This window comes from Rhipicephalus microplus, chromosome 10 (assembly GCF_043290135.1).
Source record: "Rhipicephalus microplus isolate Deutch F79 chromosome 10, USDA_Rmic, whole genome shotgun sequence".
Taxonomy (NCBI): Eukaryota; Metazoa; Arthropoda; class Arachnida; order Ixodida; family Ixodidae; genus Rhipicephalus; species Rhipicephalus microplus.
Window position 1 is genome coordinate 65,504,435 of NC_134709.1, and position 72,089 is coordinate 65,576,523.

Genomic DNA, 72,089 nt, shown 5'->3' on the forward strand with positions numbered 1-72,089 from the left:
ATCTTCGTGAAAATATTAGTCAAGGCAAGGTCAATTCAAGTAGTTCGTGAAAGTTGGAACGAAAACTGGTCCGAAAGCTATCACGACAGACATCAACAACCACGTGACGATTGAAGCGTGACTGAGTGAGAAGGAGAGAAATAATGAAAACAAAAATATTTAAACATTTATTTTCAATAGCTTAATTTAATTTGTTACAAAAATTAGTAGATTGCTTCAATAGAGCTTTATTCTTAGGATTTTTTTTGCTTTTCTAGCTTTCCTTTAAAGATGTAGTGTTAGAGCAGAAGAAAGGTTAGGTTGACTACAATTTCAGTTGTCTTGAGATGACGTCATACATTGGTGTATATGGCCAGAACCAGTGCCGCATGGTCGTTTTAGAAGCCCTAGAAAACCGTCATTTCAGTTTGTCGTCATTGATTAACCACAGGATACTATGCCAAAATATTTCGGAGTCAGCCTGTATAATCCTTAATGAAGCAGCCGAACACCTTCATTTTTTACACGAGTCTTTATTGCGCAACCAATATGGAGGTGTCAGAAGGCTGATATTTTGGAAATTGTAATATGTGGTCTTGCGTCCCAAAACCAAAATATAGACACTGAAATGGGCGGCTGTGAAAATTATGACCATCTGGTGCTCTTTAAAGGGACACTAACGGCAAGTATTAGGCCAACGTTGATTGTTGAAATAGCGGTCCGGAATGCTCGTAGTGTTACTTTTGTGCCAAGCAAAGGCCTATATTTGGAAAGAAAATCACGTTTTAGTGGTTCGCATCGGGTTAGCGCACTTCAAAGTACCCACCTAAAGAAGCGGACTGACCGGACCGACTCACGTCACTGTTGCCAGGAACAATTTTGCCCGGCTTCATTGTGCTATTAGTACCAAACCGAGAGCAGCGGGAGGCACAACAGCAACAATCTTAACCTTCGAGATGGTGGGCGCGCGCCCGCTATCTCGGAGGCCTTAGCGGACGTTTTTTTTTGTTTTGTTTTTTTAGCTGCGTCTCGCTAGATGACAGCACCTGTCCAATGTCACTACACGAAAACTGAATTTTTAAACCATTAGCGCCATTCCCCTTAGTAACGTCCGGCAGTTCTTTTTTCAATGAATGAAACGAAAAATAGCGTCTCTTGATGCACGGAAGGTTCTTTGTTTAGTGCAGATAAATCGATTACTACTGATAATTTGTAGGCGGTCCGTCTGATGTCTTCGGAATCATTTTGAGAATGCTCTACTGCGGCACTTGTGTTCTTGTGCATTTACCTTAATTTCTCGGTAAGTAAGGCACTTTTGTTGATAAAATTGTCGTTTTGAATTTTGTCTTACATGGAGCTTTCACTCTGACGTAAATTATTATTTGACTTGAGTGCCCCGTTAACGTGCACTGGCATCCAACAATACCGGGCCTCTACCAATTCACCTTAATCAAAATGTGACCACAGCAGCCTGGCTCACATCCGTGACCTTAGGGTCAGCAGCCGTAGCCACTGTTCCTGTTCCACCGAAGAGAACTGCGGAAATCAAAAGTTCAAACACTGCAGTGGCATTGATTCATTGATGTGCTTTAATATCCCTAAAAAATGGTAAATAAAAATGAAGAACAAATTACGCCACGCCAAAGTTTTATAGGATCAGCACAGATTTTATAAAGTAAGCAAACAATAGGTATGTCTAAAGAGAACGCCATATATGTCGATAGCCAACGTACACAACGCGAATGCGAGCCGTGATATCATATAAAAAACTATATTATCAATGTTTACGTTTCGATGCGCCACTATTCGGTCTGAAATTGATGCAATATCTTTTGATCATACAGCGTTAATAAACGTGCAGTAGCTATTATTTATGTAAATACAATACACTATGATTGCAGTTGTTTAGCTATTAAATCAGAAATACGGGGCTCGCTGGTTAGTCGTGTTCAATCTGGCCTAGCGAACGACCTTCAGTTTCGGGGATAAGGTATATGGCTGTCGCGGCGACAACTGCCACTGTAAGGCTTAGCGCCAGCAACAGTCCCTTCTGCTGGAATGCGGTGAGCACGTCGACGTCGAAGTACAGCACCAGGAAGGCCAAGAGCCAGCGCGACGACCACACGATGGACGAACCCAGCAAACGTATCCTCGAAGGCATGAGCTCGCCGGTCAGCTGCGTCGGCAGGTGGCAAACGCCCACCGAGTAGGCCACGACGAGCATTCCGATGGAGAACGCGGCCCCCCAGCTCGTCTTGCCAGACTGTTCAGTCACGGACCAGTGGCTGTGCGAGTTAAAAAGTGGGCACAGTTTCTGTCAGCCTTCATGAATAGCGAAACCACCATCCCACATGCCACGTACGAGCTTTCACAAAATGATACTATACAGTGGCATGCTACGATTGATATTTAGCTACTTTTGTTAGTCTGCAGATATCCGATAATATTCTTTGTTATATTAAACTGCGTTAAAAATTAGGGAACATGTGCCCATACCTTTGTTTTTAACAAGACTTAAATGTATGCCTATTGTACATTGGTACGTTTGCGTTTTATGTTTGAACGTGTACTTGCATATGATAGAGGCGTCTGTATACTGTGTACAATTTTTTATGGGAACAAGTACTCTTGAGTTCCTGTTGTAGAGTGCTGGCGCGCGAAGTGCAAATAAGTGAATCAACTTATGTTCATTATCAGAAATTTAGAAAGCTTTTGTCGCGGTAATAGAATTCGCCAACACGAAAGTAGTAGCATCGTTCATAGTGCGTTTGTAGATGACCGCATTACAAATTCACATGCGGTAAAACTACTAAAAATGAATCTCCGGAAAGCTCAAGCACTCCGCTGCATGCTCAGAAAACCCCATTATCATTTATATTTTATTGTACATCACATGAGCTCCTTGAGAACACGACAGAGCATTGTGGCAATGTGAGCACCATGGGTTTCTTCCGGGGCACCACGCTCTACTATTGTGCCCGGAGCACCACCGTCATCTAGCAGAGTTCTACCATAGGGATCTAGCAGAGCACAGCGCCACCAGGATCTAGCAGATCTAGCACCGCAATTTAGCGAAGTGGCTTGCGCAGCTTCTGTTGTTGGCACGGCGGTGAATGTACCACCTCCCTTGACTGATGCCTGTGTGACTGATTTTGTTTTGTTTTGTTTTTGTTGTTGTTTTTGAAAAATACGTCAGACGTGCAGACATGTTCTGCTATTTTGGCCACCGATTTCTACGACGAAACATTCCTCGTAAGAGTCAATCATGCTTTCTTGCGACTGCATCAAAATTAAACTTCTTGTCATAGTTAATTTCATGGATCAGCACAAATACCCCGTTGTGCCTATAGTCAGACAGCCATTCTGTAAATAGGGAAGAGTGTGTATTTGGCTGGCGAGATCATGTGGTTTCGGAAATTCTCCGCTAAATTTCGTATGTATCCGCTTGCACATGACTCGGTAAGTGTCAGTGAGTAGACCAATGGTAATGACACTTGCTTTCAGACCGTGAGGGCTTGGGTTCAAACCCTGCCTTGCCAGGGAAATTGTTTTATTTTTGTTTATTTTATTTCTTCATTCACCGCGAGCCCTTGTCACGCATTATGCGTGATGTACTACTACTACTACTACTACCAGTACTAGTACTATGACTACGACTACGTGAACGATGGGACGCCGTAGACTAAGACAGCAACAGGATAACTTCTTCTTGGACGTGTTTACTAAACGTATTGTGGTAGCGCAAATTTCGGGAAAGGAAGCAAACATAAAAAAGAGAGACACAAAATCATTTGTGCTCTTGCTTTTCTGTTTCCTTTTTTACACGAACCCCGTGCTACAGAATGGTAAGACAGCATTGCTGTCATGCACTCGGTAAGCTCTTGCACATTAAGAAAGTGGGACTCACGTGAATGTTAGGTGGTCCAGCGGTCGAAAAATGAAGAGAGTGACTGCAACCAGGAAGGCTGAGATTCCGAGCTGCGTGCGACGATTTGTGAGGGGCGTTAAGGATGTGGCCAGGGTGGTGCATGCGAGGTGCGAGAAAACCAGCACAACGGCCAGGAACTGTGGTGGTACTTCTACCACCACGTTGCTCATCACTTGAACAGCACGCAGCAGACACATTTGGGCGCCTGAGATGTTCTGAAGGAGGTACAGCAGGAGGCATGTCGACACCACCCTGTCAATGTGGAAAGAAGTAGAGAAATGGAAGATACAAAATGAATGAAATCTGGCTGGCTACGTGTGACTTCCCACTGAGTATAGCACTGGCGTATTCCTACATTTAGTAAAGGGCTCCAGCAAGAATATTGTAACGGGGAGTATTTAATAAGTGAACGCCGGGTGGCTAACACGGCACACAGTATGCAAAGATGCAGGACAAGAGCGTAGTTCAGACACAGCCCCACAACAACATCGTCGTCTTCATTCCTTCTACGTCATTTCTGCACCCGTGCCTGAGGTACCTTTCTATACCCGTCACATTACCCCGGGCGGCAAAGCACCATCCCGGTGCGTGCTGTTATTCGACAGACGGGTCACTGTGATAAGGCTTCAGGCGAGACATATGCACAATGTGACTTCTGGATGAAACAGTGGAGTTCGTAGTAGGATAAATCTCATAGGTGACAGGTGTGACTTGGCACAAAACTCGGTAAGGCTCAACGTATTGCGATAAGTTTCTCGCACAGGCTGACACGACGGGATGGCAGCCGCAGTAGCACGAGAGAGCCCGGAGAGAAATCGACATACCTATGTCGGGTGTCGTAGAGCGACTTTTGTGCTCTCTGCGACGATGAGAATCTGGCGCGGGCTATTGTACGTGCGATCAGAGCACGGGAGATGGCACCTTGTGCGTACAAAGTGGTGGACGGAAGGCCATGCGTAAGCAGGGTATCGAAAGGTAGTAAGGGATCATGGCCAAAGAGAAGATAAAATGGTGAGTAGCCGGCAGTTTCATGACGGGACGAGTTGTAGGCGAAGGTTACGAACTGGCCCCGTCACGTTATGTAGTGGCTAAGCTACTCGGCTGCTGACCCACAGGTCGCGGGATCGAATGCCGGCTGTGGCGGCTGCATTTCCGAGGGAGGCAGAAACGTTGTAGGCCCGTGTGCTTAGATTGGGGTGCACGTTTTAGAACCCCAGGTGGTCGAAATTTCCGGAGCTATCCACCACTGCGTCTCTCATAATCATATGGTGGTTTTGGGACGTTAAACCCCACATATAAATCAATCAAGATTACGAACGGAAGGACAGTGTCACAATCGGTGTGGTCGTCAGAAACATACATAGCAAGCATGTCCGTCAGTGTCCGGTTGAGGCGCTCAGTAAGTTTGTTGGTCCGAGAATGGTAAGAAGTCGTAAAATTGTACCGCGTAGCACAGGATCTAAGCAGGTCGTCAACCACACAAGACAGGAAGCGGCGGCCACGGTTCTTGAGTAGGTGAGAAGGAGCGAAATGCTAAAGGATGATGTCATCGAGTAGGAAATCTGCGACGTCCGTTGCGCAGCTGGTCGGTAGCGCTCGAGTAATTGTATGTCGAGTGGTAAATCCGTAGCTACTGCTATCCATTTGTTTCCCATTGCCGATTTGGTAAGGGACCTAACACATTCAAACCCACACAATGAAATGGCTCGGCTGGGACTTCAATAGGTTGAATGTGACCGGCAGGGAGGGACGTAGGCTTCTTCCGACGCTGGCACAGGTCACACTCTGCAACGTAGCGGCGAACGGAACAATAAAGGCCCTTTCAGAATACCTGTCGGCGGACGCGATCATAGGTTCTGGAGACACATAAATGTCCGGCAGTTGGGGTGTTGTGAAGTTCTTGCAAAATGTCCTTGCACTGATGACGTGGGACGACTAGCAAAAGTTCCGCGCCATCGGGCTGTAAGTTGCGGCGGTACAAAATGTTATCTTGAAGAAAAAATAGGCTCATTGAAGGGTCTTTATGGCCGGATTGAAGATGGTCTATCATCGATAGGAGCGATGAATCTCAGCGTTGTTCGTCGGCTATTTGCAGAAAATCTGTTATGGCAAGGATGTTGGCATCAGCTTCTAACTCAGAGGAGTCAGGTGGATCAACAGGGTGTCGAGATAAGCAGTCGGCATCGCTGTGAAGCTTGCCAGACTTGTACACTACAGAGAACGTGTACTCTTGCAATTGCAATGCCTATCGCCCAAGTCTTCCTATGGGATCCTCAAGGGTTGAGAGCCAGCAGAGCGAATGGTTGTCTGTGATGACTGCGAACGTGCGTCCTTATAGGTGCGGACGAAATTTTGCGATAGCCCAGATGAGAGCCAGGCACTCTCGCTCAATATTTAAATAGTTCCTTTCCGACTGAGAAAGTAGGCGGCTTGCGTGCGATATGGCACGCTTTGTGCCGTTCTGCATTTGTGCGAGTATTGCCCCTATGCCATTGGCCACTTACGTCAGTGCGTAGCTCCGTTCGAGTGGCTGGGTCAAAATGAGCCAACACAGGTGGTGATGTGAGGGCAGAATTCATAGTGCAAAGGAATGTTCTTGGTCTTCACACCAGAAAAAAGCCACGTTCTTTTTAAGGAGATCCGTGAGGGCCCGAGCAATTTCCGCGAAGTTGTTGACAAAACGGTGGAAATACGAACAGAGTACCAAAAAGCTTCGGACTTCTTGCGTGAAACGTGGGACTGAAAACTCGCGCACCGCGCGGACTTTATCAGGGTCGGGTCGTACACAAGCAGCGTCAACAAGGTGGCCAAGTAGCTCTATCTGATGGTGCCCAAAGGTGCACTTAGACGCGTCAAGCTGGAGGCCAGCACAGCGAAAAACGTCAAGGATGGCCGACAGACGTGGAAGATGGCTCTCGAAGGTTGGCGAGAAAACGATGACATCGTCTAGATAGCACAGGCACACCGACCATTTAAAACCGCGAAGGAGGGAGTCCATCATGCGTTCAAAAGTTTCTGGTGCATCGCACAACCCAAAAGGCATGACTTTAAATTGATAAAGCCCGTCGAGTGTTATGAATGCCGTCTTCTTGCGGTCGCGGTCATCGGCTGAAATTTGCCAATATCCAGATCATAGGTGCAGGGAAGAGAAATACTTGGCACCATGAAGGCAGTCAAGCGCATCATCAATTCGAGGTAGAAGATGGACATCCTTCTTGGTTATTCGATTGAGATTGCGATAGTCGACGCAGAACCGCCAGGTGTTGTCCTTGCTTTTAACAAGCACTGCAGGTGATGCCCAAGGACGGGTTGAAGGCTCTATGACGTCTTTGTCGAGCATTTTCTCTACCTCATTCTGGATTATTTGGCCCTCTGAATGAGACACATGGTAAGGACGCTTATGAATGGGACTGGCGTCGCCAGTGTCGATACGGTAGGTTACGACGTTCGTGCGGCCCAAGCAATGGTCGTCGATATCAAAAATGTCGAGCTAAGAAAATAGAAGACCACGGAGCGCTTCAACTTGGAACGGCGACAGGTCCTTTGATATCATTTTGTCTAAGAAAGCTCTATTCTGTGCGGCTATGACAGGTTCGGCTACGGTCTTGATGTCAGGAGTAAGATATGAAATTGTACATTGCTCCAGAGTGAAGAGTTATGCTAAGGCAATACCTTAAGGAACGACCTGGGTCGACATGGAGAAGTTGAGGACAGGAAGAAGCGTCTTGATGTCGCTAAGCCTCACTATACTATGAAAAAGTATGATGTTGCGGGAAAGGGTCAAGTGAATGAGTGGAACTCTCAAGTAGTCGTCATCAAGAACAGGTGGGAACGGTGACATAGAAAGGTATACCGCGGCCTTAGACGGTAATCGCAGACACTGCACGGACCGTAGCCGTGTGCGAGCTGCAGGAGGGACATCAGAGTACAAAGGCAACTCTAGCTCTAAAGTGCCGGTTGAACAATCAATGAGGGTTGAATGCGCGGTCAAGAATTCAATGCCGAAAATCACGTCGTGTGGGCAAGCGTCTAGAACAGCGAAGAGGACTGGAGTGTGAAGGCCGGCAACAGTGACGCGGACAGTGCACATACCAAGAACTGATGTTCGGATGCCGTCGGCTACTCGCACAGTCGAAGACATGGCAGGGGTAAGAACTTTTTTCAGGTGGGACCGTAGACATGAACTCATAACGAATATGTGAGCACCAGTTTCTATTGTAGCTGTAATGGTCAGGCCATCGATAAACATCACCAAGTAAATTTCGTCTGAAATTAGTGGTCGCTAGAGGTTTTCGGTCCGAGTTTTCAATGCAGCGCCACCTCCAGGAGCTTCATCTGTTAGTTTCCCGAGAACTGCCCAGATTACGCCGGTGACGGGGGGCGACGGCGTTGATAGGAGCGGGGCTGGTGACACTGAGGCGACGGAGAGCGGCTGGATCGGGCTCCCTGGGCGCCGACATTGGCGTAGGATGGTTCGGAGCGTTGCGTAGAATAAGTAGGTTAAACGTCCTGAAGGTGGTCATCGGTAAAACGAGGCGGCGAATACTGCCCACGATCCTGTCGGTGGTCGTCTAGAAAACGTTGCCGGAAAGGCCATCTGTTGCGGCAGTGCGGGAAATGTGGCCAACGCGATGGTAAGAGAAGCGTATCGGTCGATCATCTTGTGTGCGCCACTCAGATGGATTTAGGTAGTGTGATGAGAACAGCGGGACCGACGCGGCATCAGCAACAAGTGTGGCGGCGTGGTAGTGAGCGTTAAGATTTATGGGCTGTGGTGTGTGGCTGGAGGTTTGGGGAACTAAGACGCCCATTTTGACAAAATCTTGTCGCACAACAGTCTGAATAAGAGATATTGGGACTGAGTTGTCAGGCACAGGGGGTTCATAAGTCGAAGGAGCCATTGCTTCCAGCTCCTGGCGAACAATTCTTGTGATGTTTGGAGGATTCACGAATAGACGTGGTGCCACAGGATCCTCGCAGGGAGATGTCACAGTGGTGTTCGGGAGTCAGGAAAAACGTTGAGTGATTCTCCTGCTTTTGGCTAGTTCGAACCGCCGACATTCACTGACAATTGAGTCAAAGGTGGTACAGTTCTTGGATATCAGAATGTTGAAGGCATCGTTGGCTATGCCTTTCAACACATTGCCGACCTTGTTTAGTTCGGTCATGTCTTTGTCGACCTTCCGACAAGAGGCGAGCACATCTTGGATATAGGTGACGTACGACTCGGTGGAAGATTGAACTAGTGACGCGAGTTCCTGCCTGGCTGCCATTGTCGAGCAACTGACCAGCCGAACAAGTCGCGCTGCTTGCACACGTCCCAACTCGTCAGGTCTGCCTCGTGCGTCTCGTACCAGGCGCGTGCAGTACTTCGCAGGTAAAAGATGATGTTGGCCAGCATAAGCGTCTCATCCCACCTGTATTGCTTGCTGACGCGCTCGTATAAGACGAGTCACTTGTCAACGTCAGTTGTGTCGGTGCCGCAAAATGTACCTGGATCGAGAAGATCGGAAGGGATCAGAGGTGATGGAGCAGGCTAGACTTAACGAGTGGCGCACTGCCTTCAGGCATCGTGGCTGGACGAAGCTGACGTCCGCTACGCAGATCCAGAGTCGGAATATTACCCCGCGCATCCACCAAAAATACGTAACGGGGAGAATTTAATAAGTGAACGCCGGGTGGCTAACACTGGACACAGTATGCAAGAATGCAGGACAAGAGGGCAGTTCAGACACAGCCCCACAACAACATCGTCGTCTTCATTCCTTCTGCGTCATTTCTGCACCCGTGCCTGAGGTACCTTTCTATACACGTGACATTTAGAGCTGTGCCTATTTCGATGTCTTCGCATTGATAATAAGTAAGATGTATGAATAAGACGTTCGTTAAGTGGTATCGAAAAGAGCACTTCTCAAACCACTTTAAATAATATGTAAAATGTCAGGAGAGTAACACACCCACGCATTGTCCTATGGTAGTCATCACTGAGAAGCATAGTGAGAATGAAAGACCAATAGAATAAAGTAAAAGGCCATCATTGAAAGATATCGAATGTTGTAATATTGCGATTTTTCGGTAAACTCGTCATACACGCGGCATTAGTAGAACCCACAAAAAGCGCGTAATAAAAGAGAACAATTAGGAAACTTCATGATGAGCTAAGCAAGCAAATGCTCGTTATAACTGTCATTGATCATGACGGGCGAAAACAGTGAGATATATTATGACTATTGCATACTACAAATCATAAATCTTTGTATTTGAATGAATAATGATAGACTGAGCTGAACTGAACATTCGGCTAGTAGATGCAAAGTCTAGATTTCAGCTGCAACATTGCGGAGCCTGCTCTACCTAAACCTTAGGTGGAGTGTCCGAGTCTAAACTGCCGTCGATAGCCAAAGCAATCGGTGAAATGAAGAGGGATTACGTTAACGCATATACTACCGCAGACAAACTGCGCAGGCAGTGAAGAAACGCCACGCGTAACACAGAAACTCCCGTCACAATCAAGCATGAGTCCCAAACATGCAGCTCATGGACTTTTTGCTTACGGCCCGTTGCTTCACGTGAAATAAAGTTACGCGACTTCGCTAAATAGTGCTCGCAATAAATAGTGTCGAATTTTCCTACCTATTGCAAGTGATTAATGGCACTTTCTTCGGTAAGCTAGGGAGACGGGGCCGGTCTAAAGTGTTTTTTTCCGTCAGGCACTATACAGGTCACTATCACCATGAAAAAAACTCATTTCATAGTCGGCTTCCAGGTTTTAGTCACTGCGGAAATAAATCTTGATATTTCGACCTCCATCTAGTAGTGCGTTGTATACAAAGGCAAAGACTCGCACCACTAAAGAAAGAAGTGCCCTCGCGCCCCAGCTCTGGTGAACAAGCCGGACCGACGCTCTTGGTAAGATCCAGCTGTTGCTCAGACCTTGATGAAACTTCTCTAGATCCCTAGAGCGACGTGACAATTGGTGGATGGGCTGGATGTCCTCTCAGGGATGTTTCAAGCCCCTCCTGGAAGCAGCACCACGAGCCCAGCGCGAGTCACCACTCCCGTTCATCTGACCAGCCGCAGCATCAGGGGATTACCACCCGAAGCTGACGTTACAGTTCACACCAGTATGGTGAGCACGTCCGTTCAAACTACTTCAACAGGTACGGAAAAACCAAAGGCGATTGGGTACCTCCTCAAAAGTCAACAGGTGCCGACATAGTTTCATGGCACCGAGCTTGAAGACATCGAGGACTGGTTGGTCGACTTCGAGTGCGTGGCTACCTTGAACGAATCCAAACTGCGGCGTGTGTACTTCTACTTGGAGGATGGAGCACGCACGTGGTACTTAAACCATGGGGAACAGATGACGTCTACCGCCAGCTGCTGGATACTTACACATGTGCTGATCACTACGAACGAGCAGAACGAGCGATCCAGGCCCGCATTCAAATGCCCAATGAAACTGTCATGACCAATGTCGAAAATATGACGCGCCTGTTTCGACGGGCTGATCCGGAAATGACAGAGAATAAGTAGCGTTAGCTGATTCGGGGAGCTAAGGAGCAGCTTTTCGCTGGCCTTGTACGGAGCTCGCCAAAAACGGCCGCCGAGTTTTTGTCCGAGGCCGTCACGATGGAAAAGATGCTTCAGCATTGATCGAATTCGCCGCTAGAGGGCCAGCGTGAGGAAACGCCTGTAACGTGGGCTCCGGCAAACGGTACGTGCCACTTCTACCTAACCTTTTCTACGGTCACTAACCTGCTCGAACAGTGACATAAAGGTCTGAGGAAGACAGAGACGACGCCCATTACGGGTCAACTCTGACGTTCTGTGTGCAATGGGCACTTAGTGAACCGAGACGCCGAGCATCCGAGCTAAGCCTCTCTGAGACTCCGCTCCTTCGTCGACACTGCCAGCGACGCCTCCCGTTATCATGGAAGTAACGGTTGAGGGCATCACCGTTTCTGCTGAAGAGTTCCAGGCCGGCAATCAGACACCAGTTCTCTACAAAGACTATGCGTCTCGACCAGCTTGTTTACAGAAACCACTTTCGCAACCCAACACTACCTCCGAGGCGGTCAACTCGAATGCCAGGAACATTGCGTGCGTCGAAGCAGCCGTAACTGGCAGAGGCAAAATGCCGGCACACCTACCACCTGCTACGAAGCAGATGCGCAGCATCGTACAACGCAGCAAGCAAGTGCCACCACTCCCACCAAACGCTATTCGCGTCGTCGTTCGTCCGTGAGGTCAACTGCGACTCTAAGACGTCCCAATGCCTCGACTCATGAAGGCAGTGCAGGCTGCACTCCAAATCACTCTACCTGATGATTTATGTCTGCGCATACACCCCACCAATAATACATTCACTGCAGCTACAACACACTCCGCAGCAGCTGAGCTCCCAAAGGCGCCGACTTCACTTACCATTGGCGACCATGCTTACCCTTGCGTGGCTTACGTGGCACCCCCACCAAGAGCTACAAGAGAAGTCATCTCAAACGCCTTTGACGACGAGACCCCAACTCAGCTGTACGAAGATCTGGTCGAACGGAATCCCGAATACTCAATACTCGCAGCCTGACGAATCGGGAAAACGCACTCCATTCTCATCAACTTCGCCAATGAGGTATTGTATTCCCTTAAATACATGGGAGCCATTCACCGCTGCAGTCCATACCGTGGAAGTACGGATGCCTGTACGAATCGCAGACTACCGGGCCATTGTCATGACGTATGCCCAAGCCCAAAGACTAATCTTTGCCTACGATGTGGCATCCAACATTCACCCCGGGAACCTCCTTGAACGCCTAAGTGCATTCTGTGTGAGGGCTCTCATCTTACCGGCACTGGATCATGCAAAAGACGCAACCTTCACTAGCCACGCCAAAAGACAAGGCAACCTCAAACGCAGCGACAAGAACCGGCTGCACTTGGGGTCAACTTCCCTCAGATGTCGCTGGGGCCCACTCAGCCCAGCCAACAAAACCAAGCCTTGACCAAGCTGCTTAAACGAGAATGGGGCCCTCCCCGTTCTTCCTCCAAGCACGCACCATCAGCAGCGACTTCCAGTCTACAATACGCTCTGGCAGAGTCTCGGGAGGAGGCAGTGGCAGCCAGACCTGAAGCTCAAGCAGCCCGAGCTGAAGCCGCCGCCCTTCGAGAACACATCGCGAAGCTGGAAGCCCAGATACGTACTCTTGCACACAAGCCATGCCATTCCAACTACACCAACTTCTACTACATCCCAACCTCCTGCGCCCAACCCACCCACCGCCTCTAGCATATCTTTTACACCCAGCCATGTCAACGTCACATCATCTTCTGATTCAGTCGAGTTAGATATCGACACGCAGCTTCCTAGGCACACAAATCGGGACACAACGCCGCGTCCCTCCACGCACAGCTAACTTGCCGATATACCGACCCTGCTCGAGTCTTTCACTGCTTGTTTTGAGGCGAAATTGCAGGACGGTATCACTAGCATCAACCAGGTATGCACAATGCTCCATGATGCGGGAATCCGTCTAACAACAGACAATGCTGCGCTTGATATGTGGGGTTTAACGTCCCAAAACCACTATATGATTATGAGAGACGCCGTAGTGGAGGGCTCCGGAAATTTAGACCACCTGGGGTTCTTTAACGTGCACTTAAATCTGAGCACACGGGCCTACAACATTTCCGCCTCCATCGGTAATGCAGCCGCTGCAGCCGGGATACGCACCTGCGCCCTGCGGGTCAGCAGCCGAGTACCTTACCCACTAGACCACGGCGGCGGGGTGACAATGCTGCGCTTAATCATCGTTTTGATGCGTTAGCTCTATCATTGACTGACCGCTACAACAATCTTGAATCACAGCTCAATTTGTTCGCAACACGCCTTCCAAAGCGAGATCTCGCCCCTAGTAAACGCAAGAAGCCCAAAGCAGGTGAAGGGCAAGAGAACCCGCTCTCTGAAGTCGCTAACGACTCCTAACTCTATGCGGCAGCTACGCCCCTTCTCAATTCTTATGATTGCAGCTCCAAACCGTAACCTGACACTCTGGCAGTGGAACTGCTGAGGTTTTGGCCAAAAGCGTCATGTTGTGCAACTGCTATCTTACGCTGCGGGACCCGATATCCTTGCCCTGCAAGAACCCTCCAATTCAATAACCTTACCTGGCTATACTTCCATTACACCCACATTCCCTATATCCTCTCGGGTGGCGTTTCCAATTATTCGCTCAATTACCACCATCTCCCACTGTTTAGCAGTCCAAGACATTGATCACCACCTAATTGAGCTTGTCCCGCAACACGCTAGGGCTAGAAGCCTCTTCATCCTGAATGTATACAGCAGCCCTAGGCGCTTACAAGGCAACTTCCAGCGCCTGTTTCCGCTCGCGAAACGCATAGCCAATAAGTGCCCCCTACTTGTCGCGGGAGTTTTTAACGCCCCACATATGGCCTGGGGTTACCCTCCCGACACACCAAAAGGATGTCGGGTGTGGTTAGCAGCGCAGCAAGCCGGTCTCTTCCAGCTCACTGATTCTGCTTTCCGACACGCATGGGGAATAGTGTCTGCAAATACACTACACCAGACCCCACATTCGCACATCGCCTCCCTCATACCACATGGCGCAACACAACAGAATTTGGGTAGTGACCATTACATTATCGAAATTTTCTTAGATATGCAACTACCCCGCAGGGTTCCCAGAGGTACCACTTTCACTAACTGGGATAGGGCAACGCGCAAGCACGCCTCTATCATGGACATCACTGAATGGTCCGAACAATTTTGTAGTGATGTCCGATCCTCAACTCGTCTAGTACAAGAAGACTGCCCAAGCGACACAAATGACTCCCGTCTTCTGCATTTATGGGACGCGAAAGCCAGCCTATAGAACGACGCTGACAAAGTCAGCGTTGGAACCGAACTCTGAGACGTCGCCTCGCACGCCTGACCAAAGAGATAGAGACCCATGCAGCCACTCTTTCACGACAAAACTGTGAATCGCTCTGCAACAAATCAAATGTCAATATGAGTTTGCCTCAGACTTCGAATTTGTTCAGACACTCAATTGATCCAACTCAAATACTAACCGAAGACACAACCTCACCAAACTCCTATATACTTGCGATAAACCTCCACCAGAGCTTCTTCAGGAACTTCGAAATCAGTACTTCACAACATAAACTGCCGTATTGCATCCCGACTATACAGGCCCTCCTAATCAGCTCCTCGACCAACTAATTACCGTAGCCGAAGTAGGAGCCGAACTACAGAAACCTAGCACTTCCTCAGCCGCCAGTCCAGACGGTATTCACAACAAAGCACTCCATAATCTCGACGACCAATCTATTGCCTTCCTTACTGTATACTTTAATGAGTGCTGGCTAAGGGGCACCCTCCCAACACAATGGAAGGAGGCCAAGGCTGTCTTTATACCTAAACCTGGGAAACGTCTCCTTACGTCCAACCTCAGGCCCATATCCCTCAATTCTTGTGTCGGCAAACTCATCAAACATGTACTCCAAACCAGGCTTTGCCAGTACTTAGAAGACAATAATCTCTTGCCTACTTGCAAGTTTGTATTTAGCCCTGGGCTTTCCACGCAGGATGTTTTCCTGCAACTCAAACACCAGCTTCTCGACTCTCAAATGTTTCATACCAGAGCTATCTTAGCAGTAGGTCTAACAAAGGCATTCGACAACGTTGCACACTCAGCTATCCTAGAGAACCCCATAACCCTGGGAGTCGGCGCAAAGACGTACAACTACCTCCGAGACTTCCTTAGCCACCGCACAGCAACACATACCTTTGGCGATCACAGCCTGCCAGACATCGAGCTTGGTGCACTTGCTACGCCTTAGGGTGCAGTTCTCTCACCTATTCTATTTATGCCCAAAAAACTGGGTCATATCTCCGACATCTACTTCAGCTTCTACGCCGACAACATCAACGTCTGGGCAAACCGTGGTAGTGACGCCGAAATAGAAGAACACTTACAGTTGGCACTAATCACCATTGACACATATGTTCGAGAACGTGGCCTTACCTGTTCACCTTCCAAATCGGAGCTCTTTCTTTACCGACCGAAGGAACATACTTGAGCCATTCCCCTATCTCTCTCGCGCTTGGTTGCCACCCCATCCAACTTGTCTCGACAATTTGTGTACTAGGGCTAGTTCTCTACTCACATGACGCACATGGGGAAGTCGCTAGGACTCTCCAAACACATGCTCAGCAGACCACTTGACTGATTCGCCGCATAGCGAACAGTCGGGCTGGCGTATACTCTAGCGAAACACGCTTCGCCTCACCCAGGCTTACATGGTAAGCCGCACCACGTATGCCCTCCCTTACATACCTCTCCTACAGAAGAAGAGAGACCGGGTTAACGCGCTTCTACGGAGTTGCCCAAGAATGGCTCTGCGACTTTCCCCAAGTACATCCAATGACAGACTTTTCAAACTTGGTGTACATAATACATTTGAGGAACTCGCTGAAGCCACTTTTATGGCACAAAGATGTCATCTGTCTAATTCAGTGGCTGGCCGCGCTCTTTTGTCCCATATAAACTTAGCCACAGTTACACAACCACCTGAGGTGTCCTCTTTTCTTCTAACCTCCACTCTCACCAAAACGTACTCCCATCCCGAGAAAGATACATCCTGTGCGAGATGAGAAACGCAGAAAGGCAAGGGCTCGGGCCCTCCAGAGACAATTTGGCGAGGACCAGGTCGTGGTCTACGTGGATGCAGCGGAATATGCCTCAGGATCACGCATGGCCCTTGCGGTGGCTGACAATCACGCAAATCTTCTAACTTCGTGCTCAATTGTCACAAGTTTCTCCACAGAGGCCGAAGAGGCAGCTATCGCGCTTGCTCTCTTCTCAGCATTCGCCACCATATTCATTAGCGATACAAAATCAGCTATTTTGAACTACGCCAATCGCTTGATATCCCTTACCGCTTGCTTGCTTGCTACGCTTCTGGCAGTATCAGCGTTGCACAACCCTCATCTGGATGCCAGCACATGCCGGCCTACTTGGCAACAAGGGCTCCTTCTATAGCCCGAGGTCTCACATTCCGGGCAGGAGAAACGGAGCCCCCTCCACAGGTAGAGGAGCGCTTGCTCTCTTTTCATGATATTCTAACGTATTACCGGTTTCAACGAAGAATATACGCACCCCCAGCCCCATCTCTTAACATAGCGTAGGCTGCACATTGGCGACGCCTACATACTCGTACTGCTCTATACCCCATATTACTAAACGCCCGTTACATAGACCAATTCCCCTCTTCGTGCAAACTGTGCGGCAAACCAGGAGACTTCCTCCACATACTGCTCACATGTCCCACGTCCTCCACCACCAGCTGCGGCAGTGTCATACTGGTAGACCATCAAGACCAGCACTTCTGCTGGTCTTGATCAGCGCCGGGTCATCTCTTGCGCAATGAAGAAGATCGCGCTTCATGGGCTTTCCTTTGCTTTGTAAGGGTGCCTTCTCACCGTGCGGGAGCGCCAACGTGCCATGAGGGGGCTCGGCCCCCACGCTCTAAAGTGGCAATAAATGTTTCTACCACCACTACCACCTGCATTGATCCACCCTGTATGAGCGGTATGTGAACAACACGTCTGCTGCTCAAGTTCTCACTGCTATAAGAAGCAACGCCGAGTGTCTGCTCGACCTCTCTATAGTATGCGAGGAGCTGCTAAAGGCTACCGCCCCACCACCACCACCTCCTATGGTGAGTTTCATGGCAGGCATCGCCAAGGACGAGCTGCACTAGGCCCTTTGTGACCCAGTGAGTCTGGATAACGCCACACCCGCTTCAGTTGACTTCCACCGTGCGACCTATGTGGAAGCCTTGAAGCGCCCTTCTTCTTCTTCCCCGCTGTTCGTTCAGGTACCTCCTTCGGTTTCATTTCAGCGGGTACAGCCGCTCCGGTACTACGAGAACACACGCAAGCCGCCGCCCTTCGTTTACCGCTGTCCTGCACATTTTGCCGAGCAACCAGCGCATTACCTTGACGCTAGACACGCTTCGGCTCGGAGATTTCATGTTTGGCGCACTCCTGATCGCCGACCTCTGTGCCTCCACTGCAGTGAAGCGGACCATTTGTACCGCCAGTGCCCATATCGGCGGCTCGGGCTGCAAGATTTTAAGTATATTCAGCGTCTCTTCGGTATGAAAAGTGACCCCGGGACATTGGGAACTACCTGGCTCAGCAGAGCATGCCACCGCCATCTGGACGGCAGACGCGCTCACCGTCACAGGAGTGCTTTTCATCACCGCCCCAGCGACATACTGGCGCGCGGTCCCCGCCGAGATATTTAAGGAAAGCGACCTTTGGAGGTGAGTTCGCTGACAGTAGACATGCTGAAGACCTTCGATCCACGCTAACAGGCAAGGTTGTAGATTCGACTGAACGGTATGTGCAGCTTTCTCTGGATACACTGGTCCTAATCGATGGCTATGCAGTTGGTTGATTAGTGGATACCGGCACTGACTATTCGAAACTAAGCGGGTAAATAACCACACTACTAAAGAAGGCAATCATGCCCTGGCGTGGCTCCGTGATTCGAACGGCTGGTGGCCACACCATCTCTCTACTTGCAACCTGCACAAGTAGAGTACGGGTCTGCGGTTTTACTTTCGCAGCAAGTTTCCTTGTGCTCCGTGAATGTTCACGCGATGCCATTCTTGGTGTTGACTGCCTACAGGAGCATGGAAATGTCAGTGATCTTCAAGAACATCGCATCACCTTCTCAGCCGACGGAGCAATTGACAAGCAGGACGACCAACAGCTTACCAACTGGCGACATTCATCGTGTTTTTGCTGAAAGTGTAACGCTCTTTGCAAGAACCAGTGTTGTAGTTGATGTCACATGCTGTAGATTGCGAATTGGTGAAGCGATTGCGGGAAGTAATTTTGAGCACCTGCTGACTCAAGGTGTCTGTGTGGCTAGGAGTACCATACAGCTCCGTGATGGCTGATTTCAACTACTGGTTATAAATTTTAGTAACGAATATCGACACCTTTTTCGTGGCACTTCACTAGCCTTTGCCGATGAATGAGGAACCGTTCCCACCTGCTTCACGTCGGATGCAGCGGTGGCCGCCCATACGTCTCTAAACACTGTCGACATTAATTCTGACCTCTCATCAGAAAACCAGACAGCACTGCGAAAACGCTTACTTGAATTCAAGTCATGCTTCGCTGCTTCCTCTAAGGTGCACCCGACTTCGATCACTAGGCACAGAATTATCACTTACGACGACTCCCACCCAGTACACCAGCAGCCTTACTGCGTGTCAATGAAGGAACGAGAAGCCATTCGTACGCAAGTTCGAGAAATGCTTGGCGACGGCATCATCTAGCCTACCAGCAGCACGTGGTCCTCTCCGGTCATCCTAGACAAAAAGAAATATGGAACGATACGCTTTTGCGTCAATTACCGAAAGCTGAACAGTGTGACTGAAAAGGACGTGTACCCGCTGCCACACATCGATGACTCGTTAGACAGATTATGCCGCGCTCACTACTTTTCCTCTTTGGATTTAAAAAGCGGGTAATGGCAGATTGAGGTTGACGAGCGAGACCGCGAGAAAACGGCCTTTGTACCCTGGACGGCATGTATGAATTTCTAGTCCTTCGTTTTGGTTTGTGTTCAGCGCCCACAACTTTCCAGCGAATGATGGACACAGTGCTAACTAGTCTGAAGTGGAATACTTGCCTCCTGTACCTTGATGATATAGTCGTTTTTTCTGAAACATTTCAGCAACATCTTCACCACCTTAGGGGTGCGCTAGAGGCTATTTGATCAGTAGATCTTACCCTAAAACCGGAGAAGTGTCCCTTTGGTTATGAAGAGCTCAAGTTCGTTGGCCATGTAGTGAACGCAAAAGGAGTCCACTCCGATCCCGACAAACTTGCCAAACTTGCCGCTGTAGCCACGTTTCCGCCTCCTACAGACAAAAAGGCTGTTCAGCGCTTTTTGGGCTTGTGCGCCTACTATCGAGTACTATCGACACAAGACCACACACCGTTTGTAAGGGATACCGAGCAACAGGTTGCTTTTGCCAAACTACGACATGGGATGCAGTCAGCCCCCGTTCTTGCGCATTTTGACGATGATGTCTACACAGAGGTGCACACTGATGCCGGTAACATCGGCCTCGGCGCAGTGCTCGTACAGCATCAAGACGGCCAAGAACGAGTCATATCCTACGCCAGCCGCTCACTGTCCCGTACCGAGGTGAATTACACGACCACAGAAAAAGAGTGCCTCGCAGTAGTATGGGCGATCCCCAAGTTTCACCCATGCCTCTATGGTCATCCTTTCAAAGTGGTAACAAACCACCATGCCCTCTGCTGGTTGGTGAACACGTGTGATCCCTCAGGACGTCTGGCACCAGTGAAGCTTGCGTCTACAGGAATTTCATGCGACCATCGTCTATAAGTCTGGACGGAAGCACGAAGACGCTGATACACTGCCTCATTCGCCCATACATTTAGTCAGTCAGAAAGAAGAGAACCATGATGAATTCCTGGGCGCCCTTAGCTCATCGAACTTGAGCAGACGGCAGCGAGAGAATGAAGAGATTCGACCGCACATCAATTCTTTAGAGAGTCGTAGCACCGTTATACCTTGCCATTTATCTCGCATCGCGACGTCTTTCTGCCTTCGAGATAACGTCCTGTATAAGAGAGAAAAATTGGCAGATTCCGCGTGAGGTGGGAATCAATGATATGCGAAGCACGAATCAGAAAAGCTAATAAGTCACTTTAAAATCAGCACAACATTTTGAGGTGGAGGTTAATGATGCCGTACATTACTTCCGTGTCATGGTTTTTATGTTTGAATGTGTCGTTTACCTTCGTCATCTATTCACGTCACGTGATACCAAAACTAGTATATGTAGAGCTAGCGAAACGACCACGAGCACGCTGTTAGCATGATATGTTGTCATGTTCCTATATGACACGCGTGTCAGGATTATCAGGTTTGCACCATTCATATATTTTCATCATGCACTGGCGTCACGTGACACCAAATTTTGTATATAAAAAGCGTGTCATGAAGGACTCAATATACTCCAATGTGCTGTTGACGCGCGCGCACGCTGGACACAGCGACGCTACGCTAGCAAAACGCGAGCACTCTATTGAACTTTTCAAAAATGCCTCCCTGGGCGCCGCCATATTCTTCTTTGGGCTGTGCAAATTGGCGTCTCTCCTAAAAAATACATTGACAAGGCTGCGCCCTCAGCGTTCGTACTCCCGCGCACAGCCCATCATGGCGGGGTTTTTTTCTCTCTGTGAAAAGGTGGATAGTCTGACACCAGGCACGACCAGCGTCCGTCGGCGCGGCCCAACGGCAACCAGCGCGAAATGCGACTTGCTGCATTTTGCGCCGATGTGTTCCCAGAGAACACTACGTCTCCCTCTTTTCGTGACGTAGGGATGACGGATGCACTGAAATGCGCATGCATCAAGGAGGAGGAGGAAAAAACCTTTATTGATGCTGGCTGTGCCAGATAGCCCTTATTCCCACCGGGCTGGTTGACATCTCTAGTCCGGGACGTCATTAGTCGAGGCCGCCACCCGAGCCCGCTGGACTAGAGTTCGCTGTTCGTCTAGTGTGGAGCTATTGAGTAGGATCGTCTCCCAGTCCTCTTTGGTGGGGTTGGGAAAGGGGGTTAATTTTGGGTTTATTTGGCAGGCCCGGACCATATGGTAAGTGTTGCCCACTTCCCCTAAGTACTGGCACTGCCTACTTATTTTTGGGTCGTAATATTTGAGTATGGCTGGACAGAGCAGCGTGTTTGTCTGTAGGCACCGCAGGACGTGCTCCTCCGTTTTTGAGTCCCTTCACTGGTGCGGGATACAAGCGGCGTTGCTCAATGTAGTATTCTTTGATTTCTCGAAACCGTGTTAAAGGTGTGGGACGTTCAGGTCTATCAGGGGAACAGGGAACTTCCCGGGAAGTAAGCACGCGGGCCGCTGCATGTGCAGCCTCGTTACCCTGTAGACACTGATGTCCCGGAGTCCATATAAGACGTTTTGGGGTAGGATCGCCGTTCCTGATGCTGAATTTTAAAAGTCTATTAGCCAATGGAGAGATTTCTCCTGCAAGATAGCTCTCGCAGGCTCTTCGAGAGTCTGTAACTATTTGTTTTGAGTTTGTATGGGATATTTCGAGTGCAATTGCCACCTCCTCCGTCTTACTTGAGCTTGTGGTTTTGAAAGTGAGGCCGTCCACCTGCGTTCCTTGATGTATTACCGCCGCCGTGTAGTATCCCTTGGTGACGACCCGGCCACATCGACGTAATAGACCCCATTACGGGTGCCAAGCCGTTGTTCAAGTGCCTCAGCGCGCGCTTGCCTTCTACCCTGGTGCGCCTCCCTGATCATACTGCGGGGAAGCGGGGACACCCAGAGTTTTGTTCTCCAAAGTTCAGTAATACGCTCCGCGTTTTCGATTTCGCATTCGTACCGGATCAAGCGGCGGTCTAGTAGGCGCCGCCCGGGGGCGTCTACGTAAGACGCGTATATTGATTTATGAGGTGGGCTTCTTGGAGCTCTTGTATAGAGTTAAATACTCCCAAGGCAGAGAGTTTCTGATTTGAAGGTCTGATGGGTAAATCAAGTGCGCGCTCAATTACTTTCTTAAGAATAGCATCAACTCTGTTCTCTTCGTGTTTAGTCATGAAATGTATTGGCGCCTTGTCTGTGGCATTTAGCCATGTTCTTACATGACAGACATCTCATGATTATCATGTTTGGACAAGTCACGCAGCTTCGTCATCCATTGACGTAACGTATTACCAAATTTGGTATATGTAAAGCTAGCGAAACGGCCGTGAGTGCGTCATAAGTGTGGCGTGTAGTCATGTTTTTACATGACACGGACGTCGTGATTATCAAGTTTGTATGTGTCATCTATGTCGTCCGTTCGCGTTGCGTAATACTAATTTTGGTACATGCCAAGCTATGGAAACGGCCGCGAGCGCATCATGAGCGTAACATATAGTCATGTTGATACATGACACGCATCTCTTGTGTATCATGTCTGCACCAGTAATAAACCTTCGTCATCCATTGACGTCCAGTAATACCAAATTTGTTATAAGTGAACCTGGTGAAACGGTCGCCAGCGAATCATGAGCGTGGCATGTATTCACGTTGTTACATGACACCCATGTCATGATTTTCATGTAAGGGTCTGTCGCTTGTTTTCACCATGCAATCATAACATACCATACCAGTTTTGCAACCTGCCTTGCGAACGAAACTACCGCAAAAGCGACAGGACCATGAAATCTAAATCATGAAATTCATGGCATCCATATCATGATTTTCATAATGCGACTAGTCAAATATGTGCTTCATACAGTCATGTTATGTCATGCCAAGTTTGGTAGTGATACCATTATCGAAACGGCCAGAAGAGCTAAATATCGTAGGTGGCTAGATAGATAGATAGATAGATAGATAGATAGATAGATAGATACGCACAAAGTCGCCGAAGTTTCCTAAGAAATGCTTCGCATTTAGAAGTCGCAGCTTTGTCGAAAAGGCGAAGCAATGAACATGATATCAACAAACTGGAAGGTCACGAGCAGAATGGCAAGCGATCGAAACGTGCCCCGCGTTTCTCACGCCCAAATAACGCTTGAAACGTACTCACAGGTGCAGGTGAACACGTATAAGCATCTCAGTTGATACTTCGCTGTGTCTGAACAGCGCACCCTTTTCGTAAACGGAAGCGATTGCGGTGCACGTTGTATGCCAGGTAACTACAACAGAATTGTTCCGGTGAAACTCAAAGGCTAGCCAAGACGCATGATCTTCACCACTGCAAGATAAGGGCTCGTGATTGAGCGTACACCCCCTTATTCTCTACGGGGGCCAAAGTTCGCGTGAGAGATGAGAGCCGCCACTAGGGTGCCTTGATGTGCACACCCCCGAGCAGAGGAGCGGGTATCGAGGCACTCTAGCCGCCGTGCGCTCACTGTGCCATCTTGCTCATAAGGCTGAAAACACTGGTCCCCCCCCACCCCGAAATGTTCGCTAACAGGGGTAAGTGATAAATATAAATAGCTTGCCGTTTGGACGTCGAAAGAGGTCCCTTCCGGTTGCAAAGTGATTAACACCTCGCAATAGACGCAGAGGTCCCTCGTTCGATTCAGCGTGCCGGAGTCTTTTTTATAGATTTTGCTTTCTTGCGTTTTTATATATATAGACACGTGTGAATATACCATGCATGACGCCAACGCCGGTGGTGCAGTCAAGCCGAGAGTGTCCATATAATTACTATCGCAATAAAATGCCTGCTCTATGAGCCGCGTATACCTCCTCGTCGTTGCGAAGGACATGCGGGACCAAATCCTCTCCGCGTGTCATGACGAGCCCACTTATGGTCATCTAGGTTACTCTCGAACGCTCGCCAGAGCAAGCGAGACGTACTACTAGACTTGACTTTTGGCAAGCGTGAAGCAGTACGGTAAAAGCTGTCGTCAATGCCAGCGTTGAACGTCACCACCAAGCAAGTCGGCTGGATTACTTCAGCCAATTGATCCACCCCACAAGACATTCCACCAAGTCGGCATAGACATTCTCGGCCCATTTCCTTTATCGGCTGACGGCACCAAATGGGTCATTGTTTCAACTGACTATCTGATTCGCTTTGCTGAAACAGAGGCGATACCACGAGCCACGGTTTCTGAGGTAGCAAAGTTATTCATGTACCACATTGTTCGGTACCACGGTGCTCCATCTGCAGTGATAACCGACAGAGGAACAGTGTTCACTGCAAAGCTTTGGATGAAGGTTTTCGATTAACAAAGACTAGGCATGAAACGACGACTGCTTACCATTCGCACAGAAACGAGCTCACCATGTACATCAAAGTCCAACACAAAACATGGGATCCCATTTTGATTTATGTGACGGTCGCTTATAACACCGCTGTTCAAGATACAACGCTATTTACACCGTTTCGCCTTCTCCAAAGCCGCGAAGTTCAGACGATGATGGATGTTATGCTTCCTTGTGAAGACGCCGATAAATTAATAAATGACGCCGAAGAATTTTCAGAGCGGGCCGAGGAAACTCACCAGCACGCAGGGCTACGCATTAGGCAGCAGCAACAGGTCGATGCACGACGTTACAACATTCGTTACAATGACGTATCTTACTGTCTGGGAGACCAAGTTTGGGTTTGGACCCCTGTTCGTCGCTGTGGCCTCTCCGAAAAGTTTCTAAGCAGATACTTCGGTCCGTATAAAGCGTTGCGCCGCGTGAGTGACGCAAACTACGAATTCGTTCCGGACCCTGCGTCGTCAACATGGGTGCAACGAAGACAACCGAGCTCTGACATAGTTCGTGTGGTGCGCATGATGCCGTATTTTGCGCGTTCATAAAAGAACCTTTTCCTGTGTTTTTATTTGCGCTACAGCGATTGCTTTATCATTGGTGAACTGTTCGCGTGTAACACTTGACTATTAGTGTCCTTTTCTATAGCCTTAGCTGCTTCGTTTTTGTTTCGTTTTTACAATAACTTTACACCATTGAGACGATGCTCGTTTTTGGTTGTGAAGTAGGAATGTTGCTACCTACTTCTAGTACTTGGTCGTATGCCAAGGCGAAGACTCACACAACTAAAAAAAGAAGTGCCCGCTTGCCCCAGTTCTGGCGAGCGAGCCCAACCAACGCGTTTGGTAAGAGCCCTGTTGCTCCGAACTCAATACACTTTCTCTAGACACCTGGAGCGTCGTGACTATATGTATACTTTTTTAGGGGCGAAGCTCCTTGAAGCGGCACCTGTTCATCTCTCGTCGTAGTCGTAGTGTGTAACCAGTCTTACATTTTGACCTGCAAAGTGGTGCCGGTGGGAGATTTCTCCTTTGCGTTATTGAACAATAAAAAATTCGTAGCGTGTGCGTTAACTAAAAGCCGGATTCTCCTGTCTATCATTCCCAATTAGCAGCCATTGGCATGTACGTTGAGCACTATCTGACAAGAAAGGGTTGCTACGTTATATTCGCTGGGCGTAACCTCCTTCGTTTTAGAAATGTTTAGCGAGCGTTGGGCCGTAGTGCCATGAATACAATGAACTAGTATATACCATGAAGTCGAGGTGGTTAAAGGTGGGAAGTAGACCCGATGCGCAAGCCGTACGAAAGTGTGCGTGTGCCACATCTCGTTTAGTCCTTGGAATGTCCGCTGTATGGTGGTGCTTCTATATCGGGAATATATGATGAAAATATGCGAGATGGTGGTACTTGGAGTGTAGAATAGAAGGACGAACAGACACACAGAGAGATGCATGGACGGACTCACGGATGGCTGCACCGACGGATGGACGCATGGATGGACGCAGGGGCGGATGCATGGACGAACGCAGGGACGGACGCACAGGTGGACGTGTGGACGCACGAACAGACGCACGCACAGACGGCCGAATGGACGCACGGACGGTCACACAGACGGACGCATGGACCGACAGAAGCAAGAACGAATGGATGGAGGGATGCTTCGCCCAAAGCTCCATCATTCACTCTGTAGATATGCTGCCATTTTTTAAAGCTTCGACCTCCCTCCTCCCACTCACTTTAACCTCTTCAATGTCCCGGGCCTTGGGAGACTAAATTGGTACTGCGTCGTGCTCGCTGAGCTGAGTTGGAGTGAGACCCCTGCAGTGAAGGAAGCGGTTGGAGCGACGTGACCAGTATTATGCCAAAATCACCGTCATGGGCCATGCGCGGAAGAGCCTGAAAACGCTCACACATCCTATGTTATGGTATAAAACAATGAGTAGTCAAAAAACACATGTTAGTGTGTTCACAGAATTCGATTTTGACCAGTCCAATGTCCCCAGCAAAGCTTCCCTACCTTACGTCACTGGGCCACAGGCGGCTGGAAGTAGAGGCTGGTTTATGCTCCTCGGCTCCTTTTTTCTTCCTCTCGCGGAAGTCGGGTGGAGGATCGAGACCGTACAGGCGCATCACGGACGTGTCGGCGTCCAGTGAAAGGTGCTTGGACATCAGCCACCGCGGATTCTCGATCACATAGCGCTGCAAAGCCAGCATGGGAACCGAGGCCATCGCGCAGCCGACCGCCTGTTGCTGCCATGCGAAGCCAGCCATGGCGTACGCACACAGCATGCCCACACTTGTCGACACCTACATGCCACAATCATCGCAAGCACTGTCAAGACAAATTGATTTTATATGTTTACAGGTTATTTTCTAATTTTGTATGCGATCCACGCATGAGGTGATTTTATTTATGTTGCAAATAGCTGGGTGTTATTATATACAATTGGCTCCGAGTCTGTTTTAACGGCTGCACATGCTTCTCAATATAGCACTAGAATATCTTGATTTTATAAAACTTCGGAAAAGTCCCTAAAATGTGGTTTTCCTCCGATTCATCCAACTTCAACATTGAACATTTTGTTTGAATATGGATAGTTTATACTACATCCACTCAAATGGTAGAGCCTCAGGCTCGTAATTTGAAGGTTGTGGGTTTAGATACCACATACGGGAAAGGTAATTTGTCAATTTACACCATCATTGTCACACTAAAGCTAAATATAACAATGAATCTTCTACATGCTCTCTTTGGGCTAATCATCTGTTCGATTCATTTCATTGTAGCCACCCTACCAATAACACAGTGTGCAATAGATGGAAACACTTGGACAGGTTGCTCATTTTGGGAAGCGATTGGTTCACACTGAGCTTTATAGGGCTTGTCCACAAAGCAGCTATCTATGGGAGAGATCACAAAATGTGCTATTCGCAAGGAGCAGATGGCGATGGCAGGAAGGAAAATGTGTATTTTGGCTTGATCACCAACGAATACTACAACCCATAAGTAGAATAACACTGACCTGGTTATAGGTACCCCTGGCTAATGATTCATTCATTCATCATCTGAAAAGAAGGCTTACTAATCAGCACGCAGCTGCAAGAGTGTACCAATCACTCCTAGGAACATTTTACAAAGCAATTCAGTGTTAGCACACGTAGCGCAGTGGTGTAGAAATTCAGCTACAGTTGGCTGACTGCAGACGGCGAAAGAGCGCTGAGAAAAACCAGGCGTGAATCGCGAATGTTTTCTCCTTAACTTTCCACCGTTTTCCGAGGACCAACAGTACGCATTTTTGCGCCGAAAATCGTGTCACAGCTTTTCATATTATTATTATTATTATTATTATTATTATTATTATTATTATTATTATTATTATTATTATTATTGTTGATGTTGATGTTGTTGTTGTTGTTGTTGTTGTTGTTGTTGTTGTTGTTGTTGTTGAGCAAGCCAAGAAAGCGGGTGGTCGCCCAAAATGTATGCAGGAAGGCCGAGATTGTTGTGCTTGAGTGCCAATTTTGTGCCTTCGACTCATGGCGGTGACAATTTAGACCCTCATATTAACGTCTTTTTACATTATAATTGCCCCCATCGAAAAATATGAACCCATCCTGGCAATCTAACAGGTGGGAACAAGCTGCTTGAAGTACGGCTTGAGGTGGTCTACGTGGACGTTATCACGTCCACGCTGACGATAGTCGCTCGGTGGCGTGACAGGTACGATGGCGTAGTTCACGGGCTATGCACACTCAACCACGCGGTAGGGACCGTAATAATTGGAGAGTAACTTGGGCGTTAAAAGAGGAGTGCAGGATGGTACATGAAGCCAACAAGTGCCCCTGAACGAACCTTGCTGCAGGAGGATGGTCGTCGTCTTGGGTGTCTTTCTGGCGCAATGTCTTCTGGCTCATTATTGCAATGTCTGTAGATAGTGGAGACCGCGAAAGAGCATTATCATCGATATGCTTGAGCAATATTGGTGGGCACTGTGGATGGGGTTAGCCGTTCGGTGACGTTTGAGGCATCGTTAGGGCGGACAAATAGACAAATGTACAGACAGACAGACAGCCAGAGAGACAGACAGAGAGACAGACAGACAGACAGACAGACAGACAGACCAAATTTTTCCATCGAAGGTCCCCAAGAAAGACTATCGTCTTTAAAAAAGGTCAGCATATCCCACGTACCTTAAATGATGTTATGCGAAGCAAGCGAATGGAAGGTGACTGTGTTGTGATTTTTATATTCAGCAAAACATTACGAAGTGGTGTTAATTATAAGTACGCACAGACATACGTAACACAGCCACATAATGTTTATACTAGCACTTCTTCACTGTTTCACAAGGATGCCAACAGCTACTTGGATATTAGCAACACCAGAAGCGGTCAGCTGATACGAACGCTGGTGCTTGCGCTGGTGCTCGCGAGGATGGTAGCCCTAAACACTGCTACATAAATCAACGTCAGCAGTTGGCGCATAATTACAATTGGCATTAACCGGACATGACGGTTAAAGCATAAGAGTATATATAGAATGATTATAAAGTTAGATAGCCAAAATTGTCGTCTCATGTACATTACGCTACATTTAAAAATATAGTTCCAAGACCTCGCTTGGCTCTGTAGTATAATACTTGATTGCCACGCAGAATGCAAAGCTCCGATTCCTGGTGATATCCTTGCATTTATTCTTTGCATTTGTTAAGTCCATGCTAACGACATCGGCTTTTAATTGATGCTCATGCCTTAAAACTACCCTTGTGTGTTCTCGCAGTTCCTTGGTAGATATAACTGTCTATCTCCTGTGGCACGTACCTGCATACCAGTGGCACATACCCGCCCGTGGGTATGTGCCACTGTCTGAAGGAAAGCGTTTGACGACCTACGCGACGGGATTGCCATTTTTCATGCCATGACCAGTGAGTCGTATTCGTCAAACCATCTTACCCTCCCATACTAATTTCAGTTTACGCCAAGGGGGTGATCACGAGATCACCCAGACGTTGGCGGATAGATAGATAGATAGATAGATAGATAGATAGATAGATAGATAGATAGATAGATAGATAGATAGATAGATAGATGCTCAAAGAGCCTGCAGTATGCAAAGAAAGACATCGCATGTTATTTGCTTGAGATGAAAAAAACGAGAACTATCGTAAAGTGGCCAGACCTTCGGTGGAAGGGAACGTGTCACGCCGAATTCCTTAGTGCGCTTGTATACTTGTCACATCCTGTTTTTAATAACAAAGGAATTCTCAGCGAACTTCGGCGACTTTCAGCGAATATTTAGCTCTATAGCCGCTTAGGTGTGGGTGCTCTCGTCGTCACCCCCTTAACATAGCGTGCACCAAAATTAGCATGGGAGGGTAACATGGTTTGACAAATATGACGCGCTATTCAAGGCATGCATAATGCCCAAATCTCGTCGCGTACGTCGTCAAACACTTCCCGCCAGACAGTGGCATATACCTACGGGCGGGTGTGTGCCGCTAGTATGCGGGTGTGTGCCACAGGTGATTGGCACTTAATATCTACCCAGCAACGATGAGAACACACATGGGTATTTTCAACGAGTGCGCGTTAAGCGATACCCGACATCGGTAGCGTCGATTCAACGAAGGCATACAATAAATGTCAGTGTTAAGAAAAACCTGACATTGGCAGCGTTGACCCCCCGACGAACGCAAATAATAAATTTCACAATCCCAGCAGGAATCAAACCCAAGCAGTCTGCGTGGCAGTCAAGCATTATAGTATAGAGCTTCGCAAGGTCTCGGAACTACATTTGAAATAGACATCATTTAACCATATGGTGCAGTAGCGCAATTTTCACGGGGACGAAGAGGACAAGAACACACGACACTCGCTACACTCGCAACTAATTTTATTTCAGAAGCAGCACATCATATATAACCCATAACCCTAGCGACACAGAAAAGAACTACGAACATTGAATCATTGCCAACAGAAGCTTTTGCGCAGACTCAAGCGATAGTACACGGCAGTTACGCTTACACTTTAAGATGACATAACTAAAAACAGCCCTGGGTAACATCAAATAAAAAAAACACAAAAAAATTTTGCGGGAATTCACACGTGTTTGAAACAAAATTTTGAAACGACAAAAAGGAGAGTATGACACATGCAAACACTGATCTCAATTAAGTCCTTCGAGGTAGCTGGCTTCTCGGTCACTTAACGAAACCGATGACTGACTAATGCATCCTCTTTTTCTTTTTTTAATGTGAAAGGTTTCGACAATTTCTCTGGTTAGTTGGTTTCCATGACGGAAGACTACGGTCGTGTCACTGAACAGTGTCTCTTTATGTGAGAATGAATGCCATTTCTTAATGATCGCTTGTGTTCTAAAAGTCGGGTATTCAAACATCGACCCGTCTGGCCGATGTATACCTTTCCACACGTTAGCGGCAAGCAATACACGACTGATAGGCAACACTTAACAAACTTTGTTGTGTGATTTACCGTACAACTACCAGCATTAGTGTTTACTGCTATGGAAACTTTACGGTCTAGTTTGGAACATATTTTACTAAGCTTGTTGGGTGCCGAAAAAACTAGTTCTAGGCCAAAGCGATTACCTACGTTTTTTAAGTTATGGGCAATCTTGTGCGCATATGGAACTGACACTATGTTCTTCCTGTTTTCATTACTTGTCATTTTCTTATGAAAGTTGTTGCGTACGTGACTAATCAGCTTGTTAGCCGATCTACACAACACGTGTTTTTCGTACCCAGCATTTTTTAGCCTGATAATTTGTTGGTTGAAGCTTTCGCTAATCTTTTCTGGACATGACTTTGTTAAGGCTGCTCTCAAACATGAAAAGGCTATGCCACTCTTTACAACTTTAGAATGTGCCGATCGGTAGCTAAGTAAGGGTTTTTCCATTCGCGGATTGTATGACCAGCATACATGCTCTGCTGTGGCATCTAACTCAATATCCAAAAACTGCAGTTTGTGATTGACTGGTAATTCATGAGTAAATTCAAGCCCTCTACTATTTTTCTTGAAGACTTTCAAAACTTCTGCGACCTTTTTATCCCGACCATCCGATTCAATAAAAACCAAAAAGTCATCTACAAACCGAAACACTTTGAGTGCAAGCCCTTTAAGGTTTAAATCTATTGCCTTGTCCATTTTTGCTAAATAAATTGTGCTTAAAACCGGGGCTACTTTCGAGCCTATTGTGATACCGGATTTTTGTCGGTACATAGCCTTGTTCAACATAACAAATGTCGACCTAACGTAAAAAGTTAACAATTCAAGAAAGGCATCCACCGATACACCACACTTATTCACAAACTCTAACTCATCGTTTTCTTCTGTTATACATTGCTTTACACTTGACAATAGCGGACCATGCGGGATGTTGTAATACATATTTTGTATGTCTACGCTGAAGAAATAGCATTTTCCTGGGTTATGTGTGCTTAAATACGAAACTAACGCCTCAGAGTTTGGCAGACTGAAAGGATCCGATACATTCGTCTTAAGGTGACACTGAAGATACGAAGACAAGCATAGTTGCCACGAGTCCCTTTCGGATACAATGGCTCTGAATGGAACATCAATTTTATGAGTCTTTGCCGCAAAAAACAACTCAAGATGTAAGCTACCTGCGCTTTTTACTGTTGATGCAAGCCTTCCCAAATTACTGTTCTCTAGTAAAGTGAGAGCCATTGGCTTAACCTTGTTTGCCTTTACGTCTACACGGACAAAATTTTTTTCTACGGCTGCCAACGCCTTATCTTGAAAGAGACCTTCCGGTATGACAACCAAACAACCTTCCTTATCTGACGTAAGAAAACGCAAGCTGTTTTCTACACCAAAGTTCACTAAATTCCTTACGTGATGTTGTTTTCTGTCGCTGGTTATTGTCCTGGAAAGCACATCGACGCACTCGGTGATGAATCTTGGACGATCTTCCTCCGACACACGACGCGCCATGGTCTTGACCAGTGTCACTTTTTCCGGTGGAGAGAGCGATGGTTCGAAACAGAACTTCGGACCCAGTCCAAGAATCTTTTTGTACTCTTCGGGAACTGAAACGTCCCCCAGAACGATCACTTTTCCTTCTGAAGGTTGTGTCTTTTTTGGTTTTGGCAAGTGCGGTCTCGTGTTGTCCCATAACCATTCCGCCAAATTGTTGGACGTCCTGCACCATTCCTTGAAGAGTCTGTTAGGCTCCCTGTCGTAACGTACGGCACAAGCTATCCTCAGAGTTTCCTTGAAATGTCTTGCCTGTCCCCATAATTCGGATTTTACAATCCGGCATATTCTTCTTGAGTGTGTCGCGGAAGGTTGAAGAAAACCACACATAATTACGACTTCCTTGCGCTACTACATCATATGGTTAAATGATGTCTCACCAACTAGCCCAGCTCTCAACCCTATTTGAAATAGACGCTAATCTTCTCGAAACTTCAATAGTGGTTGCAGTGCTGCCTACCCAAATTTATGTGCTCCTTTTATACAGCCGACACGTCGGGTTAACGTCAATTGTGGTTAGTTGCCATGCGCTGAAGTTGATTTATGTAGCAGTGTCCAGGGCCAGCATCTTCACGAGCATCAGCGCTTCATATCAGCTTCTGGTGTTGCTAATACGCATGTTCCAGTTGACATCATTGCGCAAGTTCAAACAACTGGTTATATAAACGTCTGCAACTCTTTATGATATGTCTGTGCGTGCAACATTTGTACTTATATTTAGCTTCATTTCATGACGTGTCACTCAATAAAAAGAAAAATTTCAACATCGTCACCTTCCCTCCGCAAGCTTTGCACAACGCCGATTCCTAGGTACATGGAATCTGCCAAATTTTTTGTGGTACGTACTTTAACCTGCAGCTGATGGGGTTCTTTCGGCCCTAGTAGACCACCTGCCCTAAATAAAAATTTATTGTGCAGGCTGCTGCATGTGGACCCGTCCTCGCACTTTTATCTGTAGTGTGGGAGGTGTTCCATGAGCATAAGCCCTGCAGCCCTTACTGGCCTCCCAGCGAATTTTACTGAACTCAGTCCTACTTAATGGCAGTTTTCGTTACCTCATTATGCGTGTCTCTTTCATATAGCTGGGATAATACAAACCTCAACGAGGCCTCCGTAGAGTGTTCTCTTGGCTGGAGGAGCGACGTCAGTGACGTAAAGGCAGACGCAGTTGGTCATGACGCCCATGCAAATGCCGATGGCCACACGGCTGACGACTATCATGGTGACCCTGTTCGCCAGCATCAAGGACACCCAGAAGCTAGTTAGGCCACCCGAACTCAGCAGCAGGGTCCTTCGGTGGCCCGCAAGGTGCAGCAGAATTCCTTCATTGCCAACAAGCATAAATTAAAAACCAACGTGAAAAATACATATTCCCGCCACAAATCACTGAATGCATGATGAGCAATATACAACAGGGAGAATTTTACGAGAATAGCTTGTAGGCCTCATGCGTTTCTCGAAAAAGAAAAGTCGGCGAGAAAACATATATGCGTAATCGGCAATGTTCATGCGTGTAGAATTCAATGCGTTGAAGACATGTCAACACCAACGGCAGAACGCTTTGTTGCACCCATCACAGCAAGCATATAATGTTGAATACTGCAGATTGACACATAGAATAATGCTTTCGGGTGTTGGAGATTATAGGGTCACTGACTGCATGATGAGCAATACACAACAGGGAGAATTTTACGAGAATAGCTTGTAGGCCTCATGCGTTTCTCGAAAAAGAAAAGTCGGCGAGAAAACATATACGTAATCGGCAATGTTCATGCGTGTAGAATTCAATGCGTTGAAGACATGTCAACACCAACGGCAGAGCGCTTTGTTGCACCCATCACAGCAAGCATATAATGTTGAATACTGCAGATTGAAACATAGCATAATGCTTTCGGGTGTTGGAGATTATAGGCCAATGTTGGTTTCACAGTTATAAAGTGCAAAAAAGTCACCTCACTACTGCGTGAGCCAACGTGACTCTCGACACGCCATCGTGGGCATGCAGCCTTGCGAGAGCGCACATACGAACGCTATAAAATGCGTGTAGTACCGCAACACCTGGCGTCATAACAACTGATTCTCTAAATTAGGGGTCTCAATCACGTGACCCATGGGCCGCATGCGGCTCACGACACCTCCCAGCAGTCAGGCCTGCACATCACTTCATGCCATATATCTTTAAAAGATTTTCTTAGAAAGCATCTAGGTGAGCTCCACAGATACAATAGCCGTCAGTATTATCTTTTACAAACAATCCTATGTAGACCCTATGAGTCAAGACACAACCGAAAAAAAAAAGAAACTGTATATTTAGAATTGACATCTGCAGATTAGCGTTGCTATTTCCCCCGAAGAGTGCAAGGTCCAAGTTATTCTCAGAAATGAATATACTAAACACTTCAACCATGAAAGTCTTCATGGTCTCGGCATTCACAGGAGAGTAAGGGTCCTGACGAACTTACTTGCGGAGGCACAGACCGCCAAGCGTAGAATAGAACGCAGAGAGAGTAGAACAAAACAATAGTATTTATTTGCCCTGTAGTTAGCCCATACGTGGCTCCCAAAGGTTCATCGGGGAGCCCTGCACAATAACCATTAGGGCCCCTTAAATTTCAGCTGTGCACTGCCATCACGCGCAACATGAGAATATGTTGCAACGACTATCTAGAAAACCGTTATCACGATGGAATCACTGCTATGCCTATATACCAGACAAGATATCTACAACTGAAACTCGCGTACCAGAGACAAGAGCGCCAACGGTGGCACCCAGGAAGAGGCTGTCGGGGATCCAGCGATTTTCGGGTGGGCTGGACGGTTCGTCGCGCCAGAAGCGGCGCTCGATGGAGGGCATGGCGGCCGAGGCGTTGCCGAGAGCCATACCGGCGGCCAACGTGCCTGAGAGAGCCATCAGCATGGCACGCACATGGTGACCACAGGGCCTGAAGCTGTCCATTTGGCTAAACGGTGTAGCACCTTTTACCGGATGCTTCAGCTTCTGCAGCGCTTGCATGGCCGTGTTGAACGGTGGCGACGACAGTGCATCCATGGAACGACTCATCAGCGTCGACCCCTGTGCGTGCTGCCGTGGTGCCAGGGATGTGTGTCTCGTCTTCGACGGCCTGCAATTAATGAAAAAAAAAAACGTGGCTCATCCTTCTTTCTGGGAATCGGTACAATGCGAAAGTGAAACGTGTTCTCGTAGAGGTATTCGAGCGTCTATTCTGCATTGTTTCACCCCAAGGGCGAAAAAGGTATGTTACAGGAACGAAATGCATTATGTCACAGGAAGGACGGCAAAAAAACCTAAACTTGTAGTGCCCACCCGAAGCATAAAGCACGCAAAAAATGATCGTAGACAGGATGAGCGTGGACAAACAACTGTCAAAGCTAGACACTTGAAGCGCGCTGGCCAAACTGGAAGACGCATGAAATGAGCGCACAGGTATGCACAGGACGAGTGCGAACTGTCACAATACATACTTTTTCGCCTATGAGAAGCATGCTCTTTTCATAACGCGGCCGCGGCAACGAGCGAAGTGACGTTCGTGTTCTCTTTAGCTACTGTAAATTCAGAAGTAAACTTGCAAAGTATTGAGTGCCCAAATCTAGAGATATGCATGCGCGTGAGTGAGCCATGATGCCAGAGAACTTCTATACGCACTTTGACTATGCCTTGTGGAGGCGCGTGCTCATCGCGACCCGTGGGGTGGCGCGGCACGAACCTTTAGAGACGCGCCCGTCGTACCATCTTGCTACTCATAATGAAAAGGCGCTGTGTTTGTTGAGATCAAAAAACTGCCAGTTGTAAATTGTGTATATAAACGGCTCACCATTATTAAGTTCGTAAAGGATCGTTGGTTAGTGTCGTTAGCTCAGGAGCGCGAGGTCACTGGTTGGACGCCCCGCATTGCGAGATACGCCTTCTCGTTTATTTCTTTCCGATCTGCTAATATTATTTACAACGTCATATTCGTGACGGAAATACGTCAGGGAAACCGTGGTGGACCCCGGCATACAACACCTTCTTGTTAAAAAAACTGATCTGTTGTGTCGTTCTCTTGAAATCTACGCTGACAAAGTATTATTCCAAAAGTTTGGGTGTGCTAACTTCCTTGTCACTACTGTAATTACGCCAGCAGGAAAAAGTAAAGGACTAAGCATTGATTGCATGTGCGAGGTAGGCACCAGCCTTTCAAATTACAGATGTCTGAAAGGCTGAGCTCGCCTTCCTTTCCTTTGTTCTGAGAGCGGTCACTTTGAGGGGCACCCTAGCAAACAAACAACTGTCACGTAATCTGATGTTGAAAGTTAACGTATACCCTGTTTCTAAAGGGAACATTCTCTTCCGCGCGGCTTCGACGCATGCTGGTTTCACTGGAGCATGGCGCGTACAAGGGAGGATATCCGCATTTTGTGCTCTTGAATGACGGACCACGCTACCAATCAGCAAGGGCTCTGTAGCGTCAAGCTATTCCATCCGGTACTTGTTTTTTCTTGATTACACAATTTTTTGTTTCCTTTTGTCTTTGATATCTCTCTACACCCATTTATTCTGTGGTCTGTGGTTGCCGAGTTGAAACCCTCGAATACAAGTGGACAGCTAGGTGAAGTAATTAACAAACAAGTGAATGAGGAGTAACAACCTTTTAATCGTAAGCCTTCCTGAAGGCGATTATGATAGTCACGCAGCGACAGAACTAATTCTCGTTGCTTGTTCCTTCATCGCCTTACCAATATAGTTAACGATATTGAACAGGCACACCACATTGGCTAACGTCATACCAGCTTGCAGCATCCTATCCATAAAGTTTCTTAACCTTTAAACTGAAATAGATTCCCTGCGCAACTCGTATGGGCGTTAAAAAGTGTAGACACCAAAAGTTTGCTGGAAGAAGATTTCTGATTGATAGATTGATACGCGGGGTTTAACGTCCAAAAACGACCATATGACTATGAGAGACGCCGTAGTGGAGGGCTCTGGAAATTCGGACCACCTGGGGTTCTTTAACGTGCACCGAAATCTGAGCACATGGGCCTACAACAATTCCACCTCCAACTCAAATGAGCCCCGCCGCGGTGGTCTAGTGGCTAAAGTACTCGGCTGCTGACCCGCAGGTCGCGGGTTCAAATCCCGGCTGCGGCGGCTGCATTTCCGATGGAGGCGGAAATGTCGTAGGCCCGTGTTCTCATATTTGGGTGCACGGTAAAGAACCCCAGGTGGTCAAAATTTCCGGAGCCCTCCACTACGGCGTCTCTCATAACCATATGGTGGTTTTGGGACGTTAAACCCCACAAGTCAATCAATCAATCCATCGGAAATGCAGCCGCCGCAGCCGGAAATCGAACCCACTAACTGCGGGTCAGCAGCCGACTACCTTAGCCTCTAGAACACCGTGGCGGGGGAAAGATAATTTCTCGCTGATTATCAGATCGCTACAAAGAAGCTGTGGGAATTCGCCAGGAGCAACGTATGGACCACGCCATAATATTGAGTGATTTTAACAACCTCTACTGCAGGAAAATGTTTATCAGTTTGAGCCAATGGTCTGAGCTCGCCAACGTCTCGAGAGATAAAACATCTTCGGACTCTGAATGAGCTGCTAGAGCATTTTCAATGGCACACGATCAGCGTCCTACCCCTATCAAACCATTTTCAGTGCTTTTGGCCAACTTACGTTGCATGTACCATGAAACTGACATCTTAAAAGCCATGATACAAATGTGCATCGCATTATAGGCACCTGCACAGTACATTGCACGCTCAGTACATGAAGTGCTTTGCTCCTAATAGTGTATTGGGTGTTTCACTTAGCAACACCACACCGTATTGCGTATTGCCGCGGTGAGGTGAGTCCCTTTCTGCTGGACGTATCGAGAACAGAAAATCAAATCATTGCTTAACAACATTAAACACAGAATGCAGTAGCATCCCTCAAGGCAGACTCGTTACCGAACACGAAACTGCTATCGGAAGGGGGACCTTTCTGCGTTCATATAGAAGTCTATGACATCGTACTGCCAAAGTGTGCTCCCATGATAGCGACAAATGCAGTAAAGAACTCACACATTTGATTTTTTAAGCCAGTCCATTTTAGGAAACACAGCCTTGACTTTCTCCATCTCTTCTTCTTTACGCGTGCACTTTTTATGAGCGTGAGGATGCTGGGTAATGACGATGAAAGTCACGAATAATGGCACCTACCCACAAGGAAGATCGCAAAATTCAAAAGTGAGAGGTAGAGAAATATTTAAAAAAGAACGAGATCAGGCGCAAAGAGCAGTGATAGAAAATTAAAGCTGAAGAATTACTTGCAATGCTATTTATTCGCATATTGCAGTTTCTCAAGCATGATTTATACGCACCAGAGGTTGTGGTCAAACACTGCAGTGGAATTAGCGAAATATGCACTTTGCGAATGTGCATCCACGCGAAATGTGCACTTGCTTCTGTTTACTTAAAAATAAAATTTGAAAGCCGCGTTTACTTACAATGTATTGCTGCTTGTTATATTCGGTCCTTGAGATCATTATTATGCTACTGCAGAGATATCTGCTACGCTGTTGAAAATATTCATTGAACAGGGGTGGTTTTCAAACAAAGTTCGAAAATTAGCACTAATAATACTGAATGATCTCTTTAAAAGTCTTCAATATTCGTGCAATTCATCTGTTCTTTCCTGAGAGCTATTCGTTTCTTGGCCAATCACTCAGGGTGGGAGTGATCCGCATACGTGACATCCGCATACGTGACAATTATCGTGATCATTATCATGATCCGAAGCCATTAGCTTGAAAATATGCGCAAGGGCATGTTTCCCTGACGTAAATACTAATGAAATGCCCTTACAAACGAGTGAAAGTAAGCAAATACCTCCTGATGTGCAGTCTCATCACCAAAAAGTTGCCACAATTCTTGGTGCATTTTTGCGACACCATATAAAATAATTGAATCACTTTGACAGCTGCTTCAGATGTTCAGAGCAATTATTTCTGTTATGACATACGTCGTATAGGACGACACCGAATTCATTCAAGTCACTTGGGATTATTTAACGTGCACATCAAGCACACCTGTAATGGGGGAATTATTTTCAGGAATCAGCTTGGCCACCTCGTGCTCTGTAACAAAAAGCAGTGATTTCTGTAAGCCACCAGAGCAGATGGGGGCTTGCACATGAGGCACTCGTGTTCAACACGGACACTTTGCAAGAGGGTGATGACAGTAAAGCAAAAGAATGAAGGGTTCAATGTGACGCCATTGTGGTGGCCTTCACAGTATGACCCGACATAGGGAGATGGTGCCGATGAACCTTGGCTGATGCAGACGGTATATGTCAATGCCAGTGGCATGACTAGGACATCCTCACCTCGACGGCATGGCCCTGATGAAAGAGGATGTCATTATAACGATGTTTCATCAGTATGGATGTCATTGTCATAATCATCATCACCATCATCCTGACTGCGGACCCTGCAGGTTAAAGGCCTCTTGCATGTTCCGCCAATCAACGCAGAACTGTGTTTGTTGCGGGCACGTCATACAGCAGAACTTCCCAATCTCATGTGCTCGTCTGACTCTCTGTCTTCCCGTCGCGCGTTTCCTGTATGTCATTCTTAAGAGGACTATAGAACACTTCTCCAAATAGCTATGGAATGAATTCACTAAAGGAGTTTATCGGCCAACGAATTCACCGTTACAAAAAATTACAATCTGTCCAGTACGAGCGAAGCCACAAATATATGTCGCACGCTGCAACTGCATTCTATTTTCTCGTCCTGACAAAAGCGCTGGAAGCTAAGCAGAGAGAGATGGCGGTGGGAAGAATATAGGTCACGTGCGCCTCGTGACACTAAGCACTTTTTCTCTTCTTTTTTGCCTCGAATGCGTGGTTCTCAGTGCGATCACGTGTGCACGCATAGACAAGTCGCGGCCTCCCGCCACGGCGTCAGTAACGAGCGAGTGCACCATGCTCATATCAGCCAATGGCTCATGCTTGGCCAGTGACGCAGTTGTTTTGGATCGTGTCGCGTAAATTGCCCAGAAGAGAGAAAGCGATTTTTTATCTGACCTTGAACATTTATTCCCAGTTTCAGGCCGCGTGTTCATATTTCGCTGGCATGACAATATTTAGCTCGCGAGTTCTCGGGAGCCTCGACTACAGATCGGCAACGTTTTCTGAACAGGCTCAAAACGTTTTGCAGGGACCCTTTAATGACCACCACTTCTTATATTGCTTATGCACGACATGCCCTTCCCATGCCCATTTCACATTTTTTTTTATTTTTTAAGCCAATTTGTCCTTAACACCCCTTTGTTTCATTACTTACTCGCCTCTCTTCTGGAACTGACCTGATTCCTCCATCACCCAGACACGATAAACTTTTCGCGAACTAGGTCAGTTTTCCCGTTTCCCATAAACGCCAGCTCTCTCCAGGTAGATGCAGTGGCCGTTGGGAAAACTAACGACGCTGCCGTGCCAGTGTGCTTCACGCCGCGTGCAGCGTCGGCTGCCAGCTGCACACTCCGCGTTGTCATCCCAGTTTTCGCCAGTCGTGAGAATCAGAACTTGCCATTTAGACTTGGACACGAAACTGCTTTAAAAAGCAGAATTCTTACATTTTTCTTCCATAATCACCACAAAAATTAAAGAGCTCTTCCGCTATCTTTGATATGTGGGCAAAAGAAGCTTGGCGTTGTCGTGCCCTACGTAATCTCCTTTCAATGACAATTTAATAATTGTTTATTTATCTATTACAATATTTATTTATTTATTTATTTATTTTAATTTTTATTTATTCAAAGGGGTTGGAGCGTACGTAGGACACTGTTCGTGTGTGGAATCGGTGTGTAGTCTTTCACGTTCTTCCCTGCTTTCGTTGACCTGTTAAATAGCCCTACTAGAGGACCATTGTCCTATCATGGAAACGCTGTTTAGTTCAGTTGTCGACATTGCCATTGCCGTTAGATGTGCAGTTTCTTATATCTACCTCATGTACGCGTTGCCCAGTAGGTCGCTCGTAGTCCACCAATAGTAAATATTGCAGTGAAGTGCCCAAAGTAAGTGTGCTGCTCTCCGAATGTTTTTCAAGGCGAAAGCCGTCGGCGTCTCATCCAGGGCGACGTTTTACAGCGAGCTTTCCGCGTTGGTGACGTCGGGGGCAAGTGCTGCAAATAAAAGCACAGCATATTCACGGAGTTAACAATGATGAGTTGGGCGAAGCCTCCGTCTATCCATCCGATAGTCCATCAGTCTGTCTGTCCGTCTATTTGTCTGTCCGTCCGCCGTTCCACCCATCCATCCATCTATGCTTCCGTCCACGCTTCCATCCATTCGTCCATCCGTGTCTCCATCTGTCTGTCTGTGTGTCTGTCTGTCTGTCTGTCTGTCTGTGTGTCTGTCTGTCTGTCTGTCTGTCGTTCTGTCTGTCTGTCGTTCTGTCTGTCGTTCTGTCTGTCGTTCTTTCTGTCGTTCTGTCTGTCGTTCTGTCTGTCTGTTCTGTCTGTCTGTCTGTCTGTCTGTCTGTCTGTCTGTCTGTCTGTCTGTCTGTCTGTCTGTCTGTCTGTCTGTGCATGTCTGTCTGATACTGCCGGTTACGTCCGATGCAAAACAAGTTAAACTACAAAAACTTCGCCCCTAAAATTACTATCACGAGAGGACCTAACCATACGACGTGATGATGGCGTCAGATATCGCGAAGATTTGTGACGTCGTTATGACGTGATAATGACGCCCTGTCAAACTTTAAATGATGAGGTCTTCACATAACGTGGCATAGCTTGCTGCAGAGTGCTACACAAACATATCTTGGTCAGAGGTGGTCCAATCAAGTACTACAGACTAAATAGAACTGGCAGAGCTTTCGAAGTTGATTAATAGGCGTAAGGTATGCAATGTAAGAAGGTATAACATGGAGAGAATTAAAAAAACTCTCAAAAACGGAGGAAGCGTCAAAGCAGTGAAGAGGAAACTGGGGATAGGCAAAAATCAGATGTATGCACTAAGGGACAACAAAGACAAATAAGCTACCATTATGAATAAGATAGTTAAAATAGCGGAGTAGTTTTACAGAGATCTGTACAGTACCCATGACAACCATGACCTTAATACTATAAGAACTTGCAGTAACCCAGATGACACCGCATCAGTATTGGTAGAAGACAGAAAAGTTTTGGAGAGCATGCAAAGAGGCAAAGCTGCTGGTGAGAGCAGAGTGGATTAGGGTTCAAGCGGGGGTTAAGGATATCATAGTTGAAATCAAGAAGAGGAAATGGACAAGGGCCGAGCATATAGCGCGTAGACAGGATAACCGCTGGTCATTATGGGTAACTAACTTGATTCCCAGAGGAGGCAAGCGGGCTAGGGGGAGACGGAAGGTTAGGTGGGCAGATGAGATTATGAAGTTTGCGGGTATAAATTGGCAACAGCAAGCACAGGACCGAGTTGACTGGCGAACATGGGAGAGGCCTTTGTCCTGCAGTGGACGTAGTCAGGATGATGATGATGATCCGATCAGTGATGTAATGTGAAACCGGGTAAAGTGCTTCTGATTTCGGAGGCAGTGCAGGACCACATACGATGCAGAAAGCTTTCCAAGTGTGGTTGGTAGGGGATCAATGCATCGACGAGCAAAACAAAAAAGGAAGATGGCTTTCGTCTTCGAGTCGCATGAAGCAAATGAATAAGGGACCCTGTTAGTATCTGCATCGGCAGTAGAACGCATTCATGTGATTCAGTTCAGTTCAGATATTGCGGGCTCGGCATAGTGTTCAAGGCGCTCGTTTTCAAACGGAAGAGTCTCGGTTACAACCCCTCTTCTGAAAGAAAACTCATTTTGTTTCATTAAAGTAATGAATGCCTCCTCAAACGCAAAAATTCACCGTTGGTGTGGTGGCGTCAACAAAAGTGATGCAAGGAGTCGTCACGTGATGACGTCAAATATCTACCAAGTTTGAGGCGTCATCACGATGTCACTGCATGACATTTTCAATTTGCACTGCCATTGGGATCGACCCGCTAATCATGGAGGCATCGCAAAGCCAGATAGGGTGTAGAAAGCTTGCAATGTCTCTGATCTCGGAGCGAGTCAGGGCTAAACCAGGTTAGGAGCTGAAAGCTTTTGGTGGCGGGGAGGGTGAGCAAGGATCAGTGGATCGACGGAAGAAAAAGAAGACGGCTTTCGCTTATGACTCATTCTGGGCGAGCCCATTAGGGACCCCGTGGGTTCTACATTACTCCTATGGCTCATGGGCAACCTATGGGCGAGGAGAGTATTTCGTAACACTACCAACTACCCAGGTCATTCAATACAACCTTCGCTCGAACATAATTAAATTCTAATCACAACAGTGGTTTTACTTTCACTGTACTGAAATATCAGAACAAATTTTCACATGCCTGCAACCCGGGTATGCTAGCGCTGAGTTGATAAGCTGTCGAAAAATAAGCCGATTCTTTTATAATTTACTGTATCAATGAAAACGCTGAGACTTTCTTGCACTCAAAAATATTAGCTATCTCACGTACACTCTTGGCTCATTGCCGAACACCCGTTATTTGACAGTCATGAAGGGTGTGTGTTTAGTGGAGAGCACATAGCTGTCAAGAACCCCAGCCACGCAGATGATCACTATTTATGGGTATTTTAAATAGCGTAAATAGTGATTATCTGCGTGGCTGGGGTTTTTGACAGCAATTTGCTCTCCATTAAACACACACACACGGGTATTTTAAATAGTGGAGAACTGGCTAACCTCCCTGTCCTTCCTCTTCCGTTCCTCCTCCTCCTCCTCCTTAAATAGCGGTAATATTGAAACATGTCTGATTTCCTTTAGTGTGTGTTCGCAAAGAAAAAAAAAACAACAGAAGTGAAGTAGGAAATCGTGACCTGCTGTGAAGAACACCACTCGTCATCGATGAATTCTCGGCGCCAATGCGTGAAAGCCAATGACATGCAGGTTTGCCACTTCATTGAGTGTGAACGCTATGGCTGATGGGTTACTGACATGCACGGAGATGTGTCTTCGGAAGATTCACTCGGCCGACTCAATAACGGCACGCAATTATTTAGCCTGAAATAAAACTCATCCTTGCCTGTTACACTGGTGATCTCCCGGTCGTCACTTGTGGCTTCGAGATGCGCTCTGGCACACCAAGAATCAGGCGAAGCGATGCCCTGGGTGCTCGAGCATTTCCGCCTTCATTGCAAATCCCAGCCGCCGTGGCAGGTATTTCAACGCGCGACCTGCAGTTCAGCAGTCGAGCTCCATAACCCCAAGAACACGGTGGCGGGTTTTTCTCCCGAGAAACCACAATTCGCAAACAATAGCAGTAACCGACCGCATGGCAACGTACTCTGCAACGCCTGCATTTGAGTCTAAGCATCAGAACGTGCATCGCGACTCACAGCGTGGCACGCGCCGCAAATCTAAGAAGCCTTGGTGTAGGTTTATTTCTTGTAGGGTGGGAGGGCGGCACGCATCGATGCACACTATAAGCAAAACGCCACAGCGGCACCTTTCGTTCATTCGTCAGCCACTCGCGCCGTCATGCGCACAAATGTATCAAACTGAACTGGTTCTATAACCATTCTACACGATGGTTTCAAGTCAACTGAATGAACACAGCGTGCTGTCGATAGCAGCTGAACGTTACGACTTTGACATCATAAGGCTAGTGGCTAGAGTACGACAGTGGTTCTGTTACAATCGCATGATGGCGATGGCCTGATGAGAACTGATTGACGGTAAAGTAGTGATGACACTGGTATGAGATGGTGATGGCGGGTCAATAAGAAGACACGAATTCAGGTAAGGTAATAGAATCACGCATCTCCAGGATGTGAATCTTGATGGGTGGGCGAAGCTCTGGGAATCGTTCTTAGCGTGAATCAACCCTGACAATGACCACTCGCGCCTGCGAATGAGACAGAACGCGTGTGTACGATATATGCAATCTGTTTTTGTCATTGAGCCGCCATTTCCCATGCCCTGGATTCCGGAGCAGTAGCTTGTTGTCGGTGCTGCCGTTTTAGCGCAGCTTCCCGAGCTCTCACATCCGGGTAGCTTGCTGTCGGCCTAGACGTTGAGCCACCACGTGCCGTTCTCTCAACTCCGGAGTAGCAGCTTGTTTTCAGTGTTGCAGCTTTGCTTCTGCTTCGCGAGCTCTCACCTTCAAGGCAGTTTGTTGTGAGCGTTGGTGTTGCTTTTCGCGGGCGAGTGCACGTTCATCTTCGTTTCCATCTATGGCAGAAAAAGAGTGAGTTGTCTAGAATACAGTTACTCTTCACCGTCATAAGCGTCATCGTCCCTGCGAGCATGGACGATGGACAATCCTAAATCCTAAAGGGATTCACCCTTCAGAATAATTACGGGATGACAGTGAAGGCACGATTCATGATAAATGACAATACCTTATAGTTAGAGCTCTGTGTTTTCTTACAAATAGGGAAAAATAACACGGCTGAGCTGTCTGTCATCAAAAAAAGTAAAACATGAAAGTGAAACTTGTCTCAACAGAGCTATATGAGTGCTTATTGTGCACTATTTCGCAACTAGGGCGAAAGAAGGAATCCGTAGCAAGGAATTGTAATGTCACGTCAACAATGACCATCATCTTGAAACTTACAGTGTGCTCCTCAAGCGGAAAGCGCACACGAAATGAATAATTGTTGGGGTTCAAGGTATGAGGCAACGTTAAAAAATTATTCTTTTTCAAAATGCCATCTTTTTTGCTCGTTTTCAATGCAAAATTCATTGCCCATCATATTGCTGCAGACAATTTTTGTCTACGCAATTTTTTTTTCTTTTTCAACAGAAAGAAGAAAAAATGTTCTATGACCCACCACCTACGAAACCGAAACTGAAAGGGCCAGTTTTGTCTGCATCATTAGATTAGCTTATATGGTGTGCTTTAATATCAATTTAGTATTTTTATCAAGCGTGAACATGTGAAAATGCTCCAAAGGCTTTGTCAACACGTCGTTTTCAGGCATAAAAGTCATAAACTTCTCACCAGGTGAACGTGTAACGTGGTGCATGTGTTGTGCACGCTTAACGGCACGTATGTGAGCTTAAAAACCATCAAACTTGCTTTGCTTGATGCTGTCTGTTATTTCTCTAATGACAGCCGAAGCACATTTATTATTTTTAGGCAAATATGGATCGTGCCTGGCTTCTACACTGCAAAAGCTTACCAGCACCGCAGCGCGTAAGCGCCCCGTAATGGCAGTGACGATACATAACAAGCGAGAAAACAAAAAATCTGATTTGCCACTCGAGCTATAAGGTACACAGTAATAAGTTACACGATGGAACTGGCTGCCCATATGGCAAGTTCCGCTCCTCCTGAGTACCGTGTGTGAGCTTCGCATCGATCTCAGATCTGTTTTGTTGATTTTCTCAGAAGTCATGTTTATGGTATTTTTCCGTACGCGATTAGTCATAACTCCTTTCCTAATGAACATTTCTCATTAAAACTTGGCAAACTTTTATATCAAATTAGTAGAAGTGCAATGAATCTCAGTAGGCGAAATCGCGCCAAAAGACTTTCTACAGGTGCCTGTTATACTTGCGGGCCCCTAATGCTATTGCATACTTTTGGGGGGGATTTATTCACTTTGTGTTTATTATTTATCAGATGACGTTTCATTTAGTATATTGCATAAGACAAACCTTTTTTATGGCTTCACAAGAAATAGTTTTTAAAGGTTAGTGCTACTTGAGTTAAAGTTTTTCGTGTAAGGCCCACTTTTAATAAAATTTTACTTACGAAAAAATCACGAAAATGGGACATTATTTAGAGTGCTCACGTATGCCTGAAAAGTTGTTCTCTCATATTGTAGATTATTATTCTCTGGTGAGTATATCTTAAAAAAAAACTTTGCGACACTTGTTCTAATACCTCAACGTACCATAAAATATAATTTAAAAGACGCAATAATAATAATAATAATAATAATAATAATAATAATAATAATAATAATAATAATAATAATAATAATAATAATAATATTAATAATAATAATAATGATAATAATAATATTATATGCGGTTTAAGGTCCCCAAACCGCCTCATGATTACGAAGGACGCTGTAGGGGAGGTCTGCGGAAATTCGGACCACTTGGGCACAAATGAACACAAACACGAGAAGCGTGAACTAACCGTCTCATTTGTTTGTTCTTTGTGCGTTAGCAACGCACTCCATTCACGAACTCGGCCACTGCGACAAGCGAAGTACAAGGTGGGAAAAGAAGAACAAAAAATAGGGTCATTATGATGTAGGGGACGAGAACGGGGATGTGAATTTACCGTGTTTTTTTTTGAAGGGGTGGAGCTCCTTGTGGTCGAGGCTTATCGCCCCATCGTGGTAGCCTGCCACTGATAACGCTCACGATGACGTTGATGCCGATGAAGAATAAGAGCGTTCCAGACCACACATTCTCCTTCTGCCATCACGGCACAGCACATGTAAGGCACCCGCTATACGTCCTGACGATGGAGATCACGGACACCGACTGGCTTGTGGAGAATATGACGTCTCGATATGGTTATGCATTTTGTATGATTGGAAGCAACCAACAGCAACCAGGGGAACGTGCGCAGACCTCGTATTTTCCAACTTCACGCTAAGTATACGATACGACAAAGTAGTAATAGTGAAGGAGACGCGCTCACTGGATTCCGCGCCGACCGATTGTGCCCTCGCGATCTCCGAGGACAGTGCAGCTCTGGCCGACTGGGTTGGTCCTACGCCACCTCCTGACGCCGGTCCCCGACGACGACGACAGCGTAGCTCTGGCCGACTGGGTTAGCCCTACGCCATCTCCTGACGCCGACAAGAGCTCTCGCCAATGGTGCCCCGTCCTTAGACTGCTGCAACCTTGTCCATCTTTCCTGTCTTCTGCTTACTTCCGTCAATCGCTGTCCCTGCGCCTCACTCTCTCCTTCCTCTCTCTCTATCTCTTTACCTTTTAATGCTAACCTTTTAATCCCTTCTTTACCCCCATCCCTTGTGGGCTACTGTTGAGGTGTCCTCCACCTGAGAGACAGTTACGGGGCTCACTTTTCTATTCTTTTCATTTAAAATCACTCCCCCCTTAATAATAGTGAAGGCAAAACGCAATTCACAACTCCATACAACGTACAGTTTATTACTTATAAACATTGTATATAACTGTACACCGCTTTGATATTCATGCACACACGTGAGTGTTCAATCTCACGGGGTCATTAACGGTAACCCCCAAAGATGCCACTGCTTCGGCTGCCCATCATTATTCAGTTCGTGGATATGCCGCGAAATTTCGGTTCTACGATAAGATAGATTTATTCAAAGCTGACATGGCATTAGGCCATCTTATACTCAACAGGGAAATATTTTTCGTAGAGCCTGGTTATGAATGGGATGCTCGTAGTATCTATTCATCCATCCAGCCTCCTACAGCGCTAAGAAAAGATGATGCACCAGTTGGGCAAGCCAACGTGGGGCTGTTGTAAAAAATGCAGCCGAAGGCCGACAGAAAGATCATTCTCCAATGTTTTCATTGTTTTTCATTTTTGGTGACATTAGTGTAAATTACACGTATGCACAAAAATAAGATGTATGAACCGACAGTCTACAGGTGGTAGTGTTTCTAATGGCCAAGTATTTGTGCACCTGTGCACATGTCAGGCACATATGACGAGAAGGAACCCACAACTAAAGGGAAGCATGGATGCAGATTCACTGTGGCGACTCGCTTTCACTGTGAGTCAGGCCTGTAAAACAGGGATATGCAGCAAATTCGAAGTCTGTGGTAGAAATCGGGGTAAGCTCCACTTCTTCTTTCGAAGGACACTATCTCTCCGACTTGTCAACACGCGAATCACGACGCAGAAAGCCCAGCACCGACTTTTAATCTATGTGTCAATTAAAAGTCATGCACCCTTACAGCAATGAGTATGGATGTCTTGCTTCTCTGAGTCAATTAAATCATATTTTCTTTGTTGCTACAATAGCAATTCCAGCTATCAACCATAAAAACACACTAGATAAACGATATTTTACAACACTACTATCATTTGTAGGATACCACTGAAAAGCAATTATTGCAATGGTTTTAGGAGAAATTGACGCTAGTAAGTAGAATAAGTAAGTAGACGCTAGTAAGTAGAACTTGACGCTAGTAAAATCCTATGTGCTGCTTTGCGCGCCGAAGGCGATGCTTTTATCAATGAAGTTGCTGCGGTATAGTTGTTCCAGCTACTTTGTTTGGTATTAAGATGTTCTAGATAGGCACTAGTCAGGTTTAACAACTTATTGGCATAGCGGGAGCATGCGTGTTGTATCGGCTGCAGGTGTCATGTGGCGAGAAACCTCGTGATAAATTTCTATTTTCAGCTGGTATGCATATCTGATTTGTGATCGTACACGTCCAACCCACAACGGAAATAATCTTGTTGATATCACACCGATCTGCTGGCGGAATTTCATATCGCCAGAAATGCACCTGCTAAGACCATCTCGATCACTTCTGGTGTAATCTATCGAAATGTAATTTTCCGCTAGGCATTCTGACGGCATCGAAAAGTGCTGCTTTTGCCAGCAAGTGTTTCCAAAGGTGCGGCAAAAGCCTCATCTTGAACTTTCCCTGGACTACGCCGAAGATGATTAAGGTACACGCTCCAATGACACTTTTCTAGAAGTACGCGGAACCTAACTTCTGCTTTGCAGAGATTTTCTTTATTAGAGTGCTTAGAATTAGCTACTGCACTGCAATGTACCGTAAATTAGGTATGAATTGAGACTTGATTTTTTTATTAGGTTGCCTTAAGAAAGTCTAGTTCTATTATTTTCAACATGCTAGCTGTTTGAAATCGACTACAACAGCACTTCTTGAATTCGTTATTCTTCTAAAGGGTGCATCTGTGTTATATTAGCATATACAGTACTTTGTTTTTGGCATTGCAGTTTTTTAAGTGATTGCATCCTGCAAGTCTCTCCCCTGTTTTTCAACTCGCATTCTCAGATTCCACCACCCCCACCGAGGTGTCGACGCTTATACGTACAGTCAGAAATAACGCTTCAGGGCGCAATATTTCTCAGATTAACGAACACACACTAATGCGACAAGATTTATAAGACACATGTGCAAATTAATAGTGAGACCTAGAAAAGCATAGAAGCATTGGTTTTATGTCGTTTATATTCATTGTAAATTGGAAATCTTGACATTAGGTGAAAATGGCTTCAAGTAATTGAAGAACAAACTTGACGCTTGTGGAAAGCGTATAACCCGGTGCTTTCTAAACTTATGAACTCAATCTCCACCGGCGTTGTAAACAGATATATATATATATATATACATTTACAATTCGGCTTCTAAACCTCGGTGGGTCGCAAGCCCGGCGCTGTGCTTCGCGCGCTAACGCCAACAAAGACAGGCAACCCTGAGTGCCACCTCAGCGTGGCAGTGCCGCGCCAGCGGGAACCACTACACGAGAACCGTGGGGCGACGTGGGCTACCCGCTGTTCCCTCCCTCTTAGTCATGTGAGCATCCGACTCCACTCACACGTTGCCCGTGGCGGGCCTGTAGGAGGTGGGGAGGGCATGATCCGAGGTCGCGGCTCCAACTAAGCTGGATTACATGGGCGCACCACCACCCGTACCGTCCATGCACCTGGATCATGGAATGGACCGGAAACTTCTCTGCTAGGTGTGCAAGGACCGACTCCTTATCAGCGGCATCCACAAACGCTGGATTACAGAGGGACGCAAGCAGCTCCTGCCAAAGCTGCCTAGTCTGTCAGGTCCTGTCTCGAGGAATGCGTTGCCAATGCTATCGCTACTGAGTCGTCAGATTACAGGAGCTTACCAGTCTGCCAGCCATTCCGGCATTGTTCTGTTCGCAAGGCGAACTTTGGTGTTAGCCTTCCTTGGGAACACACCTTGGCAGAGTGGACCAGTGTCCACTCGTGTGAACTTCATTTTGTAAGGAACCTCGCCCCCAGACGCTGGGCAACGGAGGCTCACCACCACCTCCGGCGTGGATATATATATATATATATATATATATATATATATATATATATATATATATATATATAGAAATGCTCAGAGTATAACCAACCACTATACATAGCCTTCATAGATTACGAGAAGGCGTTTGATTCAGTAGAAATATCAGCCGTCATGGAGACACCGCGGAATCAGGGCGTAGATGACGTATATATGAACATTCTGGAAGACATCTACAGGGGATCAACTGCTACCATAGTGCTTCATGAAGAAAGCAACAGAATACCAATCAAGAAGGGTATAAGGCAGGGGGACACAATCTCCCCAATGCTATTTACCGCGTGCTTACCGGAGGTTTTCAGAAGCCTAGAATGGGAACAGTTAGGGATAAGAGTTAATGGAGAATACCTTAGTAACCTGCGCTTCGCCGACGACATTGGATTGCTGAGTAACTCAGGAGACGAATTGCAACTCGTGATTACGGAGTTAGAAAAGGAGAGCAGAAAGGTGGGTCTTAAAATTAATCTGCAGAAAACGAAGGTAATGTACAACAACCTCGGAAAGGAGAAGCGCTTCGAGATAGGTAATAGTGCACTTGAAGTTGTAAAAGACTATGTCTCCTTAGGGCAGGTAATAACCGCGGAGCCGTACTTAGCTACGAAAAGAAACCTGGAGACTTAAAAAGAGGGTTTATTTATTTATTTATTTATTTATTAGTACTGTCAACCCTCGCTTGAGGTTCATAACAGGGAGGGAGTACAATATGAGTACAAACAGAACACCTAAAAAAACCGCTAAGCAATAAACACAGCTTCAAGTTCAGCTTAAATTGAGGACGACGCAGCGAGCAATAGAAAGAAAAATGGTAGGTGTAACCTTAAGAGACAAGAAGAGAGCAGAGTGGATTAGGGGACAAGCAGGGGTTAAGAATATCATAGTTGAAATAAAGAAGAGGAATCGGACATGGGCCGGGCATGTAGCGCGTAAACAGAATAACCGCTGGTCATTAAGGGTAACAAACTGGATTCCCAGAGAAAGGAAGCAGGTTAGGGAGAGACAGAAGGTTAGGCGGGCAGATGAGATTAAGAAGTTTGCGGGTATAAATTGGCAGCAGCAAGCACATGACCGGGTTAACTGGCGGAACATGGGAGAGGCCTTTGTCCTGCAGTGGACGTAGTCAGGCTGATGATGATGATGATGATAATAATATATATATATATATATATATATATATATATATATATATATATTGTAATGAATTAATGACTCTGAGTAACGGACGCTCTGCTGGCAACGAAGAAGACGATGATGATCGGTGGCTGCAGTAGTAGCTCGCGCACGCCGCTCGCCATTAGCCAGACCTGCCTGATAAAGGACATTTTGCTAAGCTACGTCTGAACCTTTTTCGACGCACAACACCTCTATTTTAAGTGGTGGAGGAGCCGAGGTTCCCATCAACCTGGAACTTCGCAATCGGACGCTACCCTCACCGTTCACCATGGCTGCTCCTGGCCCTTGTCAAGCTGCCTTGCCAACGACAGTGTACTGTACTGGCGCGCCTCGGCAACGCGACCCACCAATTTTTCGCGGCAAGGATGAACAAGACGTCGAGGACTGGCTCGTCGAGTACGAAATCGTAAGCGCTTCCAACAAGTGGAACGCCTGCGACCAGCTCACAAACGTGCGCTTTTACCTCGCTGATGTGGCCAGCCTCTGGTTCAAGAACCACGAAGGCGAAATTACCAACTGGTTCGCCTTCAAGACCACCATCTCTGCGGTCTTCGGCCGTCCCGCCATGCGCCGGCTTCGCGCGGAACAGCGTCTCCGTAGTCGAGTCCAGCGCAGGGACGAGACCTTTACGAGTTACATTGAAGATGTCTTGTCCCTTTGCAAGCGCGTCGATGAATCTCTAACCGAACGCGACAAAATCAAGCACATCATCAAAGGAGTTGACGACGACACCTTCCAGATGCTCGTCGCCAGGAATCCACAGACCGTCACCGATGTTGTCCAGCTCTGTCAGGAGTACGACGAGTTGCGTAAGCAGCGTGTCTCGACACGCAGGGCCGCAGAAGATACGGCTGAAGTTTCCGCCCTCGTACACGACGTCGCTGCTGATCACACCGTCTTACTGCCCCAAATCAAACAATTCATTCGTGAGGAAGTTGCGCGTCAGCTTTCTCTTGTGGCCGAAGCATCCGCGCCAGTGACCTCGTTAGAAAAACGTCCACGCCAGGTCATTGAGACACAGGTCACGCAAGCACTGCCTCCATCGCCACCTGTCCCTACGCCGCTGACCTACGCTGCCGTCGTTGCTAGACCCCCAGGCCCACCTGTCTCTGGCGCATACCGGGGCACCGGGTCCTCCTACCCTACGACGCTGCCTACATACATGGCACCCCATCCCGTGTCGCCCCCTGCACCTTTTGTCGTTAACCCATGGCGCACCTTGGATAATTGACCCATCTGTTTCGCATGCGGTTTCGTGGGACATATAGCACGCTACTGTCGCCGTCGCAACTTCCAGCCTCCAGACTATGGGAATTCTGCTAATTACCAGGCTGCCCAGAATCCCCAGCGACCATCTTCTCCTATCACCGACTCATTGTCCCCACGACGCCCCGTCGATTCTCGCCGGTCATTACCACCCCGTCGCCGATCTGTCTCCCCGATGCTTCGGCGCACGAGCCCCGCTCGAGAGGAAAACTGACAGCCGCAGTTCCGGAGGCAAGAACTGCGTCGTCGTCGAACTTTCTAAGACCTCCTCTTTGTCCGACCAACGAAATTGATGTGCTCGTAGATGGTGTTGCTGTACGTGCACTTGTCGACACAGGCGCCGTCGTTTCTGTAATTAGTGAAAAACTGTGTCGCGATTTGAGAAAAGTTACAACGCCGCTTACGAATCTTGCTCTGCGTACAGCCACCTCCCATTTCATCGCGCCGACAGCTCAGTGCACAGCACGCGTTCTTATTCAAGATGTTTGGTACGCCGTCCACTTTGTTGTTCTCCCACGTTCATCTTACGACGTCATACTAGGATGGGATTTCCTTTCTACCCATCAGGCCCTCGTCGACTGCGCTCGTGCTGAACTCACGTTGACGAATCCGTGCCTTGATATCGACCACCACAGTCCTTCGAAAGTGTTTGCCGCAGCTGACGTCCGCATCGCGCCGTTGTCCGCCGTCCTAGTGCCTGTGTTTTCCCCTGCTGCCACTAACTCGACGCTCCTGTTCCAACCAATTATAGCTAGTGTGCAACACCGAACCATCGTCGTCCCGTTTGCCGCCATCAACTTTTCCAATGGATGTATTCCGCAAGTCCATCGATTTCAACCTCACGCCTGGGCAGCAGAAACAGCTGATCAAGCTCCTACAGCGTTTTCGAGCCTCGTTTGACCACAATCAGCCTTCCTTGGGTCGAGCGTCATCTGTTGTTCACCGTATACATACCGGTAAAGAGACGCCATTACGGCAGCGTCCATATCGTGTGTCAACAACCGAACGCCGTGCCATCAATGAACAAGTTGACGACATGCTGACACGTGGCATAATAGAACCGTCAAGCAGTCCTTGGGCCTCTCCAGTTGTGTTGGTGAAGAAGAAGGACGGATCCATCAGGTTTTGCGAGGACTACCGGTGTCTCAACCGAATCACGCGCAAGGATGTCTATCCGCTGCCACGCATTGACGATGCCTTGGAATGCCTACAGGGAGCCGAATTTTTCTCTTCTTTAGATCTCCGCTCTGGATACTGGCAGGTACCCATGGCAGAGGCCGATCGGGAAAAAACTGCTTTCATCACGCCCGACAGGCTTTACGAATTCACAGTCATGCCCTTCGGCCTCTGCAACGTGCCAGCTACTTTCGAGCGGATGATGGACTCTATCCTTCGAGGCCTCAAATGAAACGTCTGCCTTTGTTATTTAGATGATATTGTCGTCTTTTCAACTGATTTTCAACCCATTTAACCCGCCTCGAGAAAGTCTTCGCGTGTATTTCTGCCGCGGGGCTGCAACTGAATCTGAAGAAGTGTAATTTCGCCGCTCGAAAGCTTATGATCCTTGGCCACGTGGTTTCAAAAGACGGCATTCTTCCTGACCCTGCCAAACTTACAGCAGTTTCAGCGTTTCCCAAACCGACCACCATGAAAGAGCTCCGAAGCTTCATAGGCCTTTGCTCTTACTTCCGGCGCTTCGTCCACAATTTCGCGACGATCATCGCTCCTTTGACCAAGCTCCTCGCCGGCTCCAGAGACCTTTCAGCCTGGTCTGCCACCTGTGACGACTCTTTCTATGAACTGCGCCGCCTCCTCACGTCGCCGCCTATTCTGCGACACTACGACCCATCGGCACCCACAGAGATCCACACCGACGCTAGTGGTGTCGGGCTAGGCACTATTCTTGCACAGAAGAAAGACGGCTTCCAAGAGTACGTGGTTGCCTACGCAAGCCGAACTCTCAGCAAAGCCGAAAGCAACTATTCTGTCACTGAAAAGGAATACCTCAGCATTATTCGGGCGATAGAAAAATTTCGACCTTACGTGTACGGGCGCTCTTTTGACGTCGTGACTGACCACCACGCCCTCTGCTGGTTGTCGTCATTGAAGGATCCAAGCGGTCGCCTCGCCCGATGGGCATTACGCCTCCAAGAATATAATATTCGCGTGGTCTATCGCTCCGGCCGGAAACATTCGGACGCAGACGCCCTATCCCGTTCGCCTCTACCCCCTGACCCGGACTGCTGCGAAAGTCTAACCTGTGATGCCACTGCCGTCACCATCGCCGACATGCCATCTGAGCAACGCAAGGACCCTTGGGTTACTTCGATTCTAGACATCCTGGCTGGGCGGACGGCTTCCCCCCCTTCTCGCACGTTGCGTCGGCAATTGGAGCACTTCGCCACTCGCGACGACGTGCTGTACCGACGCAACTACGCACTCGGTGGACGTCAGTGGCTACTCGTGATTCCACGTCATCTGCGATCCGAAATTTGTTCCACGTTTCATGACGACCCCCAATGTGGCCACGCAGGTTTCCTGAAGACTTATTCTCGCATACGTCTCCGATATTACTGGCGTGGCATGTACCGTTTTATACAACAATACGTTCGGGCCTCCTCGACGTGCCAGAGACGAAAAAACCCCCCTTGTCACGCCAGCGGTACCTTGCTACCCTTACCATGCCCATCCCGACCATTCGACCGCGTCGGCATCGATATCTATGGTCCTCTTTCCAACACTGCTGACGGTAACCGCTGGATCATAGTTGCCGTCGACCATCTCACGCGGTATGCCGAAACTTCACCCTTTCCCTCGTCTACAGCAAAAGACGTTGCGACTTTCGTTCTTCACAACATCGTATTACGTCATGGAGCACCTCGGGAGTTACTGAGCGATCGTGGTCGCGTATTCTTGTCAGACGTCATCACAGCATTGCTGCGTGAGTGCCACGTCGTTCACCGTACTACAAGCGCCTATCATCCCCTGACCAATGGATTGACAGAGCGCTTCAACCGCACCCTTGGTGACATGCTGTCTATGTATATCTCGTCAGACCACTCCAATTGGGACCGAGTGCTCCCGTTTATCACGTTCGCTTATAATACCGCCATTCAAAGCACTACTGGGTTCTCTCCTTTTTTCCTCCTTTACGGACGCGAACCTTCTTGCACTATGGACACCATTCTTTCGTACAAACCTGACTCCTCAGAGTCCACGACTTTGTCTCAAGCCGCTACATACGCTGAGGAATGCCGCCAACTGGCAAGATCATTCACAACCCAAGACCAAGGACGCCAAAAGCACCACCATGACGCATCAAATAACACTACTTCCTACGACCCAGGTTCACTCGTCTGGCTGCATGTTCCTTCTGCTACACCTGGCCTTTCTACCAAGTTGGTCCCCAAGTATCACGGCCCATATCGTGTGCTACAAAAAACGTCACCGGTGAATTACCTCATCGAGCCACTGGAACCATCTTCTGACCGACGTCGTCGTGGCCAGGAAATTGTGCACGTCTCGAGACTTAAGCCCTGCTACGACCCTCCCGTGTTTTTTTGTCCATAGGTCGCCAGGATGGCTCCTTATTTCGCGGGGAGTAATTGTAATGAATTAATGAATCTGAGTAACGGACGCTCTGCTGGCAACGAAGAAGACGATGATGATCGGTGGCTGCAGTAGTAACTCGCGCACGCCGCTCGCCATTAGCCAGACCTGCTTGATAAGGACATTTTGCTAAGCTACGTCTGAACCTTTCTCGACGTACAACACCTCTATTTTAATATATATATATATATATATATATATATATATATATATATATATATTATTATTACGGAACTTTTTTCATGTGGCCCACTGAGAATCGAGTCACGCACTTCAGGACTAACGAAGTTTTCATGTGTTCATTCATCTGACCACCAACACCAAACTTCATCTGATGCCACCGCGTGAAGTGAATGATATGAGATAGTCTTTTCTTGTGTAAACAGTTGCATGTGAAGGAAAGCTGTCTTGTCCGCAAGCCTTGTGTGTGGCCACGTTCACTTACACCTCCGAGCAGTAATAAAAAAAAAACCCTCGCGGTGAACACTCGATGCTGAGATGCCTCTGTTTAACTTGAATTGTGCAAAAGACTGGGTTCTTGTGGCGAATGAAGCAGCACTATACTTGAAGCTTAGCTTTCTGGAGTCAGCCGACGTGGCAATATTTTTTCTCACTGGCTACCGGGACTAAGTAACGTCGGAATTCGTGCCTTGCTAGGGAAGTATCGAATGTCTTCGATTTTTACTCTTTCTTTTGTTCACCTAGCACACAGATTCAGTTTTTTCGCTTGCCTGTGTCGGCCTGAAATGAAGGTGTCTGTTCAACATCTATAATTGCTAGGCTTTCATGTGCCAATCAAGATATCAATTTGAGGTTCGCTGAAGTGGCCGTATCGAGATTGTGACCACTTGGGGTTCTCCGATGCACACATACATTTGGGTTCACAGGTGTTCTTTTTATAATTCACCTCCATGGAAGTGCGGCCGCCATGGTCGCTAATATATCTTGCGTCCTCAAGAGTAGAAGCATGACACCACACGTGCTATGATGCCACGATGGGTTGCTTGATCTCTGTCCCCGTGCATAGATACCACAGACGAGGTGTACAAACGATGACAGAAAAAAAATGACGCAGCTACCACTCACTGTGCTTTAGATTTTTTTTTACCGGAGATGTTTTGCAGCGTGGTACCGTCACAGTGCTGTCTTATCAATGGGGGAATGTCAGCAAGCATTACCATTAGCCAAAAACCTAGCATGCAAGCAAAAAAGGAGGACGAGGTAGTTGCCATATCACAGCACAACACTGTCCCTTCGATATCATGTGTATAGACGCAGTCCACTTTGCAGGGCTTCTCTCCAGTTTGTAGTGCTTTTTATGTGACAGTAGCCTTCGGACCAGGTTATTTTTCTAAACCACAGTGCAGTATTACTGGCGCAATGGCTCTTCGAGCTGTTCGTTCCGAAATGAAGCACGGCAGTGGAGCACGCGCGTGCTCTCAGTGTGGCCGGTCGGCTGGGTGCAAGCAGCTGAGCTGTGCTGCGACTCTCCGCCAGGTGCTCTTTTTCGGCGCGCCACCTATCCAGCACTGCTCTCCCATACCCACCTGGATCTGCGAGTCACACAGATGCTCCCGCGAAGATATTCTCCAAAGAGCTTAGACAAAGAGCTTAGAGAACTGAACGCTGGGCGAGTTGGTACTTCATAACTACAAAACTGCGCAAAAAAAAGCGAGAAAAAAACAAAGAAGGCACGCACACGCGCAGACTAGCAACTGAAAGTTTACTGAATGATACACATATATAACTACAAGAAAAATTATGACATGAAAGATCAGAGGTTGGCAGTAAGATAATCTATCTCTAGTTGGTGCAAAGTCACCGAAGCCCTCGCAACATACGTTTCGCAATACTTGTGTATATAAAAAAAGCGATTCAGCAACTTCTCTCACTGTCCTATCTCTAGGCACCCTTGTTTCGCGAAGTAATGGGTAACACTTCCAAACCCTGCAATGTAGGCACAGCTTCGACGAAGGGTGAGTCTTATCATTTAAAACGCGCGCGCGCGCGCGTGCACACACACACACACACACACACACACACACACACACACACACACACACACACACACACACACACACACACACACACACACACACACACACACACACACACACACACACACACACACACACACACACACACACACACACACACACACACACACACACACACACACACACACACACACACACACACACACACACACACACACACACACACACACACACACACACACACACACACACACACACACACACACACACACACACACACACACACACACACACACACACACACACACACACACACACACACACACACACACACACACACACACACACACACACACACACACACACACACACACACACACACACACAACAAACAGAGAAGAATGGGAAGTGATCTTAGGTATGACAGACAATCACGGCGTAGTACTGAAAAGTGCAGGTGTGATAATAAAGGCAGCATCGCATACCGAACGTTTCAAGAAAAGTTCTACAAAGTTATGTTCATAGACATATTGAGTGACTTATAGTTTTTTAAGTGGCGTAAGATTGGTGTTCAATAGGTGTGAGAAATGTATAGTTTGCTAGAACCTCAAGAAGTTGTTTCATCACCCATTAATTCGATGTGCTTCGATACGCTTCGAAAGCACATCACCCAGTGCTTATAGTGATGGCCTTCAGACCCAAAAGTTTCGACCTCGATTGCAGCCACGGTTGTCTACTGTCGATGGTCGCGAAATGCTGCTGGGCTCATGTACTATCAGTGCGCCGATGAAATCAAGGTAGTCGAAGTTATCCGAAGAGCTAAACCATGTCACATCTTGTAGCCTTAATCTCCTTCGGATTCCAACGAATCATCAAAGAACTCGAAGGAAGGTCCCCAGCAGCACACAAAAACGCACTTTTTACTACCGTTTCGATAGGAGGAATTTGGTCAAAGAAAAAATTGTATATATATATATATATATATATATATATATATATATATATATATATATATATATATATATATATATATATATATATATATTCAGGTGGACGTATTTCAACTTATTCGTAATGAAGCAATGCATCCTATCCTATCGATGAAAATTCCTATAGTGCTCTTTATTGTTTACTGAATGGAGTTCGTGCGTACTTGGTGCCATTGGCCACAGTGCAGGCACAAAAACCAGGAGTTCATATATAACAATTCAAAGCTGCGACCCGAAGCAAGGGTTTTGTCTTTATTACAATGCACTGAGTATCAGTGAAAAAATAGACAGGGCAGCAATTACCTCACTGATGGAAAAATGAACAGACGCAGTAGGACTGCGAAAGATATATTTCATGCATGAAAGACGTAGAAATCAGCAACATAATTACATAGAAGATGCTCGGCTTAACACCGTAAACATCACTTCCTGCCTACTCCACGTTGCAGCGGCAAACCAATATTTGGGCCACGTGGAGCAACGGCGGGTACGACGCGGCCGACGTTCTGTCAGGCGGTTATCTATTGATGTCCCTCAGCGTGCGTCCTTCGGTTTCGGGGATGAGAGCAATGGCAGTGACCGCCACCACTGCGACCACCACGCTGAGCGTGAGCAGCGTTCCCCTGTTCTCGAAAGCGGCGAGCACGTCCTCGTCGAAGTGGATCATCACGAAGGTCAGGGACCACCGCGACGCCCACACGAACGAGGAGCCGACGTATCGCCGCCGCAGAGGGACCAACTCGCCGGTGAGCAGTACGGGGATGTGGCACAAGCCCACCGAGTAAGCCAGCACGAACAGGCTCACCGAAAGCAAGACCGTCCAGCTGGCATTGGTGGAGTCCTTGTCTACAGCCCAGTCTCTGTCCAGAAATCAGTATGCATAGTGGTCATTTTTTAATAGAACTGTTGCTTTTTTTGCTTATAATAGAGAATAAAGGAAGTGTGGATGAATCTCGCTGCAGCTGCGTTGTAATTGAATGTGATTTTTTTAACTTCTCCTGCTCAACTGAGAAATATCTAGTGTTTCTCGATTTAATCAATAAATTCTTGTGAGATGAAAACATTCCCACATTAAAGAATGCAGCCTGTTTAATCTGTTTGACAGTACGTACGGGTAATAAGATAAATGGAAGAGATATGCACATTTAAAAACATCGGACAAAGGTATGCCGCTTTTCAGCCTGCTATTTCGGGAGCCAAGTAAGCAATTTTTTCCTTACTGTAGAGTGTTAACGTCTGCGAAGCACTTTATTTTAATTTTATTAACAGAATATTTCACAGTACTGAATGCACGCATAAGTATATATATATATATATATATATATATATATATATATATATATATATATATATATATATATATATATTGCAAAACTCGAACGAAACCAGCCACTCAAGAAACATTTCGCTGAAATCAACATATTGATGAGAAGCCCCTCTGAATGTCCTTTTCCGGACAAACACTTGCACAGTATTACGCCTACTCCACAAAAACTGAGAGAATCGTTACGTAGGTCCCGCTGGCAGAAGCGTCATTCCGGATTAGGAAGAAAGAGGGAAGGGTAAAATGGAAGCGGACGAAGTGTTACTCTAACCTATCTGCCAGCAGTTACTTCTGTAGGCTACAAATTTTAAATTAAATGAACAAACAAACTTGTGCACCTTACGAACCTACGAAAGTTGTTCAGAATTTTGTTTAACACAACGAATTAATGGAAGAGAAAAGAGAGAATGCGCAAAAGTGCCATTGTGCCGGAAACTTGGCACAATTGATTTTGTATGAAACAACATGGCTTGACTTATGCGCGAAAACATGATGCGAGAACAGTACTGCGTTCTTATACAGCACGAAAACGACTAAATGGCTCCTAAATATTGGTTTCACCAACAAAATTACTTATTTTTGTATAGATGGCTCCTGCCTAGACCCCCCCTCTCTTTAATGACTCGGGCTTGTCTATATGCAGTTACGTTCTTATCAGCCTATCACTATCTGATAAGCAGTGTGAGCTCCGTTGATTAGAGAACCTCAGACATTGAAAAGCTCAACAACATTTTCAACGTTTTCACTAAAGGACCGAATGATGGCGTTGTTAAAGAAAAAATCTCTACCATAAAATATGATGGGTCGTCTCCTTATGCACGCGCTTATAATAAACTGTTAAAAATTTACACCCTCAATGATGTCACGTTGTTCTATAGGTTTTACAAAACCTTTATCTTTACGAATTCACTACGAACGATGTGGGGCTCAAGCTCCATGTATTATGAGCATCAGTGTCAATAATTTTTAATGCTTCGGATAAACAGACATGCATACCTCAATAAGACATGATCTTTCGGCAGGGATGGCCAAGAAGATAGTTATTGGCATAAACAGACATGCATACCTCAATAAGACATGATCTTTCGGCAGGGATGGCCAAGAAGATAGTTATTGGCATATGTTTCACCATTGTCGGAATTGCTAGTTACAATGAAAACTCCTAAAACAAGGAAATTATTATCACTGCTGCCTACGAACCGATCGTATGATTTCTTTGTGAACCAAGGGCCTTTTAACCGTTTCTGTTCTTCTAGACGCCTACGCCAGGATGCTCGATTGATCTTCTCGTTGATTTGGTCTATACTAAATCTGGTATATTTCTCCGGGGGGGGGGGATGATGGCTGAACCATGAGCACAACTAACAGCTAATGGCACAAATAACATGACAAACCTGTCGTCTACGTCATTAAAACCCTTTGCGAAAGTCCCTGTCAATTGTATAGGGGCATAACATGCTCCATTGTACGCGGGTATGTCGCACAGCTGACTCTCACTCAACATCTATTCAGGTGAGTGAAAATAGGCATCAAAACATTATTTTAGGGGGTCCAACATATTATACGTAAGAGATTGCTCTGCTGCTGTAACTCTGCACTTGTTGATTTGTACGCATGTGCTTCTGCCATTCAAGATATAGTTCGGCACTACTCACCCCGTCAAGAAAAACTCCGACGAACGCTATTTGTACTTGCACTTTGTTTCGAAAAGGGGAAGTGTGTGCTGCAACTAGAGTGTTTGCATTGCGTCAAAGAAAAAAAAACAACTATTCCGTAGGGGGCAGACTGTAGACGGTATGCCTGGTAAGCCCATGATATATATGCACGCAACAACAGAAAGTAAGCAATTGTGGTAATCGTCTTGGTAATACCTAACCGAAAGCGGGGTTAAGCGGCTACAGCCGCTGACTGTTTCGCATAGCAATGATTCTCACAATGCGTGGTATATACAGTTATTTCTCACACTGACAAGGTTCTTCAAAATTTTCGTTTGTAGGCATGCCGTCAAATTGTCAAATTACGCTGAAGAAGCTACGGGAACAGGTTATACGAAGTCCGTGTTATTTAATAGGAGAACGCTTACATGAAGCCAAGATGATCCAGTGGTCGCAGTTTGAACAAAACAGCTGCGACCAGTAAGGCCGACAGACCAAGCAGTCCACGTCGGCTGGCTTTTTTTGTTGCGGTAATGGCTAAAGTGGCGCATCCTATGTGCAAGATGATTAGGAACATAGCGAAGGCCTGTGTGGGCACGTCTGCCACTGCGCCGGCCATCACCTGCACAGCTCGAAGCAGGCAAAGCTGAGCGCAGGAGATGTTCTGAAGAAGGTAGAGTAGCAGACAAGCCGTGAAATTCCTGCGATTGTTTCAAAAAGAGCCACACAGAAAACAAGTGCAATTACAACAGAAATCCATTAAAGTAAATTCATTGTCAGATTATTTTCTTGCTCAGCGAGGCCATGACGCACTCTCTGGTGCCCTGCTGGAGTCAGCCCCATGTGCACGAAAGATTTTTCTTCCAGGTTATTTCTGTAAATTATAGTACGATAAACCTCATTCGTTCATTTCAAGGCAGTGTCGATCATTTCAATCCTTGTAATGACCTGTATAGTAGCTCCCCTTACCTGTATTGAACGCAGTATACCATGAGCGTTACGACGCCTCATGACATGGATGGAGGGACGAAAGGCCGCGTCCGTGGAGCGCTCCGAATTACAAAAAATTGTGGGAATGAAACTCAGCCATGCAATGGATGTTGCATAAAAAGAAGGCAGTTAAAACAGCGTATAGCATACACTAATGTTTCCTTAAAATGTTGAGTAATTGTTATACTTAGCTATAACCTTACCGACACTACGAATCAGTCAAAGGTCAGGTAAAAGCTGTCACTGTAGATGTCATGTGATTACACACATTAAGTAATTAAGGGAGGCCTCTACTAGGGACAAGTTCAATAAGTAATGGATCAAGCCCTCTTACAGATAGATAGTGTTAGAGGCCGCGCAAGGCGTAGTCTTCAAAGTATTTTCACCTGGCTTCCTTCGGCCATCGGCTGGCATCTGCGGATCTCTGCTGGTCCGAGGCGCCCTCGACTTTGCGCTGTCGGAAGTCAGCGGGCGGGTCGATGCCGTACAGTCGCAACACGGCCGTGTCAGCGTCCAAAGAGCGGTCCCGTGCAAGCAGCCAGCGCGGGTTTTCGACAATGTAGCGCTGCATCGCCAGCATGGGGACGGCCGTGAGGGCGCAACCGCCCGCCTGCACTTCCCAGGGAAATCCGGACAGCGAGTAAGCCGTCAGAAGCCCGGCGCTCATGGCTACCTGCAGGTATACCGACGTTAAATTCACGAGTGGCCAATAACACGCGGTGAAAGATCTCTCTTGGAAGAAAATGCCGAAAGTCGTGGCCACTTCGAGGTGCCTCACTGGCCACACGGTCACCAGCTGATACAGGAGATGCAAAGTACAATTTCCGATCTGTGCGAGTACATTCCAATGCTAGAGAAGTTGCATTTAGAAATGCAACACCTGCGTCAGAACCTGTGTGTAAGTAAGGCATGATCCGAAATGACGCGAGTAGGCGATTGCAGTACTTAAAAGATACATGTCGTGTTCATACTAATTATTTTCATACTGCACACAACGTACTGTGTCAATGTGCACAGTGTTTGCTATAACTTTTCATGCTTCTATAAATTCACATATCAACAGTTTGGTACTGCGAGATGCTTTGGTTCTATTAAAAGGACGAAGAGTGGCACCTGGGGCATGGTCACATAGAAAAAAGAGAGAGCGAAAAAGTGGGAAGCCTTAAGCTTCGCGTTCAAAAGTTGAACACGATAGTGATACTCTATTCCGAGTGCGCACTTCAAACACTTGGTATATGAAATATTTTCAAGCTGCCTGTGCACGCACTACGTGACCATAAGGTTGCAGTAGCGTGTGTGTTTTTATTAATGGGTGACTGACTTTAAACTATGAAGTTGTTATATTATTCGATGTACTGACCCCCTAAAGCAAAGTAAGCTTGTACCATGCATTATTGCGCAATGTTTCATGGTGTATATATACAGCACACGCGTGTTAGTAAAGTATGAAAGTTATTTCTACTGCATTTTCATGCAGATAAAGATATTTTAACTGTACCCAGGAGCAGGGACATAGCGGTGTGATAGCACACCCGCTTGCCACGCAAACGACCGCGGTTTGACCCCACTCAGTACCAGAACATTTATTTTATTTTATTTGCATCTTTCTCAATTTTTCGTCACGCAAAGAAGCTTGTTTATTTTTTTTGGTCACGCAACGACGATGATTTCTCGCTCACAGCCAACGACACCGATACGGACTCCGTAATTTCGGCTGAACGAGCTATTTAACGCTATCGCGTGAAAATGTTTAGCATAAATAAACATTAAATTAGAAGCTGCCCCACGGCACTACCACTGGAAGGGTTTCAGAGCAATTCGCGGTTCAACTATAGCTCTTCGAGCTCTCAGGGGGCTGCCGGGGGGGGGGGCAAGTTTCTTTTAAAACGACCCAGCCGTGTATTGGTGTGATCCAGCGTTGTCAGTCTGAAAGTAACATTTTCTTAGTAAAAGTAGTGTATGACATGTCCATTGCAGATTGTGCACTGTGATTCGATCAGACGTGCCTCAAGTGCATCACTTGGAGTCTAGTGGTATATGAAGGTACTGGGCTCTGGGTGTACTGGCTAGTGTTGGGGTGCTCAAACAGCAGAGCAGAGCAGGACGAAGAAGAGTGGCGGAAAAGCGTGGCTTCCAATATTAGCTCCGATAGCTCACCGCAATGGCCCATGCACTGCTGGTGGTAATCGTGGAGTTGTCACCGAGCTGTTAGCGAGGTGCGCGACCCAGCCATAGTTGACAATGGAGAACAGTGGTGGTAGGTGGTTTTCATGCCAGGCTAACTGGGAACTCAACCACACAAATTTGATTTGCTATTCTTGTTATGAACATTCGGAAACCTATATAGGGTACGTAGTCTAGATCAAAGTACGACCAGGTATTATGACTGTCGAGATGTGCGGCATCGGATCGAGCTGGGGTCGAAGCCCCTGAGGGAGAACGAGTCGCGGAGGGAGCTTAAACCGGACGGCATAAAGTAGTTCAGCGTACCTCCGGAAGACCTCCAAAAGTCGTTCTCTTGGCTGGAGGCGCGACGTCGGCAACGTAGAGACAAACGCAGTTGGTGACAACGCCCACAAAGAGACCGCAAGCAACCCGGCCGACTAGTATCACGCTCACGCTGTTTCCTACGGCCAAGCACATCCACGAACTGATGAGGCCGGCGGAAGACAGCAACATGATTGTTCTGTGGCCGACTAGATGCATTAGAAAGCCTGAAACGTGCATCACGAACGAAGAAATGGTGTATTACTTAACCACACTAAAGAACAACGCAGTGCATGTTATTTAGTTTTTAACACATGTGCGTTAAGTACTGTACCATAGTTATGCAGAAATACTTCTTCTAACTTATGATTTACAACGCGTTAAAAGTATAGCCATCATAAAACGATTTCGAGCAGCTTCTGCTTCGTATTACGAAGAGAGCGTCTTTAAGGACATAAAAAAGCAGAGCAGCAAAATGCATATCACTCGAATATTTTAGTACTTCAATAAAATGTAGGTTGATTTGGGAGCGAAACGTGAAATGGCAGCTGAAGCTCGCCGTCCTGGCTCAGCTGATTTCCTCAAACAAAAACATGCACTGCATACCATAGAAGTAAATAAAAAGCTCACGTAATTTCTCGGCTGCGTTGCTTGCTCACCTGAGAACAGAGAGCCCACAGTGGCACCCAGGAAGAGGCTGTCGGCGATCCACCTGTTCTCAGGCGGAATCCGTGGCAGGTCGTACCAGGGTTGGCGCTCAATGGATTCCATGGCGGCCGAGGCGAACCCGAGTGCGGTTCCAGCAGCCAACGTACCGGAGCATGCGACCAGCATCGCGTAAAAGTGGTGACCGCAGGGCAGCGCGCTGTCCGGGTCCGTGACCGGCGTCGCACCCTTGGCCGGCGGCCGCATGCGCCGCAGCGCCTCCATCGCCGCATTGAATGGCGGGGATTGCGGCTCATTTGGCGAGCTGAACTGGGCGGGTGCTGTCGTGGTATGCCGCGAGGACGTCGACTCGTGGCTATGCCTCGACGAGCTACGAGTAGGACAGTATAGTGATAGAGCCACAGCGTTATACAAGTGTGGGATGGTCACGAACGCCTCCATGCGTCTCCTCACATTACCCTAACCCAACCTAACTTCATGGCACATCTAATGCTCGAACTTTCTTCTTGTTCTCTTGTGGTGAAGTTCCATGGCACCACCTAAGTTCGGAGACCGTGCTCGGTGCATCGCTATACGGGCCACGTGTTGTGCATCTAATAAAATGCTTTTATAGGGTGGATCCCATGGGCACCTTTAGGCTACATGACCCAGTGTGTTGCTGGGCAGTATTAAATGCGAAGCATTCCTTAACAAACTTCAGCGACTTAGCGCGTATCTATCTATCTATCTATCTATCTATCTATCTATCTATCTATCTATCTATCTATCTATCTATCTATCTATCTATCTAATATATATATATATATATATATATATATATATATATATATATATATATATATATATATATATATATATATATATATATTTCTATCTATCTATCTATCTATCTAGCCGCCTACAACGTTTAGCTTTCCTGGCCGTTTCAATAACGGTATCGAGATCAAACTTGGTATGGCATAACATGACTGTATGAGAACATATTTGACTAGTCATAACATGAAAAGCATGATACGGATGTCATGAATGTCATGATTCACATTCCATGATACCGCAGCTCTTACAGTGATTTCGTTCACATGGCATGTTACAAAACTGGTATGGCATGACATGATTGCATGGCGAACACAAGGAACAGACCCTAACCTGAAAATCATAACATGCATGTCATGTAACAACATGACTACACGCCAAGCTCATGATGCGCTCGCGGGCGTTTCGCTAGCCTCACATTTCCCAAATTTGGTATTACAGTACGCGAATAGATTAGGAAGGTATGTGACTGGTGCAAACATGATAATCATAAGATGCGTGTCATTAAACAACATTACTACATGCCACGCTCGTGATGCGCTGGCAGCCGTTTCGATAGCTTCACTTATACCGAATTCGATATTACGTGACGCGAATGGACAACATAGGTAAATGACACATAGAAACATGATAATCACGACATGCGTGTCATGTAACAACATGAATACCTACAACACTCATGATGCGCTCGCGGCTATTTCGCTAGCTTTACATGTGGCAAATTTGGTATTACGTGACGTCGGTGGATTACGAAGGTATGCGACTGGTTCAAACATGATAATCAAAAGATGCGCGTCATGTGAGAACATGACTGCATGCCACAGTCAAGGCGCCGATACATTTCGACGTGACGGGTTGCGCGTGCTCATCGGCGTTCATTTCGTCGGGTGACGCCGGCGTTTCCACGCCAGGCACCAGTCCTGCCATGAACTCGCAGGCGCGCGCCGCGCCGTGTTGCTTTGACGCATGCGCGTTCAGCGCGTCCGGCGTCCCTCCGTCACGAAACGTGGGAGACACAGAGTTTTCTGGGCAGCGCATCAGTGCGAAACGAAGCATGTCTCATTTCGCGCCGCTTGCTGTCGGTCGCACCTTGCATCAGCCTATAGAGTGCTCGCGTTTTGCTAAGGTAGCGTCGCTGTGCCCAGCGATCGCGCACGTCGACGCTACATTGGAGTATACTGGGTCCTTCATGATGTGCTCGTGGCCGTTTTGCTAGCTCCACATAAACCAAATTTTGTGTTACGTGACGTCAATGGATGACGAAAGTATATGACTGGTGCAAGCTTGATAATCCTGACACGCGTGTCGTGTAAGAACACAGCACGCTCATAGCATGCTTGCGGACGTTTCACTTCTTCCACATATACTAAATGTGGTACCAAGTGGCGTGAATAGATGACGAAGGTAAACGACACATCCAGACATAATAATCGTTACATGGAAGCCATGTACACCCCGCCGCGGTGGTCTAGTGCCTAAGGTACTCGGCTGCTGACCCGCAGGTCGCGGGTTCGAATCCCGGCCGGCGGCGGCGGCTGCATTTCCGATGGAGGCGGAAATGTTGTAGGCCCGTGTGCTCAGATTTGGGTGCACGTTAAAGAACCCCAGGTGGTCGAAATTTCCGGAGCCCTCCACTACGGCGTCTCTCATAATCATATGGTGGTTTTGGGACGTTAAACCCCACAAATCAATCAATCAATGGAAGCCTTGTACGGCATCATTTACCTCCACCTCGAAACTTGGGCTGATTTTGAAGTGGCATATCAACCTTTTTTATTCGTGCTTCGCATATCAACGATTCGCACTTTACGTGGGATCTGCCAATTTTGTTCAACCAATGCGAACAGAGACAAACCAGTCCTGCCGGCAAAAATCAGTTGGCTGCAAGATTCTATTGATTTCAGGAGTGCAAATACATCTTCGAAATAGACGGTGGTGGAAACAGTAACTGTCATAAAAATTACCCATGCTCTCGCATCATCTTAGATAGAATGCCCCTCGCACAGGTCCTCCGGGTCTTCCGTGCATTAAACGGAGCCTAAAAGTTAATCGTCGAACATCTGAGAACATTGGGGGTTAGTTCTGCGAAACAAAATTACACGCGTGCGCCATTGACTCTGCGTTTTAATAGCGAACGTGCCTACTTCGCGCAGAAGTAAGCGCAAAGTTTTTCGGTATGGCCCATTCGTGGAGAAGTGCTTGTAAGAATGTTGCATTCAAATGCAAAATGTCAAATTTGGTTAAAGGAGTGGAAAATGCTGGGCAAGGGTTAACCCTAATAGCTCCTCATATTGGCTACAATGGCTGTGTTACCGCTTATTCTGCAGTTAAGGCACCGCCACTTGAACGCACCTCGGGAACAAAACTAGTCCTCTGTTTTAAGGTAAATATAGAAGTTATTACCTGCTCGATCTCCTTCTGGACGCCAGGGCAGCAGCGGTTAGAGACAACGTTCTTGCCTTTCGTTCTTCTTCTTCTTCTTCTTAGTCTTTTTTGTCGCATGGCAAGCTTGCTTGCTTGACCCGTGTGATTCAGCTGTTACCGAGTTTGGGAGATTTGCTCTGAACCGGTGGTTAATATAGGCATAATGTTTAGAATTGAGACGAAGAAAAAAAAGCCTAATCGATCAAGGTGGAAGTATAGAATTTTTTAAGATGATTGTTTTATGTACCATTATACGAGGCTTAGAACAACGCAGCGGCACATGCAATCACCTAACAACAACAAAAAAAGGCTGACCTGCAATAGTTGGAACGAAAATAAATTACCATGGAATCCTCTCTATGTCGCCGAAGAAATCACCTATGAGTAAGCAAATGTTCATTTTTTTTTGGAGGGAGGGTGCCAGAGAAGAAGCTACAAAGAAATAATATTTTCTGAGTGAATAGTTATTCCAAAGTGTCTCAATAGAATGTCAAGATATTTTTTTTCACGGCTAGAGAAAGGACAAGTTAGTGAAACGTGATCATTAGTTTTCTTTGTTCTTGACAGTTAAAGCATAGTGGAGAGGGCACTGAACCAGCCCTGTGTAAATCAAAATGCATGTGTGTTTCTCTTTAACTTATTTTACTTCTCAATCTCCAAGATGCGAATCTAACATAGTGTGGACGTTTTCGCTTATTTTCAAACATACGCATGAACCTCCCTTCCTCTATGTTTTGTCGCTGCCTTCGTGATTGAGGTTCCTCAAGATATATCTGTACCAGCTGGCGCTTTGTTTGGTCTTTCTTGGAGTATTGCTATTGAACCTACAGAAAACGGTC

At 46.9% G+C, this 72,089-nt stretch overlaps 2 protein-coding genes across 2 annotated transcripts; both read right to left on the reverse strand.

Annotated features, from left to right (window-relative positions):
* Nucleotides 1-1,918: 1,918 nt before the first annotated feature.
* Nucleotides 1,919-35,849, reverse strand: LOC119178597 (facilitated trehalose transporter Tret1). The gene is made up of 5 exons (XM_075874680.1): nucleotides 35,543-35,849; nucleotides 33,899-34,122; nucleotides 26,802-27,091; nucleotides 3,887-4,159; nucleotides 1,919-2,264 (listed from the first exon to the last, which is right to left on the reverse strand). Exons 1-5 carry the CDS (start codon nucleotides 35,847-35,849, stop codon nucleotides 1,919-1,921), a joined length of 1,440 nt encoding a protein of 479 aa, XP_075730795.1.
* A 25,559-nt stretch (nucleotides 35,850-61,408) lies between these two features.
* Nucleotides 61,409-68,259, reverse strand: LOC142774285 (facilitated trehalose transporter Tret1-like). Its single transcript, XM_075874681.1, has 4 exons — nucleotides 68,007-68,259; nucleotides 67,351-67,574; nucleotides 65,247-65,533; nucleotides 61,409-61,751 (listed from the first exon to the last, which is right to left on the reverse strand). The coding sequence occupies exons 1-4, from the start codon at nucleotides 68,257-68,259 to the stop codon at nucleotides 61,409-61,411; spliced, it is 1,107 nt and encodes a 368-aa protein (XP_075730796.1).
* Nucleotides 68,260-72,089: the final 3,830 nt, after the last annotated feature.

Bases quoted from the DNA above. Each gene is read 5' to 3' on its own strand.
- LOC119178597 (XM_075874680.1), bottom strand. From the start codon at position 35,849: ATGGATGCACTGTCGTCGCCACCGTTCAACACGGCCATGCAAGCGCTG. The intron at 34,123-35,542 runs GTACGCGAGTTT...TTGGCAATGAAG, and splicing joins CGTTGGCGCTCTTGTCTCTG to GAATTCTGCTGCACCTTGCG. The intron at 27,092-33,898 runs GTTTGTATTATC...TGTGGCATGTAG, and splicing joins TCTACGGAGGCCTCGTTGAG to GTGTCGACAAGTGTGGGCAT.
- LOC142774285 (XM_075874681.1), bottom strand. From the start codon at position 68,259: ATGCGGCCGCCGGCCAAGGGTGCGACGCCGGTCACGGACCCGGACAGC. The intron at 65,534-67,350 runs GTACGCTGAACT...GTATACCTGCAG, and splicing joins CTTTTGGAGGTCTTCCGGAG to GTAGCCATGAGCGCCGGGCT. The intron at 61,752-65,246 runs GTGAAAATACTT...ATTTCTGGACAG, and splicing joins CGATGGCCGAAGGAAGCCAG to AGACTGGGCTGTAGACAAGG.